Source organism: Pan paniscus, chromosome 6 (genome assembly GCF_029289425.2).
Source record: "Pan paniscus chromosome 6, NHGRI_mPanPan1-v2.0_pri, whole genome shotgun sequence".
Lineage (NCBI taxonomy): Eukaryota > Metazoa > Chordata > Mammalia > Primates > Hominidae > Pan > Pan paniscus.
Genome location: NC_073255.2, coordinates 119,280,664 through 119,350,749, shown reverse-complemented (window position 1 = coordinate 119,350,749; position 70,086 = coordinate 119,280,664). Strand labels below are relative to the sequence as shown.

Below are 70,086 nucleotides of genomic sequence, written 5' to 3'. Positions count from 1 at the left end.
GAGTGAGCCATCATGCTCGGCCTTCTGACCACTACTACTGAGAAAAAACTGTGAATATGTTTATTTTAAGGGCTGAATGACTAGCATCAATAGTTTGCCCCAGCAAGATTTGATTAGGAAAACTTAACCAGGCATCTGAAAATAAAAAGAAAGAAAGAAACTGTGTAATCCACAAACACTAATCCAAAGAGATAAAACTGGCTGGGCATGGTGGCTCACGACTGTAATCCCAACACTTTGGGAGGCCAAGATGGGTAGATGACTTGAGGTCAAGAGTTTAAGGCCACCCTGACCAACATGGTGAAAGCCTGTCTCTACTAAAAATACAAAAATTAGCCAGGCATGGTGGTGCACACCTGTAATCCCAGCTACTCGGGAGGCTGAGGCAGGAGAATCACTTGAACCTGGGAGGTGAGGTTGCAGTGAGCTGAGATTGCAGCACTATACTCCAGCACGGGCAACAGAGCAAGACTCTGTCAAAAAAAAAAAAAAAGGGCCAGGCACAGTGGCCCACACCTGTAATTCCAACACTTTGGGAGGCCGAGGTGGGTGGGTCACTTGAGGTCAGGAGTTTGAGACCAGCCTGGCCAACATGGTGAAACCCTATCTCCACTAAAAATAAAAAAAATTAGCCGGGTGTGGTGTCGCATGCCTATAGTCCCAGCTACTCGGGAGGCTGAGGGAGGCAGGAGAATTGCTTGAACCTGGGTGGTGGAGGTTGCAGTGAGCTGAGATCGCACCACTGCACTCCAGCCTGGACGACAGAGTGAGATCCTGTCTCAAAACAAATAAATAAGTAAATAAATAATTTAAAAAACAAAAAAACTGGAAGTGGTATCTCCAGACATTAGGAGCCTTTTAATGCAATCCAATAGGAAAAACAAAAGCACCATCCACAAAGAATTTTGTAAAAAAAAAAAAAAAAAAAAAAAAAAGGCCAGGCATGGTAGCTCACGCCCGTAATCCCAGCACTTTGGGAGGCCGAGGTGGGTGGATCACTTGAAGTCAGGAGTTGGAGACCAGCCTGGCCAATGTGGTAAAACCCCGTCTCCATCAAAAATACAAAAATTAGCCGGGCATGGTGGCATGTGCCTGTAATCCCAGCTACTCAGGAGGCTGAGGCAAGAGAATCACTTGAACCCGGGAGGTGGAGTTTGCAGTGAGCCAAGATCACGCCCCTGCACTCCAGCCTGGGCGACAGAGCGAGACTCCATCTCAAAAAATAATAAGAATAAGAATAAATTATATATAAAACCTCAATCTAATCAAGCCTCTACCTCTAATCATCAATTTGTAGGAAATATATGGGGCAGAAGAGCAAGTTAAAAAATGCCATAAGAAAGCAATTAGCCAAGTCTGGATATAGGACATTCTATGGGCCACATGTCCTGGTTTCTCCAAACACCAAGGTCATGAAGAAAAAAACAGAGGTAGACTGATAGATTAAAAGGGACTTACTAAATGCAGCGTGGATTGGATCGTGGAATGGAAAAAGGACATTGCTGGAAAAACTGATGAAATCGAATAAATTCTGAAGCTTAGTTAACGGTAATGTTCCAATGTTAATTTCTGAGTTCTGACAGATGTACCACGGTTGTGTAAGATTTTAACATTAGAGAAAACTGGATGAAAGGTATACAAGAACACTCTGTACCAGCTTGTCTGTAATCTAAAATCATTCCAAAATAAAACGTTTATTTAAAAGAGAAAGACGGACTTCAAAAGTGTAACAGGCAAATGCAGCGGGTGGTTCTTGGTTGGATCCTGGTTTGAACAAATCAATTGTGAAAATATATTTAAGACAATCAGGGAAGTTTGAACATGGACTGGATATTGGATGACAGTAAGGCATCATTGTTTATTTTATTAGGTGTGATAACAGCATGGTGGTTATGGGTTTTTAAAATGTCTATCTGGTAAACACATGTATTCACTGGTGAAATGATGTGATGTCTGGGATTTGTTTTAAAATACTCCAGAGGAGGCGGGGCGTTTGGCTCATGCTTATAATCCCAGCACTTTGGGAGGCCGAGGCGGGTGGATCACCTGAGGTCAGGAGTTCGAGACCAGCCTGGCCAACATGGTGAAACCTCGACTCTACTAAAAATACAAAATTTAGCCAGGTGTGGTGTCAGGCACCTGTAATCCCAGCTACTTGGGATGCTGAAGCAGGAGAATCACTTGAACCTGGGAGGCAGAGATTGCAGTGAGCTGAGATAGCACCCCTGCACTGCAGCCACTGCACCTGGCCCGTTTCTATCTTTAAAAAGAGAGAATTTGGCCAGGCGCGGTGGCTCACGCCTGTAATCCCAAGCATTTTGGGAGGCCGAGGTGGGCAGATCGCCTGAGTTCAGGAGTTCGAGACCAACCTGGCCAACATGGTGAAACCCTGTCCCTACCAAAAATACAAAAATTAGCCGGGCATGGTGGTGGGCGCCTGTAATCCCAGCTACTCGGGAAGCTGAGGCATGAGAATCACTCGAACCTGGGAGGCAGAGGTTGCAGTGAGCCGAGGTCATGCCACTGCACTCCAGACTGGGCAACAGAGGGAGACTCCATCTAAATAAATAAATAAATAGAATGTGAAATGAGATGTGCGAAGTACTTACAGTTGGGCATGGAACAGGGTAGGGACTTGAGTGTCAGTTGATATGATTACTGCTCATGCAGGTGGCTTTCTCTCACCTACCGCCTCCTCTTCCCACATCACAACAGCTTGATGACCCGAGTGTTACGTCTCTTTCCTCCCAGCCTGTCCTTGGATCCCTAACATGTCCCGTATGAATGGAAGAATCGCCTTGAGTCATTTGGCCACAGCAGTGCCTTTTAGCTTTCACATGCTTCTCAATTTCACATTAGATTCTCTTGTTTTCATGGTCTTTGTCAGAAACAATTTCATGAATCCCTTTCACAACATTTTGAAAGCCTTTGGTTGGGTCAAAGGGATCTCTTTTCAAATAAGAATTATTATTTTTTTTTTTTTTGAGATGGAGTTTCGCTCTTGTTGCCCAGGCTGGAGTGCAGTGGTGTGATCTCTGCCCACTGCAACCTCCACCTCCCGGGTTCAAGTGATTCTCCTGCCTCAGCCTCCCGAGTAGCTGGGATTACAGGCATGCACCACCACGCCTGGCAAATTTTTGTATTTTTAGTAGAGACAGGGTTTCACCATGTTGGCCAGGCTGGTCTCAAACTCCTAACCTCAGGTGACTCACCCACCTTGGCCTCCCAGAGTGCTGGGATTACCGGCATAAGCCACCATGCCTGGCCTCAAATAAGAATTTGCCAATCCTCTCTGTCTTTCCTTATAACTGGCTGGTGACAGACGTGAGGTGATGTTGAGCCTCAATTCCTCATTTCTCTGGGGACACAGGCCCGTCTGTTTGTCCTGTGGGGCTGGGTGCACTGTCCTGATGGCCATATAAGACAGTGCACACTGCTGATTTATGATCTGTTCCATGGATCTAATGCAGGGCAGGCGAGCCCTCAAGTGGAGCTTAGCCCACAAGTCTTCTTGGCTTTGCCCAGGAAAGACTTTTCAAGGACAAGCCAGAGGTAGAAGAAAACAGCTTTGTTTGAAGAGGCAGGGCTACCCTGTAGGCAGAGAGTAGCAGCTCAGAGAAATTCTGCAGTCATGTTTATACCCACTTTTTTTTTTTTTTGAGACCAAGTCTAGCTCTGTCGCCCAGGCTGGAGTGTAGTGGGAAACCCCGTCTCTACTAAAAATACAAAAATTCGCCGGGCGTGGTGGTGGGCGCCTGTAGTCCCAGCTACTCGGGAGGCTGAATCAGGAGAATCACTTGAACCGGGGAGGCGGAGGTTGCAGTGAGCCGAGATTGCACCACTGCACTCCAGCTTGGCCACAGAGTGACAGCCTGTCTCAAAAAAAAAAAAAAAATACAGTGAGTATTGCCAGGCACAGTGGCTCACACCTGTAATCCCAGCACTTTGGGAGGCCAAGGCGGGCAGATCACCTGAGGTTAGGAGTTCGAGACCAGCCTGACCAACATGGCGAAACCCTGTCTCTACTAAAAAAACACAAAATTACCTGGGTGTGGTGGCGCAGGCCTGTAATCCCAGCTACTGGGGAGGCTGAGGCAGGAGAATCGCTTGAACCCAGGAGATGGAGGTCGCAGTGAGCAGAGATTGCACCATTGCACTCCAGCCTGAGCAACAAGAGCAGAACTCCATCTCAAAAAAAAAAAAAAAGAAGGATTTAAAGGAATCCACCCCAAATAAATTAATCCTCATATGCACACACTAGCTATTTGCAGGGTAGGTATTTCGCTAGTTGGTTTACCTTTAATTGTACCACACAACACAATCAAGCCACTTCCTGGCTCTCCAGTGGTTCTAATTTGTAGTGCTCTTAAATGCCTTTCTTTGCAAGTTTGCATGCCTGCAGAGAAAGACTGGTTCATGAAACAGCATGCTATGCTGGAGCGCAGCCAGGTTTTCACAGTCATAAAAATCTAACATTGATGGGCCCCTTTCAACGTGCCAAAAGTTGAGCTGAGCACCTTGGATGAGTTAACGCATGTATCCTCCAAATAATTCCACATGCCAGGTGGGGTGGCTCACTCCTGTAATCCCAGCACTTTGGGAGGCCAGTGCGGGAGGACCACCTGAGGTCAGGGATTCGAGACCAGCCTGGCCAACATGGTGAAACCCCATCTCTACTAAAAATACAAAAATTAGCTGGGTGTGTTGGGGGTTGCCTGTAATCCCAGCTAGTCAGGAGGCTGCGACACAACAATCGCTTGAACCTGGGAGGCGGAGGTTGCCGTGAGCTGAGATTGCGCCACTGCATTCCAGCCTGGGAGACAGAGTGAAAGACCATCTCAAAAAAAAAAAAAAAAGGAATTCCACAAAGCGGGTGTTTTTTTGGTTTGTTTTTGGTTTTGGGGTTTTTTCGTTTGTTTTGTTTAGTTTTGTTTTGAGACAGAGTCTCCCTCTGTTGCCCAGGCTGGAGTGCAGTGGCGCGATCTCGACTCACTGCAACCTCCGCCTCCCAGGTTCAAGCGATTATTCTGCCTCAGCCTCCGGAGTAACTGGGATTACAGGCATGTGCCACCACGCCTAGCTAAGTTTTTTGTATTTTTAGTAGAGATGGGGCTTCGCCGTGTTGGCCAGGCTGGTCCTGAACACCTGGCCTCAAGCGATCCGCCTGCCTCGGCCTCTCAAAGTGCCGAGATTACAAGCGTGAGCCACTGTGCCTGGCAAGGGTGTTGTTATTATGGCCATTTTACAGGCAGAAAAACTGAGGTCAAAGCACTTAAGTAACCAGTCCGGCATCACCCATCAGGGAAGTGGTGGAGCCAAGCTTTGAACTCAGGCCTTCTGGCTGCACAGATCCAAAGCCCATGTACCTTCATCACTGCCTCTCACAGCAACCCACCCAATGACAGCTGAAACAGCCACGCTCCAGCCTGAACTGTGAAGCTTTTCTGATAGCACTGAACTGATTGAATCAAGCCATTTTGTTATTGTTGCTGCTGCTGCTGTTGGGTTTATTTGTTTTGGGTTTTTTGTTTTGTTTTGTTTGTTTTCGAGAGAGTCTCATTCTGTTGCCCAGGCTGGAGTGCAGCGGCATAATCTCAGCTCACTGCAACCTCTGCCTCCCAGGTTCAAGCAATTCTCGTGCCTCAGCCTCCCGAGTAACTGGGATTACAGGCATATGCCACCATGCCCGGCTAATTTTTGTATTTTTAGTACAGACGGGGCTTCACCATGTTGGTCAGGCTGGTCTCGAACTCCTGGCCTCAAACAATCCACCTGCCTCGGCCTCCCAAAGTGCTGGGGTAACAGGCATGAGCCACCGTGTTTGGTTTATTTGATTGGTGGTTGGTTGTTTTGCCTGAGTGAATTAATGTCTGGCTACCATGTGCCAAGTGTCTTCATATGATCTCACGTGATCTCATTTTATCTTCCCAATAATCCCATGACATATGGACGACTATTCCTGTTTTACAGAGGTTCAGACAAGACTTACATTCATAGGCTGGGCTCAGTGGCTCACACCTGTAATCATAGCACTTTGGGAGGCCAAGGCAGGAGGATCACTTGCACCCAGGGGTTCAAGACCAGGCTGGGCGACATAGCAAGATCCAGTCTCTATTTTTATTTTTATTTATTTATTCTGAGACAGAGTCTCACTCTGTCAACCAGGCTGGAGTGCATTGGCACAATCTCAGCTCACTGCAACCTCCACTTCCCAGGCTCAAGTGATTCTCCCACCTCCATCTTCCAAGTAGCTGGAACTACAGGGATTCATAACCATGCCTGGCTAATTTTTGCATTTTTCTGTAGAGACAGGGTTTTGCCACGTTGCCTAGGCTGGTCTCAAACTTGTGAGCTCAAGCAATCCTCCCACCTCCCAAAGTGCTACAATTACAGGCACCAGCCGCCTAGCCCAGGCCCATCTCTACTTTTTTTTTCTTTTTTGAGACAGAGTTTCTCTTTTGTTGCCCAGGCTGGAGTGCAATGGCACAATCTCGGCTCACCGCAACCTCCGCCTCCCAGGTTCAAGCGATTCTCCTGCCTCAGCCTCCCGAGTAACTGAGATTACAGGCACATGCCACCACGCCTGGCTAATTTTGTATTTTTAGTAGAGACAAGGTTTCTCTGCGTTGGTCAGGCTGATCTCAAACTCTCGACCTCAGGTGATCCGCCTACCTCAGCCTCCCAAAGTGTTGAGATTACAGGCATGAGCCACTGCCCCCTGCCAAATCCCAGCTACTCGGTAGGCTGAGGCAGGAGAATTGCTTGAACCCGGGAGGTGGAGGTTGCAGTGAGCCGAGATTTCACCATTGCACTCTAGCCTGGGCAACAAGAGTGAAAACTCCATCTCAAAAAATAAAAATAAAAATAAAATATCAAAAGACTTATAGTTACCCTAAGTCACATTGGTAGTGTTTACACTGAACGAAACCCCTTCATTGGCAATGGCTACAGATGACGGCTTTCAGCTCATAGACTAGGGAACGTGACTTCCAGCCCCCATTTCCACCAAGAGATTTGAAGGGAACAGGCAGAATCCGCGACAGAGCAGGGGACTCTCCTGGGACAGGAAACAGCCTCCTGCTCCTGGTCGCATTGTCTTGTGCAGTCCTGATTTGCAGGCACCATGACTTGAGGAAAACCATCTTCCCTTCCAAAAACTGCTCTGGAGATTGATTAGATAACCGTGGCAAAGTGCTTTGAAGACAAGGGATGTAGGAAATGTTCTGTGTGGGTGGATTCCCAGGGCGCTTCAGACGAGATTAAGGCTCACGAATGGGTCTGCTCGGTTGGCCGGGATGCTTTGTGTGGAAAAGGAGTCTTTCCCAAAACATTTCTCCTAGAGTGGCTGCCAAAATCCGCCCAGCTCTGCTCCACACCCAAGCGTGTCTTCCTTCAGCGTGGCTGTCACATGACGAAAAGGAAACTTCTACACTCAGTTCAATCGTGGACTGGTCCATGTGATGTTGACATGCACTTAGATATCAAAGTGTGTCTTTGATGAGAAACAACTACTGAATGTTTTATTTGTGCCTGTATTTTTAAAAGTATTTTATTTGTAGAAAAAAATAAATAGAGATTAGGAGTGGTGGCTCACGCCTGTAATCTCAGCACTTTGGGAGGCTGAGGCAGGCTGATCACGATATCAGGAGTTCGAGACCAGCCTGGCCAATATGGTGAAACCCCATCTCTACTAAAAATACAAAAATTAGTCAGCATAGTGGTGCACGCCTGTAGTCCCAGCTACTCAGGAGGCTAAGGCAGAAGAATCACTTGAACCTAGTGGGGAAGAGGTTGCAGTGAGTCGAGATCACACCACTGCACTCCAGCCTGGGAGACAGAGGGAGACTCTGTCTCAAAAAAAAAAAAAAAAAAATTAGCCAGGTGTGGTGGCATGTGCCTGTAATCCCAGCTACTTGGGAGGCTGAGGCAGGAGAATCACTTGTACCTGGGAGACGGAGGTTGCAGTGAGCCAAGATCATGCCACTGCACTCCAACCCGGGCAACAAAGTGAGACTTCATCTCAAAAAATAAAATAAAATAAAATAAAATAAAATAAAATAAAATAAAAACAGAGATCAGGTGCGGTGGCTCACGCCTGTAATCCCAGCACTTTGGGAGGCCGAGGCGGGCAGATCACCCAAGGTCAGGAGTTGAAGACCAGCCTGGCCAACATGGTGAAAACCCATCTCTACTAAAAATACAAAAATTAGCCAGCGTGAGGGTGCACATCTGTAGTCCCAGCTACTCGGGAGACTGAGGCAGGAGAATCGCTTGAACCTGAGAGGCAGAAATTGCAGTGAGCCGAGGTCACGCCATTGCACTCCAGCCTGGGCGATGGAGTGCAACTCCATCTCAAAAATAAAAAATAAAAATAAAATAAAACAGCTTTATATGAAGGCAGCAATTTTATTCAGGGGAGAAAAAGACTTTAGAATTATCCTGGTTAAATATCAGATTAAAGCCTGACTCAAGAAGGAGTAATGCGACCAATTTGAAATGGCATTAGGAAAGTAAGTGTTACTGGATATGGTGGCTCATGCCTATAACCCCAGCACTTTGGAAGACCGACAGGAGGATCATGTGAGGTCAGGAGTTCAAGAACAGCCTAACCAACATGGTGAAATCCCGTCTGTACTAAAAATACAAAAATCAGGCTGGATGCAGAGGCTGACGCCTGTAATCCCAGCACTTTGGGAGCCTGAGGCGGACAGATCACTAGAGGTCGGGAGTTCAAGACCAGCCTGACCAACATGGAGAAACCCCATCTCTACTAAAAATACAAAATTAGTCAGGCGTGGTGGCGCATGCCTGTAATTCCAGCTACTTGGGAGGCTGAGGCAGGAGAATTGCTTGAACCTGAGAGGTGGAGGTTGCAGTGAGCTGAGATCATGCCATTGCACTCCAGCCTGGGCAACAAGAGAGAAACTCTGTCTCAAAAAAATATATATATATATACAAAAATTAGTCGGGTGCAGTGGCAGGCACATGTAGTCCCAGCTACTCGGGAGGCTGAGGCAGAAGAAGCACCTGCACCTGGGAGGCGGAGTTTGCAGTAAGCTGAGATCTCATCACTGCACTCCAGCCTGGGCGACAGAGTGTCTGTCTCAAATAAATAAATAAGTAAATAAATAAATAAATAAGTAAATAAATAAATAAATAAATAAAAGCAAGTCTTTCTGTGAATGTATAAAGTTGCAAGCCCAGTAATGCAGGTGCTCTAAGCAGTCCACAGGTGTGTCAGTCATTCCTGGGCACTATCAGATATAATTTTGTGTGCCTATAGGATCTCATTTGCCCTTGACCGTAAACGCAGTGTGGAGGGTATGTATATCAAGACTTTTTAGGTCATGAGTGTAGTTGGACTTTGCAGCTGCCTGTTTCATGTACTGTAGCCTTCACTTTAAGCAGATAAAATATACAGAATTTTGAGCAAACTAAGTTGGAAAAGCAGGAAATCAGCTCACATTAGCAAGCACAAAATGGCTATATATAAATAAATTTTAGGCCAGGCATGGTGGCTCATGCTGGGAGGCCGAGATAAGAGAATCACTTGAGGCCAAGAGTTGGAGACCAGCCTGGACAACTTAGGGAGACCTCATCTCTACAAAAAAATGTTTTTTAAAAAAATGAGCCAGGCATAGTGGTGCACACCCTGTGGTTCTAGCCACTAGGGAAGTTGAAATGAGAAGATCATTTGCACCCAGGAGCTCGAGGATGCAGTAAGCTATGGTCTCGCCACTGCACTCCAGCCTGGGTGACACAGTGACATCCTGTCCCTAAAAGAAAAAAGAAATTTCAGCAGGCGTGCATCATATGTTAGAGACATTAATTTATCTGCAGTAAGTTAAACATGTAAGTGCTTTCTCCTGGGAGGGCAATGAAGGGAGGCAGAAAAAACCATAAAGTTTTAGTGCTCAAAAGATATAATCAATGTAACGGGACAGCCCGGCGCAATGGCTCACGCCTGTAATCCCAGCACTTTGGGAGGCCAAGGCAGGTGGATCCCTTAAGTTCAGGAGTTTGAGACCATCCTGGGCAACATGGCAAAACCCCATCTCTACAAAAAATTTAAAAATTAGAGGCTGAGGCGGGCGGATCACGAGGTCAGGAGATCGAGACCATCCTGGCTAACACGGTGAAACCCCGTCTCTACTAAAAATACAAAAAAATTAGCCAGGCGTGGTGGCAGGCGCCTGTAGTCCCAGCTACTCAGGAGGCTGAGGCAGGAGAATGGCGTGAACCCGGGAAGTGGAGCTTAGAGTGAGCCGAGATTGCACCACTGCACTGCACTCCAGCCTGGGGGACAGAGTGAGACTCCATCTCGAAAAAATAAATAAATAAATTAGCTGGGCATGGTGGCATGTACCTGTGGGAGGCTGAGGCACAAGGACTGCTTGAACCTGGGAGGTGGAGGTTGCAATGAACTGAGATCATGCCACTGCACTCCAGTCTGGGTGGCAGAGACAGATCCTGTCTCAAAAAAAAAAAAAAAATGCAATGGGAAAATTCTGTGGGTGTGGAGACATTAGTCAAAAGCATCATGAGGCCGGTCATGGTGGTTCACGCCTGTAATCCCAGCACTTTGGGAGGCCAAGGCGGGCAGATCACCTGGGGTCGGGAGTTTAAGACCGGCCTGACCAACATGGAGAAACCCTGTCTCTACTAAAAATACAAAATTAGCCAGGAGTGGTGGCACAGGCCTGTAATCCCAGCTACTCAGGAGGTTGAGGCAGGAGAATCCCTTGAACCCAGGAGGTAGCGGTTGCAGTGAGCAGAGATCGCGCCATTGTATTCCAGCCTGGGGAACAAGAGCGAAACTCCATCTCAAAAAAAAAAAAAAACGCATCACAAAAATATTCTAAAGGCCTATGAGTGCTATAAGTGATCACAGCTATCAGATATCAACCATCTGTCATGTGCCGGGAATTAGACTAAATAACTTGCATGCCTCATCACATTCAATCCTCATAACAACCCTATAGGATTAGTTTTAGGATCCTCAGTTTAGTTTATTTTGTTTTATTTTATTTTTGTGAGAGTCTCACTCTATTGCCCAGGCTGGAGTGCAGTGACACGATCTTGGCTCACTACAACCTCTGCCTCCTGGATTCAAGCAATTCTAGGATCCCCATTTTAGTGAGAGAAAAACTGAGGCTTGGCTAATTTTATAATTTTTTTTTTTTTTTGAGAGGAAGTTTTGCTCTTGTTGCCCAGGCTGGAGAGTGCAGTGGTGCAATCTTGGCTCACTGTAACAGTTGCCTCCTGGGTTCAAGAGATTCTCCTGCCTCAGCCTCCCGAGTAGCTGGGATTACAGATGTGCACCACCACGCCCGGCTAATTTTTGTATTTTTAGTAGAGACGGGGTTTCACCATGTTGGCGAGGCTGGTCTTGAACTCCTGACCTTGTGATCTGCCCGCCAGCCTCAGCCTCCCAAAGTGCTAGGATTATAGGCGTGAGCCACTGTGCCAGGTCTAAACCTCTTTTCTTTATAAATTACCCAGTCTCAGGTATGTGGTTGTTTTTTTTTGTTTGTTTGTTTGTTTGTTTTGTTTTGTTTTGTTTTGAGACAGGGTCTCGCTCTTGTTGCCCAGGCTGGAGTGCAATGGTACAATCTCGGCTCACTGCAACCTCCACCTCCTGGGTTCAAGCGATTGTCCTGCCTCAGCCTCCCAAGTAGCTGGGATTACAGGCATCTGCCACCACACCTGGCTAACTTTTGTATTTTTAGTAGAGACGGGGTTTCACCATGTTTGCCAGGCTGGTCTTGAACTGCTGGCCTCGAGCGATCTGCCCGCCTTGGCCTCCCAAAGTTCTAGAATTACAGGTGTGAGCCACCACACCCGGCCTCACTCACCTAATTTCAAATTGTCTTACTCCAAAATCGGTACTCTTTCCATGGCACAACACCACCTCCCAAAATCCCTTCTACAGGACACGGCCAAATGCAGGCTATAGGCTCCTGGTCCAGCCATATCCCTGTTTCACTGCTTTGCCAAAAGCTTTATCTTCAGTTGGCTGGGAAATATTTTTTATATTGAAAGTATAGCTCAGGCTTTCTAATGAGAATTGATGAACAGTTGATCATTTTTTGTCCTAAATTGATTTTGTCCATCATTGATTTTGTCCTAAACCAAACTTGCTGGACATCATCTCTGGCTACAGCTTTATTCCTTTTTTTAAATTAAAAAAAAAAAAGATGACAGCATTCATAGGGGACAAAATATTTCCAGGTTACAAACCATTTTGTGAAACTCCTGTCTTCAAGAGTTGAACGGAAAAGGTTCAAATCCTCCCGCTGCAGGAGAAGGTAATTGAAGGGCATTTGATTCCCTTGAGTCACGGGAAACCCACAATTTATTCTTTAGTAATAAAAACTGCATGTGTAATCATTGAGACCGTGGAGGGTCAACTCAAATTAAAGATTTTATGGCTGGGGGTTATATTAAATCTTTTCAACAATTTATAGAAGGGATTTGAAATATGTCAAACTTATTTCTTTAGGTTTTTTGCAAGAGAAAGATTTTATTGCATTGAATCACAGAAGGAGGAGAAAAATGACTGAGTTCACCCAGTTCTCACCCCCGCTAATGATCTATTGCTCACTTTACAATCAAAGCCTGGGTATTAAGCTGTCTGAAGTCAAACTCTTCTAATTAAAATGAAAGTCATAAAGCAAAAGTATTTCAATAATTTACAATAATCATCCCAAATGTATACAGCACATATATTGAAGAAATGTAACGCATTTCTTATTTTTTATTTCTCTCACCTGGGCCAAAAACTAAAGGTTCTTGGCAAGATTAAGGGAACATTCATTAACTTAAATATTTATAGAGTAAATGAATATGTATGTGTTTCTATGTGTGTGTTATGAAGGGGAAGATGAAACTGACACTTCTTTTATCTTTTTTTTTTTTCTTGAGATGGAGGCTTGCTCTGTTGCCCAGGCTGGAGTGCAGTGGCACGATCACAGCTCACTGCAACCTCTGCCTCCCAGGTTCAAGCGATTCTCCTGCCTCAGCCTCCTGAGTAGCTGGGACTACAGGTGTGCACCACCATACCCGGCTAATTTTTGTATTTTTAGTAGAGACGGGATTTCACCATATTGGCCAGGCTGGTCTTGAACGCCTGACCTCAGGTGATCCACCCACCTCAGCCTCCCAAAGTGCTGGGATTACAGGCATGAGCCACCGCACCTGGCTTTATCTTACTTTTTTTGAGTCAGGGTCTCGTTCTGTCGCTGAGGCTACAGTGCAATGGCACGATCATGGCTCACTGCAGCCTCAAGCTTCTGGGCTCAAGCGATCCTCTCACCTCAGCCTCCCCAGTAGCTGGGACTACAGGCATTCCACCATACCTGGCTGAGTGTGTGTGTGTGTCTGTGTGTGTGTGTGTGTAGAGACAGGGTCTTTCTTATTGCCCAGGCTGGTCTCAAATGCCTGGTGTCAAGTGATCCTCCCACCTCAGTCTCCCAAAGTGCTGAGATTACATGCATGAGCCACTGCACTGGCCCAGAACCAACACTATTCAGCATCTGTGGTGTATCAGGCTTAGAGTTGTGATCAGTGGACCCAAACACTGATGAGACCCTTCAGTGAGGGCGTGTGTTGTTAAGATTTGTAGCACACAAACTACCTCCCAGTGCAATGAAGTAAACGCTGAGGTGAGGAAGCCTGGACTCTGGACCTGGCAAGAGGCACAACCATTACTGTACATAGAGGGGAAATGGCATCTTTACACATAGAAAGGAGAACCGGCCTGGGTGCGGCGGCTCACACTGTGATCCCAGCACTTTAGGAGGCCAAGGTGGGCGGATACCATGAGGTCAGGAGTTTGACACCAGCCTGGCCAACATGGTGAAGCCCTGTTGCTACTAAAAATACAAAAATTAGCCAGGCATGGTGGTATGCGCCTGTAATCCCAGCTACTCGGGAGGCTGAGGCAGGATAATCACTTGAACTGAGGAGGCAGAGGTTGCAGTGAGCCGAGATCTCGCCACTGCACTCCAGCATGGGCGACAGAGCAAGTCTCCATCTCAAAAAAAAAAAAAAAACAGAAAAAAAGAAAAGAAAGGAGAACTGGAGCTGCTGAAAGCCCATGGTTCCCGCCTCCTCCCTGACATCAATTTAGGATACTCATCACTTCGCCTTACTGTAATAGCTCCATTTGCAAATGAAAATTAAACTGTACATGGGGGTGGGTTCAGTGGCTCAGGCCTGTAATTCCGGCACTTTCAGAGGCTGAGGCGGGCAGATCAGAAAGGACTTGAGGTCAGGGGTTCAAGACCAACCCGGCCAACATGACAAAACCCCGTCTCTACTAAAAACACAAAAATTAGCTGCACGTGATGGCACGTGCCTGTAATCCCAGCTACTCAGGAGGCTGAGGCAGGAGAATCACTTGAACCTGGGAGGTGGAGTTTGCAGTGAGCCGAGATCACACCACTGCACTCCAGCCTGGGCGACAGAGCTAGACTCCATCTCAAAAAATAAAATAAATAAAATAAAATAAAAATAAAAATAAAAATAAAAAAAAACCTGTGCATGGGATTGTGCATGGGAAAACACTTGACAAGCTGCACTCTGCAGGTTGGTCTCCCCATCTGGCCTAGAATCTACCAGGACGAAGGGACTGTGCAGAACCTCAAGTGATCCACCTGCCTCGACCTCCCAAAGTGCTGGGATTACAGGCCTGGGCCACCGCGGCCAGCCAAGCAGTTCTTTTCAATACAAAGACTATGTAACTATGTTACCGAAGGTTAAAGATTTGATACGGGGTTGACTAGAAATTTTTGTCATTTCAGCCCTTTTATGGGCTAGCATATTTTGTACCGGCACTCTCGGCACATAGACATTTAATATCATGGCTTATCCAAAATTCTGACTTGACTCTGTATTTTCAGACTGACCTAACTGATTGAATTTAGCAGCAATGTTTCTAGACACCTGCACTGACTAAACGATTCCAGTCATCATCTCTTTGGTTTCTCCTAGGTCAGACGAATGATAGTGAGTGGTGAATCCTTTTACAGAAACCAGACTTTCACCTGATTTTTTCTGAGCTGTGCCACGGCAGTGATAAATCGGCTCCCAGGTGGACGGCCACAGTGATATCATGCCACAGTGATAAAGGAGTCAAGGCCTGGTTCCAAGGCCAGCTTGGCACTTGTATGGCCTGTCTGAGCTCTCGGGATTATTGGGAGAAACAAAGGTTTGGAAACGGCCATTCCGCCCCCTCCTGGAGTCTTGCTTTCCGCGTCTCTACCGAGACTGGTGGAACGGGCCTGCAGTCCCAGAATTTTGGGAGGTGGAGATGGGAGGATCATTTCAGCCCTGGAGTTCGAAACCAGCCTGGGCAACATAGCAAAACCCAGTCTTACAAATAAAAAAATTTTAAAAATTAGTCGGACGTGATGGCACATGCCTGTAGTGCCAGCTACTCGGGAGGCTGAGGCAGAAGGATCATTTGAGCCCAAAAGTTGGAGGTTGCAGTGACCCGAGATCGCGCCACTGCGCTCCAGCCTGGGCGACAGAGTGAGACCCTGTCTCTAAAAGAAATACAGGCCAACCCTGCAGAACCGCGTCTGCAGCCCGGGTTTTGTGGCTTCTCTCCGACCCCCTCCCAGTCGCAGACGCGCCCGCTTTCCGTCCCGCGCGCCGGAAGTGGCCGAGTCCCGTCGGCCCCTGCGGGCCTCTCTCCGTCGCCATGGAAACGAAAGCGGCCAAGTAGAGCTCCGTCCTGACGCGCCGCCTCCCGTGGGCTCCGGCCGGCTAAGCCGCGGCGGATAACTATGCTGAAAGCCAAGATCCTCTTCGTGGGGCCTTGCGAGGTAAGTCCTGGCCCGGCGCGGCAGAGGGAGCGGGGAGCAGGCCTCGGGGCCTGGGCGAGCGCAGGTCCCCACCCGTCTGATCTGCGGCTTGCTCCCGGAGGCGGGAACCCGGGCCCACCGCGCCCATCCCGACTGGCGCCCCTGCCCTTTCCGTGAACTCGGTGCTTTCAGACCTTGATTCCAACCACTGCCCGGAGGAGGTAGTGGAGGCGAGCCCGGTGTTAATGAGCCCCGAAGGCCCAAGGTACTGAGTGGCATCATTGGAACCATAGCCTAGGTTTCGTGACTCTTTCTTTTGCCCCCGGGATCCCCCTAATGAATGCGTCTGTGGGTCTGGACTTTTGTTTGAGACAGGTTGTCGCTGTGTCGTCCAGGCTGGAGTGCAGTGGTGTGATCATAGCTCACTGCAGCCTCGACTTCCCTGGGCTCAAGCAGTCCTCCTGCCTCAGCCTCCTGAGTACCTGGGACTACAGGCGTGCACCACCACGCCCGACTAAATTTGTTGTTTTTGTTTTGTTTTGTTTTTTTGAGACAGTCTCGCCCTGTCACCCAGGCTGGAGTGCAGTGGCATGATCTTGGCTCAGTGCAAACTCCGCCTCCCGGGTTCAAGCGATTCTCCTGCCTCAGCCTCCTGAGTAGCTGAGATTACAGGCCCACGCCATTACCCCTGGCTAATTTTTGTATTTTTTGTAGAGGTGGGTTTTCACCTTGTTGGCCAGGCTGGTCTCTGCTGACCTCAAGTGATCCACCAGCCTCGGTCTCCCAAAGTGCTGGGATTATAGGGATGAGCCACCGCGCCTGGCCTTAATTTGTTAATTATTTGTAGAGACAGGATCTTGCTATGTTGCCTAGCACCTAGGCTGGTCTCCAACTCTTGGGCTCAAACAGTCCTCCCGCCTCAGTCTCTCAAAGTTCTGGGATTACAGGCATGAGCCTTTGCTCGAGTCCTGGGCGTTTTACTATATGGTCCTGGAACCATTGGCTATTAATGTGTGTGTTGGGGGCGTGGTAGTGGGGATCACATCTACATGTATACTTCACATCATCCACAGAAATAAAGCTCAGATGGACTAAAGCTAAATGCGTTTAAAAAAAAAAAAAAAAAAGCCGGGCGCGGTGGCTCACGCCTGTAATCCCAGCACTTTGGGAGGCCGAGGCAGGCATATCACAAGGTCAGGAGATCGAGACCATCCTGGCTAACACGGTGAAACCCCGTCTCTACTAAAAATACAAAAAATTAGCCGGGCGTGGTGGCGGGTGCCTGTAGTCCCAGCTACTCGGGAGGCTGAGGCGTGAACCCGGGAGGTGGAGCTTGCAGTGAGCCAAGACTGCGCCACTGCACTCCAGCCTGGGAGACAGAGCGAGACTCCGTCTCAAAAAATAATAATAATTTTTTAAAAAAACCCAGCCGGATGCGGAGGCTCACGCCTCTAATCCCAGCACTTTGGGAGGCCAATGCAGGTGGATCACCTGAGGTCAGGAGTTCGAGACCAGCCTGAGTAACATGGTGAAGCCCCATCTGTACTAAAAATACAAAAATTCGCTGGGCTTGGTGGTGCATGCCTGTAATCCCAGTGACTCGGGAGTCTGAGGCAGGAGAATCGCTTGAATCCGGGAGGCAGAGGTTGCAATGAGCCAAGATCGCGCCATTGCACTCCAGCCTGGGGAACAAGAGCAAAACTCCATCTAAAAAAATAAATAAATAAAACCTGTAGAAGTCTTAGGCCAGGCACAGTGGCTAACACCTGCCAGCACTTTGGGAGGCTGAGGTGGGGAGACCACTTGAGCTCAGGCATTCAAGACCAGCCTGGGCAACATAGGGAAACCCCATCTCTACAAGCAATACAAAAATTAGCCGGGCATGGTGATGCACACCTGTAGTCCCAGGTGGCTCAGGAGGCTGAGGCAGGAGGATCACTGGAGCCCTACAGATCAAGGCTGCAGTGAGCTATGATCACATTGCTGTACTCCAGCCTGGGCAACAGAGCAAGACCTTGTCTCAAAAAAAAAAAAAAAAGCAATGTGTATTACTCATATAATCGAGATGGACAAACAGCTGCATGTGAGATTATGAGACAGCTAGCCACGAGTCCCCAGGCTGACTTTGATCCTCTCTGTGACCTAAAAGAACTCCTTGGCTGGGCAGAGTGGCTCATCCCTATAAACCCAGCACTCTGGGAGGCCCAGGCGTGTGGATCACCTGAAGTCAGGAGTTCGAGACCAGCCCAAGTAACATGGTGAAACCCCGATTTCTACTACAGATACAAAAGTAAGCCGGGCGTGGTGGCAGGCGCCTGTAATCCCAACTACTCTGGAGGCTGAAGCAGGAGAATCGTTTGAACCCGGGGGTTGCAGTGAGCCTAGATCACAGCCTGGGCAACAAGAGTGAAACTCTGTCTCAAAAAATAAAAATAAAAACTCCTTAATCCCATGCTCCCTGGACCCCAGACCAGGCTGTGCCCACTGCACTAGAGCAAGACAGTGAGGTCGTAACCACCCCAGTGATCTCAGGGTGCCCATGACCTATACTGCACCACACCGGGTTCCAGGCCACCTCTTGGGGTCATTTTTTTGGTTTCCTTTTCTGCCTTTCAGCAAAGACCTTTATTTGCACTCATTTTCACAGAGTGGAAAAACTGTTTTGGCCAACTTTCTGACAGAATCTTCTGACATCACTGAATACAGCCCAACCCAAGGAGTGAGGTGAGCCCTGACAAATCTGTGTCCCAGAGTGTCCAACTGGCTGGGCAGGGAGGCTCATTCCTCTAATCCCAGTGCTCTGGGAGGTCAAAGCAGGAGGATCGCCTGAGGCCTGGGCAATATAGGGAGACCCCGTCTCAACTAAAAATAAAACATTAGCCAGGTGTGTTGGCATGTGTCTGTAGTCTCAGCTACATGTTAGGTTGAAGCAGAAGGATTGTTTGAGGCCAGGAGTTGGAGGCTGCAGTGAGCTATGATCGTGCCACTGCACTCCAGCCTGGGTGACAGAGTGAGACCCTGTCTCAAAACAAAATTAATAATAAAACAATTTTAAAAGACTGCCCAACCATCACCCACTTCCTACTTTTGTTGCTGTTGGCATTCCAAAAGTGTAATGCAGCCTCATTATTGGTGCTGCTACTGTTCGTCTTTTTTTTTTTGAGATGGAGTCTCGTCCTGTCGCTGAGGCTGGAGTGCGGTGGCACGATCTCGGCTCACTGCAATCTCCGCCTCCCAGGTTCAAGCGATTCTCCTGCCTTAGCCTCCCCAGTAGCTGAGATCACAGGTGCACACCATCATGCCCAGCTACTTCTTTTATTTTTAGTGTAGCAAGGGTTTCACCATGTTGGCCAGGCTGGTCTCGAACTCCTGACCTCAAGTGATCTGCCCGCCTTGGCCTCCCAGACTGCTGAGATTACAGGCGTGAGCCACTGCACCCAGCCTACTGCTCTTCTTTTTCCTTTTAGGATCCTAGAATTTGAGAACCCGCATGTTACCAGCAACAACAAAGGCACGGGCTGTGAATTCGAGCTATGGGACTGTGGTGGCGATGCTAAGTATGTTTCCTTTAAAGAAAGTCACTTCATCAAATGGTTTAAAAATCAGCTGCCCAAGCCAGGGGCGGTGGCTCACACCTGTAATTCCAGCACTTTGGGAGGCCAAGGTGGGTGGATCACCTGAGGAGAAGAGTTCAAGAGCAGCCTGGCCAACATGGCGAAACTCCGTCTCTACTAAAAATACAAAAAATTAGCCAGGCTTGGTGGCAGGCACATGTAATCCCAGTTGGGAGGCTGAGGCAGGAGAACTGCTTGAACCTGGAGGCGGAGGTTGCAGTGAACCCTGGAGGTTCAAGCGGAGGTTGCTTGAACCCAGGAGGCAGAAGTTGCAGTGAGCTGAGATCGCACCATTGTACTCCAGCCTGGGCGACAGAGCTGGACTTCTAGCTCAAAAAACAAAACAAAACAAAAAAATCAGCTGCCCACCAGGCACCATGAAGTTGGGCCTAGCATGTTTCCTGGCACGTATGAGGAGCTTAATAAATGATTTGCTGACATGCATTGCTTTATACACTTCAGTGATTAGGTTATGATGCAGTTAGAAGTCATCAACCTTGGCCAGGCGCAGTGGCTGACGCCTGTAATCCCAGTACTTTGGGAGGCTGAGGCAGGCAGATCACCTCAGGTCAGGAGTTCAAGACCAGCCGGCCCAACATGATGAAACCTCATCTTTAAAAAAAAAAAAAATAGGGGCCAGGCACCATGGCTCACACCTGTAATCCATTGCTTTGGGAGATCACCAGAGCTCAGGAGTTTGAGACCAGCCTGGCCAACAGAGCGAAACCCTGTCTCTACTAAAAATACAAAACTTAGCCCAGTACGGTGGTGTGTACCAGTAATCAGGAGACTGAGGCACGAGAATCGCTTGAACCTGGGAGGTGGACATTGCGGTGAGCCAAGATCGTGCTACCGCACTCAAGCCTGGGCGACAGAGCCAGACTCTTGTCTCCAAAAATAATAATAATAATAATAATTTTTTTTTGATGAAGAAATCATCCACCTTTACAAAAAATAAAATTGACCTGATGTGGTCCTAGCTACTCAGGAAGCTGAGGCAGAAGGATCACTTGGGCCCACATTGGAGGCTGCAGTGAGCTATGATCCCACAACTGCACTTCAGCCTGGGAGACAGAGCAAGACCCTGTCTCTTAAAAAAAAAAAAGTCATCCCCCAACTTTTTTTTAAATTTTTTTTATTTTTTTGAGACGGAGTCTCGCTCTGTCACCCAGGCTGGAGTGCAGTGGCACGATCTCAGCTCACTGCAAGCTCTGCCTCCCGGGTTCACGCCATTCTCCTGCCTCAGCCTCCCGAGTAGCTGGGACTATAGGTGCCCACAACCACACTCGGCTAACTTTTTTGTATTTTTAGTAGAGACGGGGTTTCACCGTGTTAGCCAGGATGGTCTCGATCTCCTGACCTCGTGATCGCCCGCCTCGGCCTCCCAAAGTGCTGGGATTACAGGTGTGAGCCACCACGCCCAGCCGTCATAGACCAACTTTTAATACTAAGATATTCTTTTTAAAGTCCACAGTTAGAAACCAGAATGACCTAACTTTCCCTCTTGTTCCTTTTCTTCCTCGCAGGTTCGAGTCCTGCTGGCCGGCCCTGATGAAGGATGCTCATGGAGTGGTGATCGTCTTCAATGCTGACATCCCAAGCCACCGGAAGGAAATGGAGATGTGGTATTCCTGCTTTGTCCAACAGCCGTCCTTACAGGACACACAGTGTATGCTAATTGCACACCACAAACCAGGCTCTGGAGATGATAAAGGAAGCCTGTCTTTGTGTAAGGAAACTGGAATTTCTCTTCCTCTTTTGTCTTGAATGTTTTGGACACCTACATATTGTCCCATGTCCTAGAAACCAGCAGCTCTGTCCAGTTACTGAGCACCTACTGTACCCTAGGCAATTGTTACCCTCTCCATGTGAGTCCACTACGTCTCTACTAAAAATACAAAAATTAGCCAGGCATGATGGCAGGTGCCTGTACTCCCAGCTACTCAGGGGGCTAAGGCAGGAGAATTGCTTGAGCCCAGGAGGCGGAGATTGCAGTGAGTTGAGATCTCACCACTACACTCCAGTTTGTGTGACAGGGCAAGACACCATCTCAAAAAAAAAAAAAAAAGAAAAAAGACCGGGTGCGGTGGCTCAGACCCGTAATCCCAACACTTTGGGAGGCCAAGGTGTGCGGATCACTTGAGGTCGGGAGTTCTAGACTAACCTGGCCAACACGGTGAAACCCCATCTCTACTAAAAATACAAAAATTAGCCAGGGGTGGTGGTGCATACCTGTAATCCCAGCTACTCAGGAGGCTGAGGCAAGAGAATCACTTGTACCTGGGAGGTAGAGGTTGCAGTGAGCTGAGATTGTGCCATTGCACTCCAGCCTGGACAACAAGAGTGAAACTCTGTTTCAAAAAAAAAAAGAGCAGAATACAGAGTGGGAAAATCCTTGTAGCTATTCTTGGGTACAACTAGGGGGGCACTCTTTCTGAAAGAACTTTTCTGGAGAAAAACCTCCAATTCACATAACACACATCCCAGAGGTGACACAGTCATCCTGAAAAAGAACTCACAAAATATTCAGAAACAAAATGAGAATAATAGAGAATCTATTCCTTTCTGGTTTAAGAACAGAAGACCTGGAAAGTGGTTTGTAAGGTTTTCATCCTGTCGCCAGGGGGCAGTATAGCAAACTCATTCTCTGTTCTCTGGTGTCAAGAAGACAACTTGATCTGTGAACTTCAGAAAGTTAAATTTCTTCTAGAAGTTTCATTGCGAGCTATAAATGGCCCTTCATGGAAACTCTTTGCCTAATTAACCTTATCTTCATTTTCAAGCGCCACCCTTGAACAAGCTGAAGCTGGTGCACTCAAACCTGGAAGATGACCCTGAGGAGATCCGGATGGAATTCATAAAGTATTTAAAAAGCATAATCAACTCCATGTCTGAGAGCAGAGACAGGGAGGAGATGTCAATTATGACCTAGCCAGCCTTCACCTGGGACTGCCACATCCCCAGTGAAATCAGCATGTTTCTCGGTGCAGATCTGAAATCACATCCAGCTCCTGATGTTTTCTTCTCCCTCTGACTGCAGAGGAAGTGTTCCTACCTGCAGGAAGGCACCTGTCATGCAGGGCATTCACTCAGACCATCTGTGCTCTGCCCTGAGTTCAGTTGAGAAAATCCTATTATCGAATTTGGATTTCCTGGCCCCAGAACTTCCCAAAGACCTGTAAAATGGAGGGATTTACCACCTCACATATGTCCAGTTATACAGTTTGTGGAATTGTAACCGTCGCAGCCCAATGATACAACAGTAGTTTAATCACGTGTATTGGCTTGAATGTGATTTTCATTCCTTGATTCACCCAACAAATACCGACTGGCTGAGCACCTGCTGTGTGTGCACTGCTGTTCTAGCTGCTGACCATAGACAGCATAAATGAAAAAGACAGAAATTCCCACCATCGTGGAGCTCTCCATTTTCCTAAATGTTAGGTTGGTGCAAAACTAATCGTGGTTTTTGCCATTTTTAATTTTTAATGGCAAAAGCCACTATTACTTTTGCACCAACCTAATAGGCCGATTCAGAAACTTGAGTGCAATGTCTTGGATATGCAAAAAAGAAAATCAAAACGCATTCTTCATTCTCTATAAGAGTTCTAGGCGGGGCGTGGTGGCTCACACTTGTAATCCCAGCACTTTGGGAGGCCGAGGTGGGCGGATCATGAGGTCAGGAGATCGAGACCATCCTGACCAACATGGTGAAACCCCATCTCTACTAAAAATAGAAAAATTAGCTGGGTGTGGTGCCGCGTGCCTGTAATCCCAGCTACTTGGGAGGCTGAGGCATAAGAATTGTTTGAGCCCGGGAGGCAGAGGTTGCAGTGAGCCAAGATCGCGCCACTGTACTCCAGCCTGGGCAACAGAGCAAGACTCCATCTCAAAACAAAAAAAAGAGTTCTAGCCCAGGAGCGGTGGCTCACACTTGTAATCCCAGCACTTTGGGATGCCAAGGCAGGCGGATCACTTGAGGCCAGGAGTTCAAGACCAGCCTGGCCAACATGGCAAAACCCCATCTCTACTAAAAATACAAAAATTCACAGGGTATGTTGGCACACGCCTGTAATACCAGCTACTCAGGTGGCTGAGGCATAAGAATTGCTTGAGCCTGGGAGGCAGAGATTGCACTGAGCCGAGATCGCGCCACTATACTCCAGCCTGGGCAACAGACACCCTGTCTCAAATAAATTAAATTACATTAAATGTTTAAAAAGAGGTCTAAATAAGTTTCATATGCTGCCCTCCCTCAGATAATGAGGGAACCTGGGGTACTTAAAATGCCAAATGAACGTATACTTGATCCTTATTCATAGATTTTGTATTTGAGAATTAGCCTACTCACTAAAATATGTTTGTAACCCCCAAATCAATACTGTGGCACTTTCTCAGTTATTCACAGACACACAGAGTGACAAAAAATTTGAAGTGCCTGGCTGGGCGTGGTGGCTCACGCCTGTAATCCCAGCACTTTGGGAGGCCGAGGCAGGCGGATCACAAGGTCAAGAGATCGAGACCATCCTGGCCAAAATGGTGAAACCCCATCTCTACTAAAAATACAAAAATTAGCTGGGCATGGTGGGGCATGCCTGTAGTCCCAGCTACTCAGAAGGCTGAGGCAGGAGAATTGCCTGAACCTGCGAGGCAGAGACTGCAGTGAGCCGAGATCGCACCACTGCACTCCAGCCTGGTGACAGAGAAAAAAAAAAAAACTGAAGTGCCTGGCCAGTTGCAGTGGGTCACGCCTGTAATCCCAACACTTTGGGAGGCTAAGATGGGAGAACTGATTGAAGCCAGGAGTTCAAGAACAGCCTGGCCAACATGGCGAAACCCCATCTCTACTAAAAATACAAAAATTCGCCAGGCATGTTGGCACACACCTGTAATACCAGCTACTCATGTGGCTGAGGCATAAGAATTGCTTGAGCCTGGAGGCCGGGTGCAGTGGCTCACGCCTGTAATCCCAACACTTTGGGAGTCTGAGACGGGTGGAAATCCTGAGGTCAGGAGTTCAAGACCAGCCTGTCCAACATGGTGAAACCCCGTCTCTACTAAAAATACAAAAATTAGCTGGGCGTGGTAGCACGTGCCTGTAATCCCAGCTACCTGGGAAGCTGAGGCAGGAGAATCGCTTGAACCTGGGAGGCGGAGGTTGCAGTAAGCCGAGATTGTGCCATTGCACTCCAGCCTGGGCAACAAGAGCAAAACTCCATCTCAAAAAAAAGAAAAAAGTGCCGAGTGGAGTGGCTCACACCTGTAATCCCAGCACTTTGGGAGGCCAAGGCAGGTAAATCACAAGGTCAGAGTTCGAGACCAGCCTGTCCAACATGGTGAAACCCCGACTCTACTAAAAACACAAAAAATTAGCTGGGCCTGGTGGCGGGTACCTGTAATCCCAGCTACTCAGGAAGCTGAGGCAGGAGAATCGCTTGAACCCAGGAGGCAGAGGTTGCAGTGAGCCAAGATCGCGCCACTGCTCTCCAGCCCCGGCAACATAGCGAGACTCCGTCACACACACACACACACACAAAAACTCTCTCCAAAACATTATATTTATTTAGATGACCTTGATATGGACACTATATCCAGTTGGAAAGTGGAGTACAGACACAATTTTTGTTTTTTGTTTTTTTGAGACACGGTGTCACTCTGTCATCCCGGCTGGAGTGCAGTGGCATGACCACAGCTCACAGCAGCCTCAATCTCCTGGGCTCCACTGATCTTGCCAGCTCAGCCTCTGAGTAGTTGAGACTAGAGATACACACACCAGTAATGGTCCAGCCCACTAATTAGTGCACGCCTGGCTAATTTTTGTACTTTTTGTAGAGATGGGGTTTTGCCATGTTGCCCCAGCTGATCTCGAACTCCTGTCCTTGAGTGATCCGCCCGTCTCAGCCTCCCAAAGTGGTGGGATTACAGGCATGAGTCATTGTGCCCAGCCCATACACAACCTCTGAAAAATTTTTCATAACACCAAATTGGTAAACATGTTCAAAAGATTTAATGTACAGAATCACTAGATATGGTGAGTTTATGGTTTATTGTAGAAGCAAGTTTGTTTTAATCATCTTAGGAGATTTTTTTGTGTTGTTTTGTTTTTTTGAGAGTCTCACTGCAATCTCCACCCTCCGGGTTCAACTGATTCTCCTCCCTCAGCCTCCCAAGCAGCTGGGATTACAGGTGCCTGCCACTGCACCCGGCTAATTTTTGTATTTTTAGTAGAGACGGTTTCACCATCTTGGCCAGGCTGGTCTTGAACTCCTGACCTTGTGGTCCACCCGCCTCAGCCTCCCAAAGTGCTGGGATTACAGGTGTGAGCCACTGCACCCAGCCATGGAGTTATTTTTCATTCATAATTGTTATGTTTGTAATTTTTTAACATAGCCAATAAGAAAATACACTAAGTAGATGAAATGGTAGATGTAGCTCTTTTCAGCTGAGAGTGGGAGAAAAAGTTGAGGCACCTAAGGGAGATGAATAAAAATGCTAGGGTGTCTGTCACTTTCACAGTGAGGAGGGCTGACATGTAGCTGTGTGAGCAGTCTACTGGAGAGAGTGGCTTTTCTAGACCATGACAATTCCCTGGCAATTTAGTTTGAACCACATTCACCTGTTAGGATTACCATGCGTACTATTAATGTCAACTGAACTAAATCATCTTTCCATGACAGCTGCCTAACAAGAATCCATCTCACAAAATTGACCACCTCAAAAGGAAATTATTTTCATTTCACCTTTAATGATTATTCAAGACCCCAGTATAACAACCCAAGGCCAGGCGCAGTGGCTCACGCCTGTAATCCCAGCACTTTGGGAGGCCGAGGCGGGTGGATTACGAGGTCAAGAGATCGAGACCATCCTGGCTAACAGTGAAACCCCACCTGTACTAAAAATACAAAAAATAAGCCGGGTGTGGTGGCGGGCACCTGTAGTCCCAGCTACTCAGGAGGCTGAGGCAGGAGAATGGCGTGAACCTGGGAGGCGGAGCTTGCAGTGAGCCGAGGTCCCGCCACTGCACTCCAGCCTGGGCGACAGAGCGAGACTCCATCTCAAAAAAAAAAAAAAAAAATTAACCCAGCAGATTTTGTTCACCTGAATGGCCAGAGTACAACCCATTAAATATTTGAATTGAGTAAAAGGCTTCAGATTTTAAGTTTTGAGAGTTTTTTTTCTGCTTGATCTAGTCTATCATTGAAGCTTTCGAGTATACTTTGTATTTCATCCAGTGATTTCTTCAGTTCCACATTTGCCATGTGCTCTGGAAAACTCTGTATCTGGTTGGTAAATACCTCAACCATATCCAGAATTGCTGTTGACATTTCCTTACTTTCTTTTTCAGAAGTCTCTTGAATCCCTCTAATCTTGGTTAAAATCAGTTTCCACAATTCTCTATATGACATTTCTTGAATTTCTTTTGGATGGGGATCTGTTGCTGGAGAATTACTGGGTTCCTTTGGAGGCGTCCCACTTCCTTGCTTTTTCACGTTTCCCGTGTCCTTCCGTTGAGATCTGCGCATCCTGTGTAAATTGCTTCTTCCAAGTTTGTGAATTTGCTTTGTAGGGGAGGACTTCTTCCTAAAAATGTAGATAGGGTGTTGGTTAGCTGGGGCACTTTGGCTTTGATTGGGGTAGTACTATAGGCTCTGTGTGATTTCTTGGGTGGCTTAGGGTGTGGTTATTAGTGGAGGGTGTGGTTGCTGGGGACTAAGAGGCTAAGGTGGGCCAGTCTTTGAGCCCAGGAGTGGTGTAGGCTGGCTCTGGCATTAATGGGTTCAGGGGAGCAATTTGGAGTCCTCTAGGTGCTCTGCTCGAATCCTGGTAGTGGCAGCCCCTGTGGGCGGCAAGCTACCCAGGCGCCGAGGCAAGAGACCGAGGACACGAGCTGTTCCAGTATAATAAAATATAAAACAAGAATAGTTATACCAGATATAGATCTTAGAGATGATTATGAGTATCATTAATCATTAGTTGGTAGTAATTAATTTATCCCAATATTATAATAATCCTTGCTCTAAAATCATAACCTAGGAAAAACCAGGCCATACAGAGATAGGAGCTGAGGGGACATAGTGAGGTGTGACCAGAAGACAAGAGTGCGAGCCTTCTGTTATGCCCAGACAGGGCCACCAGAAGGGCTCCTTGGTCTAGCGGCAACGCCAGCTTCTGGCAAGACGCCCCTTGCCAAGCGGACGGTGGTCTAGTGGTAGCCTCAGTGTCAAGGAAAAACACAGGCTACTTAGCAGACCGGGAAAGGGAGTCTCCCTTTCCCGGGGGGAGTTTAGAGAAGACTCTGCTCCTCCACCTCTTGTTGGAGGGCCTGACATTAGTCAGGCTTGCCCGCAGTTATCTGGAGGCCTCACCATCTCCCTGTGATGCTGTGCTTCAGTGGTCACGCTCCTAGTCCGCCTTCATGTTCCATCCTGTACACCTGGCTCTGCCTTCTAGATAGCAGTAGTAAATTAGTGAAAATACTAAAAGTCTCTGATATGCAAAAATAATGGCGTAAGTTGTCTTTCTCTTTGTCTCTCTCTCGCTGCCTTGGCTGCCAGGCAGGGAAGGGCCCCCTGTCCAGTGGACACGTGACCCACGTGACCTTACCTATCATTGGAGATGACTCACACTCTTTACCCTGCCCCTTTTGCTTTGTATCCAAAAAATAACAGCGCAGCCAGACATTCGGGGCCACTGCCGGTCTCCGCGCATTGGTGGTAGTGGTGCCCCGGGCCCAGCTGTCTTTTCTTTTATCCCTTTGTCTTGTGTCTTTATTTCTACACTCTCTAGTCGCCGCACACAGGGAGAAGCCCCCCGACCCTGTGGGGCTGGTCCCTGCAAGCCCCAGCTAAGCTCGTGGTTGATCCCAGGCCCTGGAGCAGTGGGTGTGATGTGGATGAGGACAGTTGCAGTTGGGTGGTATCCCACAGGCTGGGTCCCTGACCCCAGACCCCGGGGAGGAGTGTTCAGCCGCCAACGGTGGCGGAAAGGGCAGAACAGCCACCAATCCCCAGGCCCCTGGCCCTCCTGCTCAAGGTCCTCAGGGGACGGAGCCGCCAGTGGACTGTCCTCAGGCCCCCGGGGTTTGGGCTCTGGCTGTGACAGACAGGGAAGGGCTGGGCCCCAGGCTGCAGACGGAAAGCTCAGGCGGGGCAGGGCGGGCACGCAGTTGGCTCGTGTCTGGGTCCCGCGGCAGCGGCGGGGTTATTTGTCCTTTGGGACTCCTGAGAGCGCCTGGCCTCCCCTCTCCCTCCCTGGCCCTCAGCTGGCGGCGGCGGTAACCGCAGGCAAGGCAGGAGCTGCCCTCGGGGCTGGACTCTCGGGGTGGCGGAGGCTGCAGCTGCAGCTGCAGCTGCTCAGGGCAGGGAAGCCCGTGGGCTCCACGTGGGCTCCTGCCACGCCGCTGGGGAATCTCTCGGCCGCTGCCCCCTATTCTGGAGGTCCGCGAGGGTCGGGGGAATGTGGAAGTCCGTGGGGGGACTGCATAGCCCCGGGGTCTCTCACCTACCCTTTCCCCGCGCGCGGGAGCTGCAGGCCGTCCCCGCCTATCCGATTTCTCCGCGCAGGCTGCCTGGGTGCCTCTGCTCCGCTCCTCGGGCTCCCAGTGGCTTCTCGGCTGAATCCCGCGTTCTCTTAGCTGATCTGCTGCAAGTGTGAAAACCTACCGGCTCCTTCGGTTCCCGTCAGAGGAGAGGTGCGTGCCGGCTGCATCTACCAGGCCATCTTGAGCCTGTGGTCCTAGGTGGAAACGGGCCCCAAGTGCGCGAGTTACTCAAGGGCGTTCCCTGGAGGGTCTGGGTCGGCCCCGCCCCCTTCACTCCCGGGAAGGCCCCGCCCTCCCCTTCCAGACTGGACGGAAAGCTCCATGTGCACACAGGTGTGTTAGCTAATAGAAATGGAAGCAGACTATTTACACTTTTCCACAAAAGTGTTCATTTTTCACTTTTTTTTTTTTTTGAGACGGAGTGCAGCGGCGCGATCTCGGCTCTCTGCAACCCGGGTCCAGGGTCAAGCAATTATCCTGCCTCAGCCTCCCGAGTAGCTGGGTTTATAGGCAAGCGCCACCACGCCCAGCTAATTTTTGTATTTTTAGTAGAGACGGGGTTTCACCATGTTGGCCAGGCTGGTCCTGAACTCCTGACCTCGTGATCTGCCCGCCTCGGCCTCCCAAAGTGCTGGGATTACAGGCGTGAGCCACGGCGCCCAGCCATTTTTCACTTTCTATACTGGGGATTTGTGTTAGTACTCACAGAGGCACCTTATTTTTTTTTTTTTTTAATGAGACGGAGTCTGGCTCTTGTTGGCCAGGCTGGAGTGCAACGACGCGATCTCGGCTCACCGCAGCCTCCACCTCCTGGGTTCCAGCGATTCTCCTGCCTCAGCCTCCTAAGTAGCTGGGATTACAGGCATGCACCACCACGCCCGGCTAATTTTGCGTTTTTAGTAGAGATGGGGTTTCACCATATTGGTCAAGCTGGTCTCGAACTCCCAACCTCAGGTGATCTGCCCGCCTTGGCATCCCAAAATGCTGGGATTACAGGCGTGAGCCACTGTGCTCAGCCCCATCTTTACCTTTGAAAGGAATGATTACTGAAATCATCTCTCTGAAATTTCACATTTAAACATATTTATACCCCCAAATCATGTTTTTCAATACTGTTCAAAGGCCATCTATAAAAATGCATATTTCAACATAAAAGATTTTTCAAACATCTAACAATATGTGACATTCCAATATAGATGATTATATTGATATTATTTAGCTGTAAAAAAGAATAAGGCAGGCCGGGCACGGTGGCTGACGTCTGTAATCCCAGCACTTTGGGAGGCCAAGGTGAGCAGATCACCTGAGGTCAAGAGTTTGAGACCAGCCTGGCCTCAATGTGCAAGATGGCACATTGCACTCCAGCCCCGGCAACAAGAGTGAGACTCCATCTCAAAAAAGAAATGTTTTGTTTTTATATTATAAACCTAAAAATTTAGTCACTCAGTATTTTTTCAAATTTAACAATACTGCTATCTTGTGACAAACTATCCATAACATAAAATTTGCCAATCTAACCTTTTTTTTTTTTTGAGATGGAGTCTCACTCTGTTGCCAGTCTGGAGTGCAGTGGTGTGATCTTGGCTCACTGCAACCTCCACCTCCTGGGTTCAAGCCATCCTCCTGCCTCAGCCTCCCGAGTAGCTGAGACTATAGGCATATGCCACCACGCCCAGCTAATTTTTGTATTTTCAGTAGATACAGGGTTTCACCATGTTGGCCAGGATGATCTCAAAGTCTTGACCTTGTGATCTGCCTGCCTCAACCTCCCAAAGTACTGGGATTACAGGCATGAGCCACCGTGCCCAGCCTGCCTCTTTAGCCTAGGCTGGAGTGGAGTGGTGCCATCTGGGCTCACTTCAACCTCCATCTCCTTGGCTCAAGCCATCCTCCCACCTTAGCCTCCCAAGTAGCTGAGACTACAGGATCGCACCACCACGACCACCCAAATTTTTATTGTAGAGACGGGGTTTCACCATGCTCCCCAGACTGGTCTCAAACTTGCGAGCTGAATCCATCCACCCACCTTACCAGGACCAGCGCATTCTAACCATTTGGAAGTATACAGTTCAGTAGCTTTAAATACACTCACGTTGTTATGCAACCATCACCACCATCCATCTCCAGAACTTTCTATGATCCCTAACTGAAACTCTATAACCATTGAACAACTCCCCTTTCCTCCTTCCCCCAGGCCCTGGCAACCACCATTCTATTTTATTTTTTGTCTCTGATGTTGCCTCCTCTAAGTCCTTTATACAAGGGGAATCATATAGTACTTGTTTTTTTGTTACTGGTTTATTCCAGGTAACCTAATGATCTCAAGGTTCACCTGATTGCAGCATGTGTCAGAATTTCCTTCCTTTTTAAGGTGAGCACGGTGGCTCACGCCCGTAATCCCAGCACTTTGGGAGGCCAAGGCGAGTGGATCACCGGAGGTCAGGAGTTCAAAACCAGCCTGGCCAACATGGCAAAACTGTCTCTACTAAAAATACAAAATTAGCCAGGCGTGGTGGTGCATGCCTGTAATCCCAGCTACTCGGGAGGCTGAGGCAGGAGAATTGCTTGAACCCAGGAGGCTTGAGGTTGTGGTGAGCCGAGATCACACCATTGCACTCCAGCCTGGGCAACAAGAATGAAACTCCATCTCTAAATAAATAAATAAATAAATAAGCCAGACATGGTGGGGCACACCTGTAATCCCAGCTACTCAGGAGGTTGAGGCACAAGAATCACGTGAACCTGGGAGGTGGAGGTTGCAGTGAGCCGACATCTCGCCACTGCACTCCAGCCTGGGTGACAAAGAGAGACTCTGTCTGGAAAACAAAACAAAAAACTTTCTTTCCTTAAGAAGGTAGAATAATATTCCATCATATGGCCAGACCACATTTTGTTTATCCATTCATCTGTTGGCAATTTGGGTGTTTCCAACTTTTGACTTTAGTGAGTACACTGTAGCAGCGTGGGTGTACAGCTCACCCAGGATATTTTGGAAGATTGTTGGCATTTATCTCCAAAAGTTTTATTTATTTATTTATTTATTTATTTTTTGAGACGGGGGTCTCACTCTGTCATCCAGGCTTGAGTGCAGTGGTGCGATCTCAGCTCACTGCAAGCTCCGCCTCCTGGGTTCATGCCATTCTCCTGCCTCAGCCTCCCGGTAGCTGGGACTACAGGCGCCCGCCACCACGCACGGCTAATTTTTTTTGTATTTTATTTTTAATAGAGACGGGGTTTCAGCATGTTGGCCAGGCTGGTCTTGAACTCCTGACCCTAGGTGATCCACCCTCCTCGGCCTCCCAAAGTGCTGGGATTACAGGCCTGAGCCATCTCACCTGGCAGAGTGTGTTTTCCAGACTATGACAATTGCCTGGTAATTTAGCTTAAATTACATTCACCTGTTAGGATTACCGTGTGTACTGTTAATGTCAACTGAATCAAATCATCTTTCCATGACTGCTGCCTAACAAGAATCCATCTCAGCCAGCCTGGTGGCTCATGCCTGTAATCCCAGCCCTTTGGTAAGCCGAGGTGGGCGGATCACCTGAGGTCAGGAGTTTGAGACCACCTTGGCTAACATGGTGAAACCCCATCTCTACTAAAAATACAAAAATAAGCTGGGTGTGGTGGTACACGCCTGTAGTCCCAGCTACTCTGGAGGCTGAGGCAGGAAAATCTCTTGAACCTGGGAGACGGAGGTTGCTGTGAACCGAAATCATGCCACTGCACTCCAGCCTGGGCGACAGAGCAAGACTCAGTCTCATTAAAAAAAAAAAAAAAAAAAAAAATCGATCTCACAAAATTGATCATCTCAAAAAGAAATTATTCTCATTTCATTTTAATGATTATCCAAGACCCCAGTTAAGAATTAACCCAGCAGATTTCGTTGACATTAATGGCCAGAGTATAATAACCCTTTAAATCTTTAAGAAACATGCTTCAGATTTCAAGTTTTGAGAGTCTTTCTTCTACTTGTTCTAGTCTATCACTGAAGCTTTTGAGTTTACTTTGTATTTCATCCAGTGATTTCTTCAGCTTCAGAAGTGTCATTAGGTTGTATTTAATAATATCACTGGAGTTGATAATTTTTTCCTGCAGAACGGTAACTCCTTCCATCTTTTTTCTCTGTTCTTTTCCAAATGATGCTTGTATTATGCCCATCAACTGTATAATATGTATGTTCAATTCTCTCTCCAAAATATCTTCTGTTTCTTTTGGATGGGGATCTGCTGCTGGAGAATTACTGGGTTCCTTTGGAGGCGCCCCATTTCCTTGCTTTTTCATGTTTTCTGTGTCCTTCCGTTGAGATCTGTGCATCCTGTGAAAGTGGCTTCTTCCAAGTTTGTGAACTCGCTTTGTAGGGGAGGACTTCTTCCTGAAAATGTAGATAGGGTGTTGGTTAGCTGGGGCACTTTGGCTTTGATTGGGGTAGTACTGTAGGCTCTGTATGATTTCTTGGGTGGCTTAGGGTGTGGTTATCAGTGGAGGCTGTGGTTGCTGGGGACTAGGCGGCCAGGTGGGCCAGTATTTGGGCCCCAGTGGTGGCCTGATCTTACCTATTCTTTAGCCCCAGAGCAGTGCATGCTGGCTCTGTTATTAGCGGGTTGTGGGGAGTGATTCGTGTGTCTCTAGGTGCCCTGCTCTAATGCTGGTAGTGGCAGCCACTGGTTGGGGGTGTGGCTGATCTCAGGCGTTGGGGCAGTGGGTGTGATGTGGGCAGGGTAGTTGCAGTTGTGGGGGCAACCCTCCGGAATCCAGGCGGTCCCTGCTGGTGTTGGAGGTGGCTGACCAGGTTGGGCGGGCACGCGAGTCCCCGGGCCTGTAGGTAGCCTGAGGTGTTATCCGCAGGCTGGGCCCCTAAACTCAGACACCGGGGAGGAGTGTTCAGCCGCCAACGGTGCCGGAAGAGGCAGAATAGTCACCAATCCCCAGGCCCCTGGCCCGCGTGCGCAAGTCCTCAGGAGGCAGAACCACCAGCGGACTGGCCTGAGGGCCCCGGGGTTCGGTCGCTGGCTAGGACGGACAGGGAAGGGCTGGTCCCCAGGAAAGCTCAGGCGGGGTAGAGCAGGCAAGCGGTTGGTTCGCGTCTGAGTCCCGCGGCGGCGGTGGGGTTATTAGTCTTTTCGGACGTATGAAAGCCTCTGGCCTCCCCGCTCCCTCCCTGGCCCTCAGCTGGGCGGCGGCGGCTGCAGCTGTAGCTGCTCAGGGCAGGGAAGCCCGTGGGCTCCACGTGGGCTCCTGCAACGCCGCTGGGGAATCTCTCGCCCGCTGCCCCCTACTCTGGAGGTCCACGAGGGTCAGGGGGCTGTGGAAGTCCGTGGGGGGACTGCGGAGCCCCCGGGGTCTCTCACTCACCCTTTCCCCGCGCGCAGGGGCTGCAGGCCGTCCCAGCCGATTCGATTTCTCCGCGCAGGCTGCCTGGGTGCCTCTGCTCCGCTCCTCGGGCTCCCAGTGGCTTCTCGGCTGAATCCCGCGTTCTCTTAGCCGATCGGCTGCAAGTGTGAAAACCTACCGGCGCCTTCGGTTCCCGCCAGAGGAGAGGCGCGTGCCGGCTGCATCTACCAGGCCATCTTGAGCCTATGGTCCTAGGTGGGAATGGGTCCCAAGTGCGCGAGTTACTCAAGGGCGTTCCCTGGAGGGTCCGGGTCGGCCCCGCCCTCCCCTTCCAGACTGGTCCGCAAGCTCCGTGTGCACACAGGTGTGTTTGCTAATATAAATAGACTATTTGGCCGGGCACGGTGGCTCACGCCTGTAATTCCAGCACTCTGGGAGGCCGAGGCGGGTGGATCACCTGAGGTAGGGGGTTCGAGACCAGCCTGGCCAACATGGGGAAACCCCGTCTCTACTAAAAATAAAAATATCAGCCGGGCGTGGTCGCGGGCGCCTGTAATCCCAGCTACTTGGGAGGCTGAGTAACGAGAATCGCTTGAACCCGGGAGGCGGATGTAGTGAGCCAAGATCGCGCCACTGCACTCCTGCCTGGGCGACAAGAGCGAGACTCCATATCACCAAAAAAAAAAAATCCTTTACGTTGATGTATGCATTTTTTGGATGCTTTTTTCTTTTAATTTTAATTTTTTTTTTTTTTTTTTGAGATGGATTCTAACTCTGTCGCCCAGCCTGGAGTGCAGTGGCGAGATCTCGGCTCCTGCAAAGCAAAAACTCCGTCTCCAAAAAAAAAGAATGATGAATTAACATGCTAGGGTGTGCTTGGCAAAGTGTGGTTCACTCCTGCAGTCACAGCACTTTGGGAGGCTGAGGCAGGCAGATCACTTTGAGTTCAGGAGTTCAAGACCAGACTAGGCAACATGGTGAAACCCTGTTTCTACAAAAAGGTTCAAAAATTAGCCAGGAGGCTGGGCATGGTGGCTCAGCCCCTGTAATCCCAGCACTCTGGGAGGCCCAGGCGGGAGGATCACCTGAGGTCAGGAGTTCAAGACCAGCCTGACCAACATTGGGAAACCCCATGTCTACTAGAAATACAAAAATTAGCTGGATGTGGTGGTGGGTGCCTGTAATCCCAGCTAATCTGGAGGCTGAGGCACGAACCTGGGAGGTGGAGGTTGCAGTGAGCCATGATCGCGCCATTGCACTCCAACCTGGGCAACAAGAGCAAAACTCCGACCAAAAAAAAAAAAAAAAAATTAGGCCTCATGGCTCATGCCTGTAGTCCCAGCTACTTGGGATACTGAGACTGGATAATTGCATGAGCTCGGAAAATGGAGGCTGCAGTGAAATTGCACTACTGCATTCCAGCCTGGGTACAGAAAGACCACATCTCTAAATAATAAATAAATAAATAATAAAATGCTACAGTGTTTGTCAGGTTTGCAGCGAGGAGGGCTGACATGTAGCTGTGTGGGCAATCTGTTAGAGAGAGTGGCTTTTTTTGACCATGACAATGTACTTCAGCTACATTCACCTGTTAGGATTCCTGTGCGTACTGAATTCAGTACTGATCAGATTCAGTAACTGAATCAGATCATCTTTACCTAACTGCTGGATGATAACTAATCTTGCAAAATCGACCATCTCTAAGGGAAATTATTTTTATTTCGCTCTAACGATTACCCAAGACCCCAGAATAAGAACTAACCCAGCAGGTTTTGTTCACATTAATGGCCAGAGTACAACCCATGAATCTTTAAAGTGAGAAAAATGCTTCAGATTTTATGCCCTGAGAGTTTTTCTTCTATTTGTTCCAGTCTATCATTGAAGCTTTTGACTGTACTTTGTATTTCATCCAATGATTTCTTCAGTTCCAGAAATACTCTTCTGTTGAATTTTAAAACCTCTTTCTGGCAGGTAATCATCTCATATATCTCCCCACCTCTTTTCCTCATTTCTTTATGTTGTTGTTCAAAAGACTCTTCCATATTGATGACCTTCTTTACAATCAGTCCGGTCAATTCTCTGCTCAATTCTCTGTTTGAGCTTTCCTGAATTTCTTTTGGATGGGGATCTGTTGCTGGAGAATTACTGGTTTCTTCTGAAGGCGTCACATTTCCTTGCTTTTTCATGCCTCCTGGGTCCTTCCGTTGAGATCTGCGCATCCTGTGGAATAGTCACTTCTTCCGTTTGTGAATTCGCTTTGTAGGGGAGGACTTCTTCCTGAAGATGTAGATATGATGTGGTTAAGTAGGGGATCTTGGCTTTGGTTTGAGGTAGAAGTGTAGGCTCTGTACATTACTTGGGTGACTTAGGGTGTGGTTATTAGTGGAGACTGTGCTTGCCTGTTCTTGAGCCCCAGAGCAGTGTACACTGGCCCTGGCGTTAGTGGGTTCAGGGGAGCGATTTGTGGGTCTCTTCGTGGGCGTCTAGGTGCCCTGCTCGAATGCTGGTAGTGACAGTCCCTGGCTGGGCATGCGGCTAATCTCAGGCCCGGGGGCAGCAGGTGTTGATGGGTGGGAGGGGCAAGCGAGTCCCCTGGCCTGTCCGTGGTGGTATCGGCAGGCTGTGCCCCAGACCTCAGACCCCGGGGAGGAGTGTTCAGCCGCCAACGTTGACGGACAAAACCCGCAGCCACCAATCCCCAGGCCCCTGTGCTCCAGTCCTCGCGGGACGGAACCGCCAGCGGACTGTCCTCAGGCCCCCGGGGTTTGGGCTCTGGCTGTGACAGACAGGGAAGGGCTGGGCCCCAGGCTGCCGGCGGAAAGCTCAGGCGGGGCAGGGCGGGCGAGCAGTTGGCTCGCGTCTGGGTCCCGCGGCAGCGGCGAGGTTATTTGTCCTTTGGGACTCCTGAGAGCGCCTGGCCTCCCCTCTCCCTCCTTGGCCCTCAGCTGGCGGCGGCGGTAACCGCAGGCAAGGCAGGAGCTGCCCTCGGGGCTGGACTCTCGGGGTGGCGGGGGCTGCAGCTCCAGCTGCTCAGGGCAGGGAAGCCCGTGGGCTCCACGTGGGCTCCTGCAACGCCGCTGGGGAATCTCTCGGCCGCTGCCCATTCTGGAGGCCCGCGAGGGTCGGGGGGCTGTGGAAGTCAGTAGGGGGACTGCGGAGCCCCGGGGTCTCTCACTCACCCTTTCCCCGCGAGCGGGGGCTGCAGGCCGTCCCCGCCGATCCGATTTCTGCGCGCAGGCTGCCTGGGTACCTCTGCTCCACTCCTCGGGCTCCCAGTGGCTTCTCAGCTAAATCCCTCGTTCTCTTAGCGGATCTGCTGCAAGTGTGAAAACCTACCGGCTCCTTCTGTTCCCGTCGGAGGAGAGGCGCGTGCCGGCTGCATCTACCAGGCCATCTTGAGCCTGTGGTCCTGGGTGGAAACGGGGTCCCAAGTGCGCGAGTTACTCAAGGGCGTTCCCTGGAGGGTCCGGGTCGGCCCCATCCCCTTCACTCCCGGGAAGGCCCCGCCCTCCCCTTCCAGACTGGACAGAAAGCTCAGTGTGCACACAGGTGTGTTTGCTAATAGAAATGGGAGCAGACTATTCACACTTTTCCACAAAGGTGTGCATTTTTCACTTTTTATGCTGGGGATTTGTGTCAGTACTCGCAGAGCCGCGTTGTTCTTTTCTTTTTCTTTCTTTCTTTTTTTTTTTTTGAGAAGGAGTCTAGCCCTGTCGTCCCAGGCTGGACTGCAGTCCTGTGATCTCGGCTCACTGCAACCTCCGCCTCCTGGGTTCAAGCGATTCTCCTGCCTCAGCCTCCCGAGTTGCTGGGAATACAGGCGCATGCCACCACGCCTAATTTTTTTGTATAATATTTTTAGTAGAGACGGGGTTTCGCCATGTTGGCCAGGCTGGTCTTGAACTCCTGATCTCAAGTGAACTGCCCGCCTTGGCCTCCCAAAGTGCTGGGATTACAGGCATAAGCCACCAGGCCTGGGCTGCCTTGTTCTCTTTTACAGCTGCGTAATGTCAACATAATCATGTATATTGAAATGTCACATATTGTTAGAAATTTGTAATAATCATTTATGTAAAAATATGCATTTTTTGTGGATGGACTTTTTTGAGACGGAGTCTCACCCTGTTGCCCAGGCTGAAGTGCAGTGGCGCCATCTCGGCTCACTGCAACCTCTGCCTCTCAGGTTCAAATGATTCTCCTGCCTCAGCCTACGGAGTAGCTGGAATTAGAGGTATCTGACACCATGCCCAGCTAATTTTTGTATTTTTAGTAGAGACGAGGTTTCACCATGTTGGCCAGGCTGGTCTCAAACTCCTGACCTTGTGATCTGCCCGCCTCAGCCTCCCAAAGTGCTGGGATTACAGGTGTGAGCCACTGTGCCTGGCCTGGATGGACTTTTCATGATATTGAAAAACATGAGTTGAGGTACAAATATGTTTAAATGTGGAATTTCACCGTCATGGTTTCAACGATCAGTTCTTTTAAAGGAAAGATCCTGACCTCAGGTGATCCTCCTGCCTTGGCCTCCCAAAGTGCTGGGATTACAGGCATGAGCCACTGTGCGCAGCAGCAGAACCATTTTCTATTCCATGCTGAACAAACCAGTTTTTGCCACACATGTGTTGAGATGAAACAACTTTCTTTCTATGAGAGACGTTGCAGGAGCTCATGAAACTCACAGAAGCTAAAACAGCCCAATCATAGGAATTCTGTAGTGCAGCATGGCTCAAGTGAGTGTGAGTGTGTGTGAGAGAGCGATTGTGAACATAGGAGTGTCAATGTGTGCATGTATGTTTGTGTATTTGAGCATGAGGGAGAAGATGAGGGACCAGACGGTGAAGAGCACCTTAGGCCAGGCAAGGAGTTTGGCATCATCTTACAGGCATTAATGTGCCACTGACAGATTTTTTCACGGAAAATTAATGTGGCCAGATCTGTGTTTTTTTATTTTATTTTATTTTATTTTTGAGACAGAGTTTCACTCTTGTTGGCCAGCCTGGAGTGCCATGGAGCGATCTTGGCTCACTGCAACCTCTGCCTCCTGGGTTCAAGCGATTCTCCTGCCTCCGCCTCCCAAGTAGCTGGGATTACAGGCATGTGCCACCACACCGAGCTAATTTTGTATTTTTAGTAGAGACGGGTTTTCTCCATGTTGATCAGGCTGGCCTCAAACTCCCAACCTCAGGTGATCCGCCTGCCTCGGCCTCCCAAAGTACTGGAATTACAGACATGAGCCACCGCCCGCTGACTTATATTATTTTATTTTATTTTATTAATTTATTTTTTTTTTTTTGAGACAGAGTTTCACTCTTTTTGCCCAGGCTGGCGTGCAATGGTGCAATCTTGGCTCACTGCAACCTCTGCCTCCCGGGATCAAGCGATTCTCCTGCCTCAGCCTCCCAAGTAGCTGGGATTACAGGCGCCTGCCACCATGCCCGGCTTTTTTCGTATTTTTAGTAGAGACGGGGTTTCACCATGTTGGCCAGGGTGGTCTCGATCTCTCGACCTCGTGATCCGCCCACCTCGGCCTCCCGAAGTGCTGGGATTACAGGCGTGAGCCACCTCGCCCGGCCTTATTATTTTATTTTTGAGACAGAGTCTTGCTCTTTTGCCCAGGCTACCATGCAATGGCGTGATCCCAGCTCACAGCAACCTCCGCCCCATGGGCTGTCAAGCAGTTCTCATCCCTCAGCCTCTCGAGTACCTGGGATTACATGTGCCTGCCACCACACCTGGCTAATTTTTGTATTTTTGGGGGTTTCGCCATGTTGGTCAGGCTGGTCTCGAACTCCTGACTTCAGGTGATCCATGTGCCTCAGCCTCCCAAAGTGCTGGGATTACAGCGTGAGCCACCATGCCCAGCTCCCACATTGCTTTCTCTAGGTATCCGTCTCAGATCTTCTTCTCTCTCTCTTATACTGACACTTCTAATTGCATCTTCTAGAGCCCACTTGGATACTCCAGGATCATCTTCCCATCTAAAGATACTTAATCGGGCCCAGCGCAGTGGCTCACGCCTGTAATCCCAACACTTTGGGGGTCAGAGGTGGGCGGATCACCTGAGGTCAGGAGTTTGAGACCAGCCTGGCCAACATGGCAAAACCCTATCTCCACTAAAAATACAAAAATTAACCAGGCATGGTGGCACGTACCTGTAATTCCAGCTACTCGGGAGGCTGAGGCAAGAGAATTGCTTGAACCCAGGAGGCGGAGGTTGCAGTGAGCTGAGATGGTGCCACTGCATTCCAGCCCGGGTGACAGAGTGAGACTCCATCTCAAAAAAAAAAAAAAAGATCCTTGGCCGGGCGTGGTGGCTCACGCCTGTAATCCCAGCACTTTGGGAGGCCAAGGCGGGCAGATCATGAGGTCACGAGATCGAGACCATCCTGGCTAACACGGTGAAACCCCATCTCTAATAAAAATACAAAAAAATTAGCTGGGCGTGGTGGCAGGCGCCTGTAATCCCACCTACTCAGGAGGCTGAGGCAAGAGAATCACTTGAACCCAGGAAGAGGAGGTTGCAATGAGCCGAGATCATGCCACTGCGCTCCAGCCTGGCAACAGAGCGAGATTCCACCTCAAAAAAAAAAGAAAAAAAGGAAACTACTCAAGTAGGCTGGGTGCGGCGGCTCACGCCTGTAATCCCAGCACTTTGGGAGGCTGAGGCGGTAGATTGACTGAGGTCAGGAGTTCAAGACCAGCCTGACCAACATGGTGAAACCCCATCTCTACTAAAATTACAAAAATTAGTCAGATGTGATGGCAGCCGCCTGTAATCTCAGCTACTCAGGAGGCTGAGGCAGGAGAATCACTTAAACCCAGGAGGTGGAGGTTGCACTGAACCGAGATTGCACCACTGTACTCCAGCCTGGGTGACAGAGTGAGACTCTTGTCTCAAAAAAAACAAAACAAAAAAAGATAAAATGAAATAACAAATATGGAATTATTTTATAAACTCTAAACTGTCACATATATTAGAGATTGTTTCAACTACCTTCATCAATTTATTGAGTACTGCATTTTAAATCAGAGCTTCTTGGGCTGGGCACAATGGCTCATGCCTATAATCCCAGCACTTTGGGAGGCCAAGATGGGCGGATCATTTGAGGTCGGGTGGATCATCTGAGGTCAGGAGTTCAAGACCAGCCTGGCCAACATGGTGAAACCTGGTCTCTACTAAAAATACAAAAATCAGCCAGGCGTAGTGGTGGGCACCTGTAATCTTGGAGCTACTTGGAGGCTGAGGCAGGAGAGGCACTTGAACCTGGGAGGCAGAGGTTGCAGTGAGCTGAGATCTCGCCACTGCACTCCAGCCTGGGTGACAGAGTGTGACTTTGTCTAAATAAATAAATAAATCAGAGCTTCTCAAAGTTCAGTGTGCACACAAATGACCTGAGATCTAGTTAAAAATGCGGACTCCAGACCGGGCACAGTGGCTCAGGCCTATAGTCCCAGCACTTTGAGAGGCCGAGGTGGGCGGATTCTTGAGCTCAGGAGTTCTAGACCAGCCTGGGCAACATAGCAAGACTCTCCGTACTAAAAATACAAAAAATAAAAAAATAGTCAGATGTAGTGGCATGCGCCTGTGGTCCCAGCTATTTGGGACTCTGGAGGCTGAGGTGGGAGGATCCCTTGAGTTTGGGGTGTGGAGGTTACAGAGTGAGCCAAGATTGGGACGGGCCACTGCACTCCAGCCTAGGTGACATGGTAAGACCCTGTCTCAAAAATCAAAGAAAAAAAATCAATGTTTTAAAGAAAAGGAGTTATGGCAGAGTTAAAGGCCTAAAGTGGCCGGGTGCAGTGGCTCATGCCTGTAATCCCAGCACTTTGGGAGGCCGAGGCAGGTGGATGATGAGGTCAGGAGTTCAAGACCAGTCTGGCCAAGATGGTGAAACCCCATCTCTACTAAAAATACAAAAATTAGCTGGGCGTGGTGGCGGGCAACTGTAATCCAGCTATTCAGGAGGCTGAGGCAGGAGAATCGCTTGAACCCAGGAGGTGGAGGTTGCAGTGAGCCAAGAATGCACCACTGCCCTCCAGCCTGGGGGACAGAGTGAGACTCTGACTCAAAAAACAGAAAAGAAAGGCCTAAGTCATGTGACTGCACCTGTGTCCCTGTATTCAGGGGTCTTCGGAGAAGCAGTACCCATGCCTGAAACTCAAGGACATGTAGGAAATGAGAGTTGCTTTTGTGTCATCATCCATGTCCTTCCTCGGGTGCCCCAGGCTTGAAGGAAGAGGAGCCCCAGGTGAGGATAAGTGGGGGCGAGGCTTGTTGTGCTTAGGATAGCCAGAGGCCAGCCCTCACAAGGCAATGTCTAAACGGGGGCACTCCTCTGTCCTGGTCTCCAACCACCCACCCCAAGAATAGAGGCCTCACTCTAGCCTGAAAGACCCTTTTCTGACACCCGACCTTCCCTTTCCACAACCCCTGGTGGGAACACAGTGAAACCGCCTTTGCAAATTATAACTAAGGAAATCGTAACAGCGAAACACATCAGACCTAACCAACCCCATCTTGCTTCTAACATCTAAACTGTCATCCATTCCTGGGTGTAGGCGGAACTAGCCTTGGGAAAGAATTTAGTTTGTAGTTTAAACTAAACATAATAGCCCTTCCCCAAAGCTAAATTGTTCTTGTAAAATGAAAGAAAGGCCACCAGCCATGAAGTTAGAATAAGAAGGGCTGGAATTCTAAGTATTACCAGCCATTATTCTGGAGGTAGTAAGATTTGCAACTTCCCCAATCACTCTTGAAGGTGACATCACTATTGTGAACCTAAGATCGGCCTTTTGAGATGGCTATTCAGGTTTTTGCATTTCTGTCAACCGGATGGCCCCACCTGGACTTGTCAACCAGATCTGTGGCCCCCACCCAGGGACTGACTCAGCAGAAGAGAACAGCTTCTGACTCCCTGTGATTTCAAACCCCAGCCAACCAGCCAGCACTCCCCATTCACTGGTCCCCTACCCATCAAATTATCCTTAAAAACTCTGTAAAAGCTCACGCCTGTAATCCCGGCACTTTGGGAAGCTGAGGTGGGTGGATCATTTGAGGTCAGGAGTTCAAGACCAGCCTGGCCAATGTGGTGAAACTCTTTCTCTACTAAAAATACAAAAATTAGCTGGGCGTGGTGGTGGGTATCTGTAGTCCCAGCTACTAGGGAGGCTGAGATAGGAGAATTGCTTCAACCTGGGAGGTGGAGGTTGCAGTGAGCAGAGATTGCGCCACCGCACTCCAGCCTGGCCAACAGAGAGAGACTCTGTCTCGAAAGAAGAAAAAAAAAACACAGTCTGATCCCCGACTCAGGGAGACTGATTTGAGTAATAATAAAACTCCAGTCTCTGGCACAGCTGGCCCTGGGTGAATTATCTTTCTCTATTGCACTTCCCCTGTCTTGATCTCTGTCTAGGCTGCGGGCAAGGTGAACCCCTTGGGCAGTTACAATAGGAGGAAGGATGTTCCGAGGTGGCAGGTCTATGCAAACCTATCCCCAAAGTCCAAGGAAGCTGAGGGGCCCAAGGAAGAGTAGAACTGCCCAACGGGTTCACCTTGTCCGCTGCCTAGACAGAGCCGATTTATCAAGACAGGAGAATTGCCTTGGAAAATAATTCACACGGAGGCAGCTGTGCTGGAGACCTGAGTTTTATTATTACTCAAATCAGTCTCCCTGAGCATTCGGGGATCAGGGTTTTTAAGTATAATTTGGTGTATGGGGGAAGGCCAGTGAGTCGAGTTTTGATTGTTTGAGTTGAAGATGAATTCCCAGCGAGTTGAAGCTGTCCTCTTGCGCTGAGTCAGTTCCTGGGTGGTGGGGCCACAAGATGGTTGAGCCAGTTTATCCATCTGGGTGGTGCCAGCTGATCCATCAAGTGCAGGGTCTGCAAAATATCTCAAGCACCAGGCTGGGCACGGTGGCTCACACCTGTAATCCCAGCACTTTGGCCAAGGTGGGCAGAGCACCTGAGGCAAAACCCTCTCTCTACTAAAAATACAAAAAATTAGCCAGGCATGGTGGTGGGCGCCTATAAACCCAGCTACTCGGGAGGCTGAGGCAGGAGAATTGCTTGAACCCGGGAGGCAGAGGTTGCAGTAAGCTGAGATCACACCATTGCACTCCAGCCTGGGTGACAAGAGCGAAACTCTATCTCAAAAAAAAAAAAAAAAAATTTCAAGCACTGATTTTAGGAGTGGGTTAGGAAGGGTCAGAATTTTGTAGCCTCCAGCTGCATGACTCCTAAACCATAATTTCTAATCTTGTGGCTAATCTGTTAGTCATACAAAGGCAGTCTAGGGCAGGCACAGTGGCTAATGCCTGTATTCCCAGCACTTTGGCAGGCCGAGGCAGGCAGATCACCTGACGTCCAGGAGTTCAAGACCAGCCTGGCCAACATGGTGAAACCCCTTCTCTACTAAAAATACAAAGTTAGCCGAGTGTAGTGATGGGCGCCTGTAATCCCAGCTACTCAGGAGGCTGAGGCAGGAGAATTGCTTGAACCCAGGAGGCAGAGGTTGCAGTGAGCTGCTATCGGGCCACTGTACTCCAGCTGGGATGACAGAGTGAGACTCTATCTCAAAAAAATAAAATCTCAGAGGCCTTCCCGGAACTAGGGTTAATGATAAGTCAACGTGGCGATCAGCATCCAAGATGGAGTTGCCTTCACCTCCACAAAAGGATTGAGGAATCTGCCCGGCCTGCCCCAGTCCCAGGAACTGCCACTTTGCCGCTGCTCCCACCACAGTCCTGGGGGCAGCACAGGACTGCTTCTTAACCCAATCCCTGGAGCCTTTGGCCTCAGAGGCTGCAACGCTGTGATTCCAGTCACTTTATTTTTCTACTAGTCTGTGCACCAGCTGTTTCCTCACTGGGTCTCGCTGTAGAAGAATCTACTTTTTACTGCATTTGGGGTCTTGCCTGAGGGGATCTGTACTGTGAGAGCCAGTGAAGCCAATCGGAGTGAGGCCACTGTGGCTGTGCTGTGCCCTGTCCTGCAGCAGCCACCTCCAACCCCACACAAAGCCCCTCCCTTACCTGCTTCCTCTGTGTTGGCTCTGCCTGGAAAGCATAGGCTCTAGGACTCAGCCCAAATACAGACCTCCCAGCCGGGTGCGGTGGCTCACGCCTGTAATCCCAGCACTTTGGGAGGCCAAGTCGGGCAGATCCTTGAGGTCAGAAGTTGGAGACCAGCCTGGCCAACATGGCGAAACCCCATCCCTACTAAAAATACAAAAATTAGCCAGGCATGGTGGCAGGCACCTGTAATCCCAGCTACTCAGGAGGCTGAAGCAGGAGAATCGCTTGAACCCGAGAGGCAGAGGTTGCAGTGAGCTGAGATTGTGCCATTGCATTCCAGCCTGGGCAACAGAGCAAGACTCCCTCTAAAAAAAAAAAAGACTGAGCCTCACTCTGTCACCCATGCTGCAATGCAGTGGCACCATCATAGCTGGGTTCCAGTGATCCTCCTGCCTCAGCCTTCTGTGTAACTGCAACTACAGGCACATGTCACCATGCCTGGCTAATTTTTTTTTTTTCTTTTGGGTAGGGGTGAGGTCTTGCTGCCATGCCCAGGCTGGTCTAGAATCCCTGGCCCCAAAAGATCCTCCCACGTCAGCTTCCCAAAGCGCTAGGATTACAGGTGTGAGCCACTGAGCCTGACCCAAGCTCTCCTTTTAAATTAAATAACCCAATAACCCATTTTGTGACTTTTTTTTTTTTTTTGAGACGGAGTCTCGCTCTGTCACCAGGCTGGAGGGCAGTGGCGCAATCTCGGCTCACTGCCACCTCCGCTTCCCGGGTTCAAGCGATTCTCCTGCCTCAGCTTCCGGAGTAGCTCAGATTACAAGCACATGCCACGAAACCCAGCTAATTTTTGTATTTTTAGTAGAGACGGGGTTTCACCATATTGGCCAGGCTAGTCTCGAACTCCTGACCTTGTGATCCTCCCACCTCAGCCTCCCAAAGTGCTGGGATTAGAGGCTTAAGCCACCGCGCCTGGCTTTGTGACTTTTTTTTAAGTCAGCACCTTCAATGGGCACTTCATTCCAATCTACCACAACAGATACCTCAGCCAACTGTTGAAGTTATCACTGCACACCAGGCCTGCCAGGATCCCCCAAGACCCCTGTGTTTTCACTGCGTTCAGCCCCAATCTGGCCCCGTAACCAATCTCAGCTTCCCAGCCCTCCATTTCCCTGAGTAACTACTGCCTGGAAACAATCCTTGTACCAATCTCCGCATCCGCCAGGAGCATTTGTTACTAGAAACGTCATGCAGTTCTGACGCAGTTCTGACCTTAAGCAGAAAATAAACGTATTTATTGGTTAGCTCTCAGAATCCACAGAAAGGATGGAGAACCCAGGCTCAGAATTCCAGAGGAGCACAACAGTCAAAATCACACCAGCAACCGGCCTGGTAAACACACAGAAGCTGCCAGCAGGGGGCAGCAGAGGCCACAGCACGGGAACTACAACATCCCCAGGGACTGGAACTCAGAAGCCCCCGCAGCTACTGCAGCCCCAGTGCCCCCGGGAGCTGGCAGTTGCAGCCCCTGCCAAGACCACCAGAAAACATTGTCCACTGTGCCCCCCTCTTTGTTTCCCTAACACTTGACCCGATATCCAAGGCAGTAGCTTCGGCTTGCTGAGCATAAACCTTGTGCACACCTGCTCCTTCTATTGCCAGGGAGGCTGCAAAAGGAGGATGCGGCTCTTTCTGCTTCCATCATGGAAGGCTGGGATTCCACAGGCACAGAAAGGAAGGAGGGAGAGATGGGAATGTGAATGTCCTCCAGACAGCTCTGGCAGGATCGGGTGTGGGAGGAGAGTGAGGGTCTCACCCCAGCTGGGGTCTACCCAGGTCCACGTCCTGGACATGTTGAGGCTTTTTCCAGAAGGCAGAGATGAAGTGTGGTCTGACAACACCCAAGTGACCCCAGAGGGTGTCATAATAGACTGGAAGGGCGACACATCCCAGGCACCTGCCACCCATCACACACACCTCCCACACACTGGCATCCTTCCGCCCCAGGCACACACAAAGCCTCAGTCCAGAGATCAACTGTCTCAGCTCTGAATTTGCATATCCTGTGTATAGACTCACTGGTCACAATCTCTGCCCAGCCTGGCTTGTGCATACTTCTTTCTTACTGTCAGGGGAGGAGCCCGGCCTGGCACTCCCATTGGCCTGTAGATTCACCTCCCCTGGGCATGGCCCCAGGACCCAGGATAATACCTGTGCCTCCGGCCCAGAACCCTCCAAGCAGACACAATGGTAAGAATGGTGCCTGTCCTGCTGTCTCTGCTGCACCTTCTGGGTCCTGCTATCCCCCAGGAGACCCAAGATGGTGAGTAGGGAAAGCAAAGGATGGATGCTGGAGAGGACTGGAAGGAGGTGAGGAACAGGACATGTGGCTGGGAGAAGGGCTGGATGCAGCTGGGATTCCCTGGTATAGGGCAGGAACGGGTGCCCAAGGCTGTCAACTCCCTCAGCTCACACACTTCCAGGAGCATTCAGGGAGCCTCTGCCCTCACCCAAAATAAGACCTTCAGGAATCTGAATCTAAAACCCCTTAGTTTACATGAAAACAAAGACTCCAAAGACCAAGCGACCTGCTTGGGGTAGAGAGCCAGGACGGAGCAGGAACCACATGCCTGGAGCTGCTTCTGCTCCTGTTCCTTCCCTCCTTCCGATGGCTGGGTACACCTGCCTGACGCTGAGGGAAAGAGAGAGCAGCCCCAAGGGGAAAGTGGGAAGGGAGGTCGGCTGGAGGGATGGTGCTAGAAGGAAACCCATGCCCTCACCCCACACTCAGACACAGCTGCAGTGGGTCTGGAAGGCTAGTGGCCCGAAAAGAAGACAGTGGGAGCTTGGGGAGATCAAGAGTCACTTCTAGGATAGGGGAAGGAGGCTGTGGCATGAGAATGTGCAGGATAAAGACATGGAAGCGAATGGCTTCTCAGTTGTGTGAGTTAAAAATTTATGACATTTACAAGTTGTCAGAATAGGTGTTTCATGTTAGTTTTATAATAATCACATTTATAATATTAATCCCATTCTGCACCAAAATCTTAATTATTCGGGGTTCTCCAGAGAAACAAAACTAATATACATTGTATACACATGCATATATGTATATATGAATATACACTGTGTATATACACTAATTATATACGTGTGTGTGTATACAAAAGACAGAAAGGGAGGAGTTTTATTTAATATTTCTTGTGGCTCATACAATTCTGAGGGCTAAAAGTCCTAAATCAGCAAAGCAAGCCAGCAGGCTGGAGACCCAGGAAAGAGTTGGTGTTGCGGTCCTGAGTCCAAGGGTAGTCTGGAAGCAAAATTCTTTCTTCTCTGGGGGACCTCAGCCTTTTCTCTTGATGCCTTCCACTGATTAGATGAGGCCCATCCACACTGTAGAGGGTAATCTGTTTTACTCAAGGTCTACTGATTTAAAAGCTAATCACATTCAGAAATTCATGAGCAAGAATGACTTCAGTACTTAAATTAGAAATCTGCCATATGACCTCCAACGTTACTAACACTCGTGTAAATTATATTCTAAATTAACTATGGAACTAATTGTGGAAATGTCCCACTCTCTCAACTTCCATCTTGTACCAAACTGCAAGGTACAATGCCAGGAATTCTGAGAGGTCTCCTAGCCTTACCCTATGCTGATCCATTCTAGGTCACTTCTTGAGTTTTCTAGTAAATCCACCTCCCTACACTTTCTAACTATATGTATTTGTCCGGTTAGACTAGAAATGTTTATTTCTCATGTTAAGTTCAATGCAGATTGGGCAAGTTTCCTCTCCTCCACAGGGTGACTCAGGGATCCAGGCTGTTTGCATCTTGGGACTCTTCTGTTTCATCCTGTGGTCTCCATAGTCATCAACAAAAGGGATAAGAGACAGTAGGGGAAAGCCAGGTGGTAGGGTCTTGGACCAGAAGAAAGACATCAGTCACTTCCAGTCACATTCTTGTTTGACAAAGCTCAGTCGTATGGTTCCAATCTATCTATAAGGAGGCTGAGAAATGTTATCTTCTTCTGTGCCAAGCAGATTAAATTCTGTAGTGAAGACACAGAATGGTCTCTGAAATATCATCCCCAGCGTGAATGTAGAGCCTGTTTCCTTGAGTGAGGCTCCGATGGTGTGAAGCTGATGGCAGAGGAGAGAGCTGGGGATGAAGAGGCCAGTGGCCAGGCCTCCCCTCCTGGCCCTCCGCAGCCCCACAGTGGGACACACTTGCATGGACCCCAGCCCTCAGAGTCTTTTCTTTTGCAGGTCATTACTCTCTGACCTATCTCTACACTGGGCTGTCCAGGCCTGGCAAAGGCACCCACAGGCTGCAGGGCACTGTCTTCCTCAATGACCGTGCCTTCTTCCACTACAACAGTGAAGACAGGAAGGCTGAGCCCCTGGGACCATGGAGACACGTGGAAGGAGTAGAGGACTGGGAGAAGCAGAGCCAACTTCAGAAGGCCAGGGAGGACATCTTTATGGAGACCCTGAACAACATCATGGAGTATTACAATGACGGTAATGGTCAGTGAACAACAGACCGCGGGGGTGGAAGTTCTAACCCAAGAGGCAGCCCCCCAAGTGTGAGTGGCAAGGGGTCAGCAGGATGGAAATAGTCCCAATCCCAGAGGAGGAACAGGAGACACAGCAGAAACACAGATATGTCCGCATCCCGCCCACCCCACAGCACAGTGCTCCCCACTTCCCCATCGATTGCCCCATCCTCATCCCAGGCCTCAGCTCACACAGGAAGTGATGGCAGAGTCACTTCCTATCCAGGCACCTCTGACCTATCACCTCCACACCCCACCCATCGGAGGCTGATCTCCCCACGAGAAGGCATCAGACTCACCCCTGTCCAGGGAGGGTGCCTGGAGAGTGAGCCACTCTCAAAGTCACTCAGACCTGGGCTCACCTGGTGGCTCTGCCAGTCCTACCTGTTGACAGTGAAACGTTCCCAAAATATCTGGTCAAAATCTGCAAACATTGGAGCACTGAGACCTACCTCCAAACAAGTCTGTAATATTTAACTATGTCTGTTCTATGAAGGATGTCACAGTCTGTCCTGATCTCCCTTGCAGCCCCATCACCTAGGACAGGGTACAGCCAATATTGGCTCAATTGAAATTTGTGGAATGAACAGAGAAAAGCACGCAGCACACACCGTAGCCCATGCTGGGGGCTCAGGAAGTGCTGGATTCAAAACTACGGGCTGTTAGAGTTCCCTGCAGCCCTAAAGTTCCTCCTTACCATAAGATGCAGACCCAGGAAGGGCCACCTGCACTGTGGTCGGAGGAGCTGGTGGCAGAGCCCATGCAGGGATGGTCCCTGTGCCCCCGGCTCAGCGCTCTTTCTCCTAAACCACACTGCCGGCCCCAAGGCAGCGAACCCCAGGTCTGGTGAACTGCTGGTGTTAAATTATCATGGAGTGGGTGTCAAAAGATGGGCTTCTAAATACAAAAATGCCCAAGGTTCTACATGGGATCTGAAGGTTTCCAAGAGGAGGCAAGAGATAAGCAGACATTTGAAGGATGAGGGATGGGAGGTCTTGGTAAGGAAAATGGCCCGGGGTGCGTGTCAGCAGTAGGAGAGGAGGGGACACAGGTGATCAGGAAAGACACTGGGAGAAGCTTTGATGGACAGGAATAGAAATGGCAAAGTGGATAATTACGAGGAAGGAGGATGAAGAGATGAATACAGGGTATTAGGAAATAAGAGTAGCTGACATTTACTGAGGACTTACTTTGTGCCAGGCCCATCTATGAGCATATATAATGCTCCAGAATAGCCCCCTGAAACTGTGCTGTTCGCATTGCTGTTTCAGAGCTGAGGAAATAGAGGCCCAGGGAGGTGACTGGCTCCAGTTCATGCAACACACCAGGTGGGGGTGGGGAGAAACCTGGGACGTGAGCCCAGACAGCTTGAGAGCTTTCAGAGTCTATGCCAACAGCACCAACCAGTGCTGGGTAAACACCTGCTTTTATCATCAGAACAAAGAGGCTGTGTCCCCTGCCCTATGAGGTCCATTTCTGAGAGTTGTGGCTAATGGGCAAGAAGTTTGGGAATTTAGAGATTTGGGATAAAGAGATCAAACACCAGAAAGGAAGAAAGAAGTGATCAGGTCGGGCACAGTGGCTGATGCTTGTAATCCCAGCACTTTGGAAGGCCAAGTGACCTCGGATCACCTGAGGTCAGGAGTTCGAGACCAGCCTGGCCAACATGGTAAAACCCTGTCTTTACTAAAAATACAAAAATGAGCCGGGCATGGTGGCACGTGCCTGTAATCCCAGCTACTCGGGAGGCTGAGGCAGGAGAATCACTTGAACCCAGGAGGCGGAGGTTGCTCCAGCCTGGGCAACAGAGCAAGACTGTCTCACAAAAAAAAAAAAAAAAAAAAAAATAGACCTCTAGATCGCCCAGAACTGGAGGTCAGGCCCACCAGTGTGACCAGGTCAGTGTGACTTTGAGGGGAAGGGGAGCACGTGAGAAAAAGGCCTAGGGGCAGGGACTGCCAAGGTCATGGCCGAGAGAGGCCACATATGTGTGAGCTGAAGGGACACGAAGGATGTGTCTGGAGAGGCACACGGGGAGGGTGTCCTTCGGGAAGCCTGGCGTGGTGTTGTCACCACCAGGTTTGGAAGAGTGCGGGAGATGGCCAGGCAGCGGCTCCTCACCGGGACCTGCCTCCACCTTAGTCCCCTCTCGGGCCACTTGTCTGTCACTTCTGCTCTTTTTTCATTTTCTTTTCTTTTTCTTTCTTTCTTTTTTTCTTTTTCTTTTTTTTTTTTCTTTTTTTTTTTTTTTTTTGAGACACGGATCTGGCTATGTCATCCATGCTGGTCTCAAACTCCTGGCCTCACAACATCTTCCCCACTCAGCCTCCCAAAGTGCTGAGACTACAAGCATGAGCCACCATGCCTGGTCTCTTTTCTTTCTTTCTTTCTTTTTTTTGGGGGGCGGGGGTTGGGGGGGGGAGTTTCGCTCTTGTTGCCCAAGCTGAAGTGCAATGGGGCAATCGGCTCACCACAACCTCTGCCTCCTGGGTTCAAGTGGTTCTCCTGCCTCAGCCTCCGGAATAGCTGGGATTACAGGCATGTGCCACCATGCCCAGCTAATTTTGTACTTTTAGTAGAGACTGGGTTTCTCCATGTTGGTCAGGCTGGTCTCGAACTCCTGACCTCAGGTGATCTGCCCGCCTCGACCTCCCAAAGTGCTGGGATTACAGGCCTGAGCCACTGCGCCCAGCCAAATTTTTTTTTTTTTTTTGAGCAGAGTCTTGCTCTGTTGCCCAGGCTGGAGTGCAATGGCGCGATCTCGGCTCACTGCAACCTCTGCCTCCTGGGTTCAAGCAATTCTTCTGCCTTAGCCTCTAAATAGCTGGGATTATAGGCGCGCGCCACCAAGCCTGACTCATTTTTGTATTTTTAGTAGAGAGATGGGATTTCATCATGTTGTTCAGGCTGGTCTCAAACTCCTGACCTCGTGATGCACCCGCCTCGGCCTCCCAAGGTGCTGAGATTACAGGCGTGAGCCACCGCACCTGGCCTCTTTTCTTTTCTTTTTTTTCTTTATTTTATTTATTTATTTTGAGACGAAGTCTCGCTCTGTCGCGCAGGCTGGAGTGCAGTGGCGCCATCTCGGCTCATTGCAAGCTCTGCCTCCCGGGTTCACGCCATTCTCCTGCCTCAGCCTCCCAAGTAGCTGGGACTACAGGCGCCCGCCCCCACGCCCAGCTAAATTTTTTTCTATTTTTATTAGAGACAGGGTTTCACTGTGTTAGCCAGGATGGTCTCGATTTGCTGCCCTCGTGATCCATCCGCCTCATCCTCCCAAAGTGCTGGGATTACAGGCGTGAGCCACCGCACCCGGCCTTTCTTTTTTTTTAAATCATAATACATTTTTTGTCTTATCAACAAAAGTCAGGCATGAAATAGAACATTTTGAAATACATATAAAGAAAGTGAAAAAAATTAGTCACATATTCTTGAAAGAATTTCTGGTAACATTTCAGTGTCTTTCTAGCATTTTTTTAAGTATACATACATGGAGATTTTCCCCATTAATCAGAATTTTTTTTTTTTTTTTTTTTTTTTTTTTGAGATGGAGTCTATGGAGAGGCTGGAGTGCAATGGTGCGATCTCAGGTCACTGCAACCTCTGCCTCCCGGGTTCGAGCAATTCTCCTGCCTCAGCCTCCAGAGTAGCTGGGATTACAGGCGCCCGCCACCACACCCGGCTAATTTTTGTATTTTTAGTAGAGACGGGGTTTCACCATATTGGCCAGGCTGGTCTCGAACTCTTGACATCAAATGATCCGCCCGCTTCGGACTCCCAAAGTGTTGGGATTACAGGCGTGAGCCACCGCACCCGGCCTAAAACAGGTTTTTCTTTTTCTTTTTCTTTTTTTTGAGACGGAGTCTCGCTCTGTCGCCCAGGCTGCAGTGCAGTGGCGCAGTCTCGGCTCGCTGCAAACTCTGCCTCCCGGGTACACGCCATTCTCCTGCCTCAGCCTCCCGAGTAGCTGGGACTACAGGCGCCCGCCACCACGCCCGGCTAATTTTTTGCATTTTTAGTAAAAACGGGGTTTCACCGTGTTAGCCAGGATGGTCTCGATCTCCTGACCTTGTGATCCGCCCGCCTCGGCCTCCCAAAGTGCTGGGATTTCAGGCATGAGCCACCGCGCCCGGCAATCAGATCTTTCTTAAAAAGAAGTGGGAAATCTCGTGGGGTTCACAAAGTAGATGCAGCCCCTGGCCTATACCTTGGGGTTTTCAGGATGAGAGCCTGGAGGAGGTCTCTAGCCTTTCTCTTCAGCGGCAATACCGCTCTCGACCACAAGAGGGGGATGTGTGCTCAAGAACGTTGGCCCCAAAGCTGGAAACCGCAGCTCTGGCACCTGGTGCTGGCAGCTCCCACTCGGATCACCCTTAGTCGCTCCTAGCTTTCCTGCTCACTGCTCAGTGCGCCTCTTGGAAACCTTGGTTCATGAGGGAAAAAAGACAGAACTCACATGCTCACTCTTGCATCGTTCTGCCCGAATTTGGCAAATCTCTGGACAGCTCTGCCCTTGTGTTGCAGCCTCTGGCTTCGCAGGCCATCGCCCCCAGCCTCACACTCTTCACCAATATCCCATCATTGCCCAGGACCCATAAGGCCTGTCGGGCCCAGGATGCCCTGGTCCAGCTTCCAGCCTCCTTCCCTGCCGCCTGCCACCCCACAGCCTCTGTTTTTGGACAGCAGTGGGCTTATGTCAGCTGCGATTGCGATCACTCACCTCTGCCACCCACAGACCTTCCTGCATACTGCTTTTTCTTTTGTTTTTTTGTTTTGTTTTTGTTTTTGTTTTTGTTTTGAGATGGAGTCTTGCTCTGTTGCCCAGGCTGGAGTGCAATGGTGTAATCTCGCCTCACTGCAACCTCTGCCTCCTGGGTTCAAGCGATTCTCGTGCCTCAGCCAAGTAGCTGGGATTACAGGCACCCACCACCATGCCTGGCTAATTGTTTTTTTGTTTGTTTGTTTGTTTGTTTTGGAGACAGATTCTCGCCCTGTCGCCAGGCTGGAGTGCAGTGCAGTGGTGCGATCTCAGCTCACTGCAACCTCCGCCTCCCAGGTTCAAGCGATTCTCCTGCCTCAGCTTCCCGAGTAGCTGGGACTACAGGCATGCGCCACCATGCCCAACTAATTTTTGTATTTTTAGTAGAGATGGGGTTTCACCACCTTGGCCAGGCTGGTCGCGAACTCCTGACCTCAGGTGATACACCAGCCTCCACCTCCCAAAGTGCTGGGATTACAGGCGTGAGCCGTCGCGCCCGGCCAGAATTTGGCGAACCTTTGGACAGCTCTCCCCTTGTGTTGCAGCCTCGGGCTTCACGGGTCATCACCCCCAGCTTCACACCTTTCACCGGTTTCCCATCATTGCCTAGGACCCAGTCTGAACTCCTTATAAGGCCTGTTGGGCCCCGGATGCCCTGGTCTCGCTTCCGGCCTTTTTCCTTGCCACCCGCCACCCCACATACTGTTACCAGACAGCACTGGGCTCATGTCAGCTGCGTTTGCGATCACTCAGCTCTGCCACCAGCAGACCCTCCTGCATGCACCTTTCCAGAAGGCTCTTCCCAGCATTTTCTTTCTTTCTTTCTTTCTTTCTTTCTTTCTTTCTTTCTTTCTTTCTTTCTTTTCTTTCTTTCTTTCTTTCCTTCTTTCTTTCTTTCTTTCTTCCTTCCTTCCTTCCTTCTTTCCTTTTTTCTTTTCTTTTCTTTTCTTTTAAAAAAATGGAGTCTCACTCTGTGGCCCAGGCTGAAGGGCAGAGTGGCATGATCTCTGCTCACTGCAACCTCTGCCTCCCAGGTTCAAGCGATTCTCCTGCCTCAGCCTCCCGAGTAGCTGGTACTACAGGTGTGCGCCACCACACCCAGCTAATTTTTGTATTTTTAGTGAAGACGGGGTTTCACCATGTTGGCCAGGATGGTCTCGATCTCGACCTCATGATCTGCCCGCCTCGGTCTTCCAAAGTGCTGGGATTACAGGCATGACCCCATCCCACCTGGCCTTCCCAGCCTTTCATAAGCAGTTATCTCTTCCCAGAAGTCTCCCTCCACCCTGCGAGTCTGTGTTATGTCATTCTCTGAGCTTCCATGGGGCCCAATGAGCCCCTGTCACACCACTTAGCGTGCTGGAGTGCCTGCCTGCCTTCTCAGATGGAAGCCCCATGAGGGTAAGCACGTGTCAGCCTCACGCACGCATATCCCCAGCACCTCGACGCTGTGCTTGGCACCCCATAGGGCTCAGTAAGGATTTTACTAAATATGGCCAGGTACAGTGGCTCACACCTGTAATCTCAGCACTTTGGGAGGCCATGGTGGGAGGATCGCTTGAGGCCAGAAGTTTGAGACCAGCCTGGGCAACATAGTGAGACCCCATCTCTTCAAAATATTAAAAACTTAGCTAAGTGTGGTGGCGTGGCCTGTAGTCCTAGCTACTCAGGAGGCCGAGGTGGGACAGTCGCTCAAACCCAGGAGCTCAAGGGTGCAGTGAGCTATGATTGTGCCACTGTACTCCAGCCAGGCTGACAGAACGAGATCCTGTTGCTGCAAAAAACTGACTAAATGTGTGAATGAAGGAATGAATGTGTTCACTGTTCCCTGAGGAGGGTCTGCAAAAGCCAGTACATGTCCTTCCACCCCCTTTCCTCCCTGTTTACTGGGTGCCTCTCATTGTCTCCCAAGCCTCTGCAGACACATCCCAAGGAACAGTGCTGCTGAAGGACCAGTTCTGTTCCTTGTGATGGTGGAAAGAAATGGGATTTGGGCCAGGCACGGTGGCACACACCTGTAATCCCAACACTTTAGGAGGCTGAGGCAGGAGGATTGCTTGAGGCCAGGAGTTTGAGGCCAGCCTGGGAAACATAGTAAGACCCCCATCTCTACAAAAAACAAAGATTAGCCAGGTGTGGTGGTGCATGCCTGTAATCCCAGCTGCTCGGGAAGCTGAGGCAGGAGGATAGCTTGAACCCAGAAGGTTGAGGCTGCAGTGAGCCATGATCACGCCAGTGCACTCCAGCCTGGGTGACAGAGTGAGACCCTGTCTCTAAAAAATTAAAAAAAAAAAGAGGCCGGGCACAGTGGCTCATGCCTGTAATCCCAGCACTTTGGGAGGCCGAGGCGGGTGGATCATGAGGGTCAGGAGTTTGAGACCAGCCTGGACAATATGGTGAAACCCGTCTCTACTAAAAATACAAAAATTAGCCAGGCTTGGTGGCACACACCTGTAAGCCAAGCTACTTGGGAGGCTGAGGCAGGAGAATCCTTCAACCCAGGAGGCGGAGGTTGCAGTGAGCCAAGATCACGCCACTGCACTCCAGCCTGGGTGACAGAGCAAGACTCCATCTCAGAAAAAAATAAAAATTAAAAATAAATAAATAAATAAGAGAAATGGGATTTGGAGTGAGGCCAACCCAGTCTCAGTACCGACTCTACCACTTACCAGCTGTACATGTGCCTTATTTTCTCCATTTGCAAAGTGCAGAAAACAGGACCAAGCTTGCAGGGTTGCTGTGAGACATCACCTGCCAGCCTGACACGTGGTAGGCAGTCATTAGATCAGGGTCTTCCTCCCTCTTTCCCAGAGCCCCCACCTAAGCTCCCTCCCCTCTGGAACCTTGGGACACACACACCCCTGTAATCTGAAATAGCAGCTGCTACTTCCCTGACCCACCTCTGACCCCCAAGGTTGCCCTGTCCTCTATCCCCCCACAGAGTAGTGCCAGGCACAGAACAGATGCTCCAAAGATATGAAAAGAATGAAGGAATGAACGAAGCAGCCGCCACCGCAGTTTCTCGTGGGGCGTGTTCCCCCAGAGGCCACGAGCCTCTTTTTTTTTTTTTTTTTGAGACAGATTCTCACTCTGTCACCCAGGCTGGAGTGCAGTGGTGTGATCTCGGCTCACTGCAACCTCCGCCTCTGCCTCCTGGGTTCAAGTGATTCTCCTGCTTCAGCCTCCCAAGTATCTGGGACTACAGGCACACACCACCATGCATGGCTAATTTTTGTATTTTTAGTAGAGACGGGGTTTCAACATGTTGGCCAGGCTGGTCTGGAACACCTGGCCTCAGGTGATCTGCCCGCCTCAGCCTCCCAAAATGCTGGATTACAGGCGTGAGCCACGGCGCCTGGCCTGGGCCTGGATTCTTGTACATGGCATTAGGGCACCCCTGTGAGTTGCCCCAAGGATCACATGTGCACGACTGTGTCATCTGAGCAAACTCCCCCAAAGGGTGTCTGCATTCCCCACAGCCATTGCTGGTGCTAACAGGACAAGTTCCAAAAAAGAAAAGCTTTTAAAAATGTTTTATTGATTTATGTTTGATTTTTGGTAGAGATGGGGTCTTGCTATGTTGCCCAGGCTTGAACTCCTGGCCTCAAGTGATTCCCCTCCCCCGCCGCACCTCAGCCTCCCAAAGTTCTGGGATTACAGGTGCGAGCCACAGTGCCCAGCCCGAAATCACTTTCTAAATTTGCCCTTTTCATCATGTTTTCCTCTTGTAAACGTTTTATGTCACGTGTACCCTGAGGCCCCCCTGACAGCCCTCCTTGGGCCCCCTCTGCAGCCTCTTGTGTTATATGTGATCGGAGCACCCCCAGAGCTTCGTCATCCGTGACGAACACCCGCCCTCTCTCCAGTGGGAATCATCAGCTGATGAATAAGGGCTGATTTCTTCTCAAATGATCACCACCCCCAATTCATTACATTCCAAAGACTGAGCTCAGAATGGCTTATCTGATGCTTCGTGCGGTTGTGCTTTTTTGGAACGCCGTTCATTGAGGACGCAGGTTCTCTCCCGTGTGATGCTCTTGGGCGCAAGCTGTGACGTGGGTTCCACGCTATTCTGTGCCACGTCCTCCCCTGTGATTTTCGCATCTCCGATAACTGCTCGCCTCCGTCTGAGGATTTTCCTCCGCTGGTGCCATTCATTGGGAGTCTCTCTAGTATGAATTATGAGATGAATGGAAATTTTCCCTCATTCATAATATTCAAAGCTTTCCTCTGCCCTATGAATTCTTTGATATTCTTCCAGAATCCTGACCAAATGTTTTCCCATGTGTATCGGGCCAGTAGAGTTTAGGCTTAGAGTCTGCAATTTCCCCAAAGTGGTAACTTTTTTTTTTTTTTAAGAGATGGGGTCTTGCTCTGTTGCCCAGGCTGGAATGCAGTGGCATGATTATAATTCACTGCAGCCTTGACCTCCTGGGCTCAAGTGATCCTCCCATCTCAGCTTTCTGAGTAGCTGGGACTACAGGCACACATCACCATACATGGCTAATTTTTTTTTTTTTTTTGAGACGGAGTCTTGCTCTGTCTCCCGGGCTGGAGTGCAGTGGCGTGAACTCGGCTCACTACAACCTCCACCTCCCGGGTTCAAGCGATTCTCCTCCTGCTTCAGCCTCCCAAGTAGCTGGGACTACAGGTGCGTACCACTATGCCCAGGTAATTTTTTGTATGTTTAGTAGAGATGGGGTTTCACCATGTTAGCCAGGATGGTCTCAATCTCCTGACCTCAAGATCCACCCGCCTTGGCCTCCCAAAATGCTGGGATTACAGGTGTCAGCCACCGCGCCCGGCCCCACTGAGGAATTTTAAAATTCCATTTGCTGGAAGAACCAGCCCGTTTTCTGTCTGTTACGTGGCTATCTTGAAATAGTCCTGCCTGGAATTGCTTGAACCTGGGAGATGGAGGTTGCAGTGAGCTGAGATCGTGCCACTGCACTCCAGCCTGGGTGATAGAGCGAGACTCCGTCTCAAAAAAAAAAAAAAAGAAAGAAAGAAAGGAAAAAGAATAAGAAAGAAATAGTCCTACCTCCACAGTCCCTTCTTCAGCCTGTCAAAGCCAAAAAGTTTCCCAAGATCCTAAGTCTAGTAGGCAAGAAACACTTCCAATCCCTATTAAAGCCATGTTCATGAGGGAACTCAAGCTTTCTACCCACAGGCACTGGAATTTCTGCTGTGGGAACTGGGGGACATTCTCGAGCCATGGAAGCCTTGAGGCTGTTCGGACTCAAGAATGTGATGATGCCCTCAGTTTCGTGAGTCTTGTATTCTGGTTTATTTCTGCTCCACTATGTCTGAGGCCTCCTGTTCTCGGAGCAGCTATTGGGGCTGAAATGTCCAAAGTGGCTTTTGCAGTCACGTGACTGGTGCCTCATGTTCTTCCACTTGGTCTCTCTTCCCAACAGAGCAGCCTTGTTGTCTAGTACAGTTATTGGGCTCTGAGAACCCTCTATGGATGCCCTAGGCCATTGCGCCATCATCTCTATGGCAACCCTCTATGGATGCCCTAGGCCATTGCACCATCACCTGTGCTACCCCTGGCCCCTCCATGGAAACCGCTGCCCAGGCAGCTGTGTGACACCATGTGACCCTGCCTCTCTTCCACCCCCCAAGCCCCCAAATATACAGTTCACTGGACCAGGATCCCATATAGGCTGGCCAACGATTTTTGAAGTCATCTGGCTCAAAAATGTAGGGAAGTCACCCAGGCCAGCCAATTCCCTTTTGGAAACTGGGGCGGAAAAAGCAGACAGTAGAATTAGTAAGCCACAAGATGTCCTGAGGACAAGTAGGGCCTGGTCGGACCAGTGTGCTGGCCGAAATTACACTGGAGAAGAAACTTGGCCGTCGAAGCAAAACCAAAATCAGCTATACTATGGAGAAAATCCCCTCATTGTGGAGGGAAAATGAGCTTGGCTTTGGCAAGAGGATAAAGGAGGAGAGGGTGACAACAGAGTTGGGACTCCACAAAAGGCCGAGACAAGCCAACCCGGGCTGCCTCCTGCCTGTGGGTGTCACTGTTGCCAGTTTGCCACTCGTTCCCTTGGCTGTCAGTTGGCTTAAAAGTGGGCAGATGACTTAGCTGTGCTGGTGAAACATATGGGGATTCCCGGCCCATGCAGCATGCCGTCCCACTTGCCAGGAGAGGTGGCTCACGCTTGTAATCCCAGCACTTTGGGAGGCCGAGGTGGGCGGATCACCTGAGGCCGGGAGTTCGAGATCAGCCTGGCTGACATGGTGAAACCCCGTCTCTACTAAATATACAAAATTAGCTGGGCATGGTGGCACATGACTGTAATCCCAGCTACTCAGGAGGATGAGGCTGGAGAATCACTTGAACCTCGGAGGCGGAGGTGCAGTGAGCCGGGATGGCGCCACTGCACTCTAGCCTGAGTGACAGAGTAACACTCCGTCTCCAAAAAACAAAAACAAACAAAAAAACAACAAAAATTAGCTGGGCGCAGTGGCAGGTGCCTGTAATCCCAGCTACTTGGGTGGCTGAGGCAGGAGAATCACTTGAACCTGGGCAGCAGAGGTTGCAGTGAGCTGAGATCACGCCACTACATTCCAGCCTGGGCAATAGAGTGAGACGTTGTCTCAACAACAACAACAACAACAACAAAAGTATGGGGAGATGGCTGGGATCTGGACCATCTTGAGACCATGAGGCAACAAGACCAAGGGGAAAAGCACACACACTAAGGATGGCAGAGCCTACGTCCTCTATGAGAGCGTTGAGCCACCATACCTATCCTGGAACCCCCACTTCCAGTCTCTGATCTGTAAGTCACGTGTCTTTATTTTCTAGGCAGATTTCTGCTACTTGCAGCCTAAAGCATCCCTCACCCCTTCTCAGAAACCCGTGGCTCTTGCTATAACTCCCAGTGGAAAATCAACCTAAGTTTAGACATTAGAAATTGAATTATTGCTTATATGGAAGGAATAAGAATCAGGATTGGTCCTTGCCTACAGAGGAATCCCAGCTCTGAGTCCTAACCCCAAGGCCTAGGGGACACAGACAAGGAAAGAAAGAGATATCTGGGAAAGTTCCAGACATCTTCTTTTTTTTTTTTTTTTTTTGTCTCACTGTCGCCTAGGCTGGAGTGCAATGGCACAATCTTGGCTTACTGCAACCTCCGCCTCCCGGGTTCAAGTGATTCTCCTGCCTCGGTCTCCTGAGCAGCTGGGATTACAGGCAGGCATGCACCATCACACCCAGCTAATTTTTGTATTTTTAGTAGAGACGGAGTTTCACCATGTTGGTCAGGCTGGTCTTGAACTCCTCGTGATCCACCTGCCTCAGCCTCCCAAAATGCTGGGATTTCAGGCATCAGCCACCGTGCCTGGCCTCTTTCTGGCTTCTCTAAGCAGAGCGAGGAGCCAGAAATCTGCAAAACCTAACTCACCTCTATTAAGAACTCAATGAGAGAGTTACTGTAGGGAGAGGCAAGGATGTATTTTGGAAGACTTAGAATGCTGGTCCAAGGACAAGGAACGAGGCTGGTAGGAGAGAAGCAATCAGTTGATGAGGACTAGAGAAAGCTTTCTTCTGGTCCGACTTTCGCCAAACAACGTGTTTTGTGTGTGTGTGTGTGTGTGTGTGTGTGTGTGTGTGTGTGTGTTGCTTCAACACAAGACATATGCCTGATTCTTCCCTTATGAAATGAGAAGCTGAATGCAAGAGCTCTAGCCCGTCCTCTTTAAATCTCTGTTTTTGAAAATATAAAACAAAGATAAACTGGCATCCTCCTAATGTATCTTTGAAATACACATTACTGGCCGGGCGCGGTGGCTCACGCCTGTAATCCCAGCACTTTGGGAGGCCTACGTGGGCGGATCACGAGGTCAGGAGATCAAGACCATCCTGGCTAACACGGTGAAACGCTGTCTCTACTAAAAATACAAAAAATTAGCCGAGCGTGGTGGCGGGCGCCTGTAGTCCCAGCTACTGGGGAGGCTGAGGCAGGAGAATGGCGTGAACCCAGGAGGTGGAGCTTGCGGGGAGCCAAGATCGTGCCACTGCACTCCAGCCTGGGTGACAGAGCGAGACTCTGTCTCAAAAAAAAAAAAAGAAATAAATACACATTACTTCATTTTACTCAGACCTGGAGAAAAAGCACCCCCAGCCCCATTTTCCCATCTCCAAATAATCTTCAGCATTTGTAGAGATGTGGCCCCTGGAAGTTCATCAGATATATGGGGCCCACACACGCGTGTGTTGCGATGATATTAGAATTTGCAACTGCCAGATTCTGGCACCAAACCCAGCACCTCTCAATACTGTCCTTCTGCACCCCACATATTGTATGATTTTTTGTTTTTTTGTTTTTTTTTTTGAGATGGAGTCTCGCTCTGTTGCCCAGGCTGGAGTGCAGAGGCATGATCTCGGCTCACCACAACCTCCGCCTCCTGGGTTCAAGAGATTCTCCTGCCTCAGCCTCCTGAGTAGCTGGGACTACGGGCATGTGCCACCATGCCCGGCTAATTTTTGTATTTTTAGTAGAGACAGGGTTTCACTATGTTGGCCAGGCTGGTCTCGAGCTCCTGACCCCGTGATCCACCCGCTTCAGCCTCCCAAAGTGCTGGGATTACAGGCATGAGCCACCACACCCGGCTTGTATGACGTTTTGAAGGGCAAAGCCAATGCACCATTGATGTTTGCCTGTTGCTTCATTCACTCAATAGAGACATAAGGAATGAAAGCTTTGATTGCGGTGAAAGAAGTAAAAAAGTTTAAACCCCTACTTTAATGGGATTAATGCTTTAACGTGAATATTAATAAACCCTGAACTCCTCCAGCACGTTTCTCTATATATCACTGAGGATTCTGTGAAATCCAATAAGGAAAAAAACTGGAAGACTTTTTCCCCTTCTTCGTCATCAAGGTTTTTCTCGGGGATGAATTGGCCTGATTAGTGCCTGAAAGTTCTCCCACGATCTGTCCAAGCTCATTCCTTTTTTTGTGTGAATTCTCCAATGATGAAAAAGCTAAGCTTGTCCCCAAGTGATTTTCCACACTAATTATACTCCCGAGGCTTCTCTCCAGTGTGGATGATCTCACATTCCGTATTCTCCACGCTTCCCCGAGTTTTCCGTCTTCATTACGTATGACCATTTTAAGTCCCAACCGAATTAGCTGATATTGTCTAAGTATGGAACTCTGATTGAAGGTTCTTCCTCATCCATTATACTCACAAGGCCTCTCTCTGCTACAAAATCCCAGATGTCTGATTAGCTCTGGGCACCATCTCAAAGCATTTTTACATCCATTACGCACATATGATTTTCCTCCATTGTGAATTCTCCGATGTTGAATGAGCTGTACTTTCCCGAAAGCTCTTTGCACGTTTCTGCATTGATAGAGTCTTTGTTGCATCTGAATTAGCTGATGCTGCATTGGAATGTTGACAATGCCTCCCCCATCCCCAGGGATTCTCTCCAAAATAAACGTTACAGTGTTCAATAGCATGGAAGCCCCAGGGAAAATTGCCTATATAAATGACAAAGATGTTCTCTGTGATACAAACACTGTAATATTGAATAAATTCTAAATTCTGTTGCACAACTTGGCCATATCTTATTTGGAGTTTCTCTCACTTCTAAAACATGTAAATGGGATCATGGATTTTTTCTGTATTTGTGGCACTCAATGGGATGGGGTCCCTAAAATGGTTCTCCACAATGTCCCCATATTTGTAATGGCCCAAGGGATTCTTCCTGACCGCCACACAAACAAAGTCCACTCAAGACCATGGCATTAAAGAGTTTCATTGATGCGAAGCCAGCTATGCCATGCGGGAGGTGGAGATGTTATTCAAATCAATCTTGCCAATGGCTTGGAGATTAGGGATTTTTCCAAGATAGTTTGGTGGGCAGGGGCTAGGGTAGGGGGCCTGTTGATTGGTTGGATGGAGGAGATGAAATCACAGGGAATTAAAGCTGTCCTCTTGGGCTGAGTCAGATCCTGGGTGGGGGCCACAAGACTGGTTGGCAGGTGGGGACGTCTAGTTGTCAGAAATGCAAAAATTTGAAAAGCATTTTTTCTTTTTCTTTGAGATGCAGTTTCGCTCTTGTTGCCCAGGCTGGAGTGCAATGGCGCGATCTCGGCTCACCACAATGTCCGCCTCCTGGGTTCAAGCAATTCTCCTGCCTCAGCCTTCCCAAGTAGTTGGGATTACAGGCATGCACCACCGTGCCCGGTTAATTTTGTATTTTTAGTAGAGACAGGGTTTCTCCGTGTTGGTCAGGTTGGTCTCAAACTCCCGGCCTCAGGTGATCCACCTGCCTCAGCCTCCCAAAGTGCGGGGATTGCAGGCGTGAGCCACTGCGCCCAGTCCTGAAAAGCATTTTTTTTCTAAATATACATACAGATTTTCCCTATTAATCAGATTTTTATTTTCTATATTTATTTATTTATTTATTATTATTTTGAGACAGTCTTGCTCTGTCACCCAGGCTGGAGTGCAATGGTGTGATGTCAGCTCACTGCAAACCCCACCTCCCGGGTTGTTCAAGCGATTCTCCTGCCTCAGCCTCCTGAGTAGCTCGGATTATAGGCACCCGCCACCATGCCCGGCTAATTTTTGTATTTTTAGTAAAGATGGGGTTTCACCATGTTCGTCAGGCTGGTCTCGAACTCTTGACCTCAGGAGATCCGCCCGCCTCAGCCCCCTAAAGTGCTGGGATTACAGGCGTGAGCCACTGTTCCCAGCCTACTCTGATTTTTCAAAATGCTGTGGTAAAAACAAGATAGATATGTTAGAGTTAATAGTCACTTAGAGATTGAAAAATGTCTTCAAGAGGGGTTAAGTGTTGTCAGTTGTGTCTGCATGGCCAAGAACTTAGATAAAATGAAAAAGGATGAAGGAAAAATCATGTAACATAATCACAAAAGGTTGTGTTCACAATGATGTCGGGGATCTCACGAAGGTTCCTTAATATAGATAACATTTTAACAATAGCCCTATTTTAAGTAGTCATCTTTTTTCTCTACAATGTATTCCTGGAACTGCTTTGTTAAAAAGTCATATTTTCTCTTAATAATTACTCATATCCTGCAGCAGCATCGAATTCTAATTATAATAAACACATCATAAAAGCAAAAACATGGCCAGGCGTGGTGGTTCACGCCTATAATCCCAGCACTTTGGGAGGCCGAGGCGGGAGGATCATCTGAGGTCAGGAGTTGAAGACCAGCCTGACCAATATGGCGAAACCCTGTCTCTACTAAAAATCCAAAAATTAGCCAGGCATAGTGGCACTCTCCTGTAGTCCCAGTTACTTGGGAGGCTGAAGCAGGAGAATCGCTTGAACCGGGAGGCGGAGGTTGCAGTGAGCCGAGATCATGCCACTGCACTCCAGCCTGGGCAACAAGAGCGAAGCTCCGTCTCAAAAAAAAAAAAAAAAAAAGGCAAAAACATAACAATAGGGTAGTCTTTAGTAATATACAAGGGTCATACTATGCTTGGAGTCATATGACTTTGGATATAGATGTGTAACAAGAGTGGTTATTTTACGGGCTTCAATGTACTCTGAAGTCCACACAAAACACAAACTATTCTGCTATTCTGTCCGGTCTAAAAATAGCCCTATGAAAAAAATATATAACATTAACAATGTGCTTCCCTTTTTAGAATTCTGGAGAATCATGAGGAAATTATGTATAAGATCTAGGGCTCTTTTCAAAATAAGCTTTTCAGAGAATACTGAAATAATCCTTTCTCTTTCTTCAGATAAATCTCCCTGAAAGAAACAGAAATACGCCAAGTAATCCCATTGATCTTTTTCTTTTCTTTCTTTCTTTCTGGTTTTTTTTTTTTTTTTTTTTTTTGAGATGCTAGTCTTGCTCTGTCGCCTAGGCTGGAGTGCAGTGGTACGATCTCGGCTCACTGCAACCTCTGCCTCCCAGGTTCAAGCAATTCTCCTGCCTCAGCTTCCCGAGTAGCTGGAATTACAGGCATTCACCACCAAACCTGGCTAATTTTTGTATTTTTAGTGGAGACGGGGTTTCACCATGTTGGCCAGGCTGGTCTCAACCTCCTGACCTCAGGTGATCCACCCACCTCTGCCTTCTAAAGTCCTGGGATTACAGACGTGAGCCACCGTGCCCAGTCCCAGTTTCGGTTCTTTTTGTTGTTGTTGTTCTTTTTTTTTGCTCTCGTTGCCCAGGCTGGAGTGCAATGGTACGACCTTGGCTTACCACAACCTCCACCTCCCAGGTTGAAGCAATTCTCCTGCCTCAGCCTCCCGAGTAGCTGGGATTACAGGTGCGCACCACCACGCCCAGCTAATTTTGCATTTTTACTAGAGACGGGGTTTCGCCATGTTGGCCAGGCTGGTCTCGAACTCTTGACCTCAAATGATCCATCCACCTCAGCCTCCCAAAGTGCAGGGATTGCAGGCATGAGCCACCGTGACCGGCTAGTTTGAGTGCTTTCTATCAATCCACCTTTGTCTACTGACTCTTCCTCACCTTCATATTGTTACTGAGTCCATCCAGTGAGTTTTAAATTTTTGTTGTTGTATTTTTGTTTTAAAATATCCATTTGAGGGTAGGTGCTGTGAATCACGCCTGTAATCCCAGCACTCTGGGAGGCCGAGGCGGTCGAATCACTTCAATTCAGGAGTTTGCCACCAGCGTCGGTGACATGGCAAGACCCTGTCTCTACAAAAAATACAAAAATTGTGCTTGCTTTGGCAGCACATATACTAAAATTGGAACGATACAGAGATTAGCATGGCCCCAGCGCAAGGATGACACACAGATTCGTGATGCATTCCATATTCTTGCTATAGTCCGCTGCCCGTTACCTCGCTTTGCTTCCCTTCCCCGTATCCTGCCATAACGTCACAGGGCCCGTGACGTCATAGCCTTCCCATGTCCGTCTCCCGTTGCACCATTGAGGTTGGCGATTGGAGAACAATCTCGCCATCCCCACTCAGGCGTGGCGCCTTGCCACCTGCCGCTGTAGCCCTCATAAAACAATAAATAAAAATAAAAATACAAAACTTAGCCAGGCATGGCGGTACACGCCTTTAGTCCCAGCTACTCGGGAGGCTGGAGGTGGGAGGATCACTTGAGTCCGGGAGGCAGACGCTGCAATGAGCTGAGATCATGTCACTCCACACCAGCCTGGGCAACAGAGTGAGACTCTGTCTTTAAAAAAGAGGGCCAGGCGAGGTGGTGCATGCCTGTACTCCCAGCTACTTGGGAGGCTGAGGTAGGAGAATCGCTTGAACCTGGGAGGCGGAGATTGCAGTAAGCCGAGATCCGTGCCATGGCACTCTAGCCTGGGCAACAAGAGTGAAACTACATCTCAAAACCTCAAAACAAAACAAAACAAAACAAAAAAACAAGGCCAGGTGCGATGGCTCATGCCTGTAATCGCAGCACTTTGGGAGGCCGAGGTGGGTGGATCATCTGAGGTCAGGAGTTCAAGACCAGCCTGGGCAATATGGTGAAACGCTGTCTCTACTAAAAATACTAAAATTAGCCGGGTGTGGTGGCGGGCGCCTGTAAACCCAGGTACTCGGGAGGCCAAGGCACTAGAATCGCTTCAGGAAGGTGGAGGTTGCAGTGAGCTAAAATTGCACCATTGTATTCCAGCCTGGGTGACAGAGCGAGACTCCATCTCAAAAAAAAAAAAAAAACCCAAAAAACTGATAAAAGGATAGTAAGGATACCAAGCAACTCTACCCATATAAATCCAACAAGCTGGAAGAAATGGACCAATTCCTTGAAAACTACAAAGTACCAAAAAACACTCAATATGAAACATAATTTTTAAAGTCTTGTAACAATTTTAAAAATGGAATTCATGGTTTTTTATTTTATTTTATTTTATTTCATTTCGAGACTGCGTCTCACTTTGTCACCAACACTGGAGTGCAGTGGCATAATCACGGCTCTCTGCAGCCTTGAATTCCTGGGCTCAGGTGATCCTCCCACCTCAGCCTCCTGAGTAGCTGGGACTACAGCCGCCCACCACCACACTCAGCTAATTTTTTTATTTTTTGTGGACATGGGGTTTTGCCAAGTTGCCCAGGCTGGCCTCCAACTCCTGGGGTCAAGCAATCCACTTGCCTTGCCTCCCAAAGTGTTAAGATTACAGGTGTGAGCCACCATGCCCAGCTGAATTCCCCTTTTTTTTTTGAGATGGTGACTCACTCCATCACCCAGGCTGGAGTGCAGTGGCACGATCTCAGCTCACTGCAACCTCTGCCATCCAGGTTCAAGCGATTCTCCCACCTCACCCTCCTGAGTAGCTGGGATTACAGGAGCCCACCACCTGTAATCCTAATTTTTTGTATTTTTAGTAGAGACAGGGTTTCACCATGTTGACCAGGCTGGTCTCAAACTCCTGACCTCAGGTGACCCACCCACCTCAGCCTCCCAAAGTGTTAGGATTATAGGCATGAGCCACCGCACCTGGCCTTGAATTCATAGTTTTAATAAAACAATTTCTTGTCTTCGTGGTCACATACAGCTAGTTTGGTGATTCCCTGGAAGGACCCACGTGACTGCAGATAAAGTTATGCTCTAGGTGAAGATATATTACAGCGGAGGATACAATACAAGAACAGCAGGAAACAGGGTATTAATAGATGAAGGCTGGAGAGGTCAAATGCACACTTTTTTATCCTCTCTCTGCAGGAATGCACAGACATATCTTTTCCAGGAGCAAACTGCAAGGACTTGTGTGAGATGTCCTTGCCCAGGAAATTCCACTTGAGTTCTGGTGTCAAAATTTGTGTGGTTAGGCCAGTCGCAGTGGCTCACCCCTGTAATCCCAGCAATTTGGGAGGCCGAGGTGGGAGGATTGCTTGAGTCCGGGAGTTTGAGACCAGCCTGGGCAACATGGTGAGACCTCGTCTTTATTAAAAAGAAAAAAAAAATTAGGCTGGGCGTGGTAGCTCACGCCTGTAATCCCAGCACTTTGGGAGGCCAAGGCAGGCGGATCACCTGAGGTCAGGAGTTCCAGACCAGCCTGGCCAATATGGTGAAAACCTGTCTCTACTAAAAATACAAAAATATTAGCCGGGGCTGGGCGCAGTGGCTCACGCCTGTAATCCCAGCACTTTGGGAGGCCGAGGCAGGCGGATCACGAGGTCAGGAGATCGAGACCATCCTGGCTAACACGGTGAAACCCCGTCTCTACTAAAAATACAAAAAAAATTAGCCGGGCATGGTGGCAGGCGCCTATAGTCCCAGCTACTCGGGAGGCTGAGGCAGGAGAATGGTGTGAACCCGGGAGGCAGAACTTGCAGTGAGCTGTGATCGCGCCACTGCACTCCAGCCTGGGCGACAGAGCGAGACTCCGTCTCAAAAAAAAAAAAAAATTAGCCAGGCATAGTGGTGGGCTCCTGTAATCCCAGCTACTCGCGAGGCTGAGACAGAAGAATCGCATGAACCCGGGAGGCAGAGGTTGCAGTGAGCCA

General features: G+C 49.2%; 1 protein-coding gene, 2 long non-coding RNA genes and 1 other non-coding gene across 6 annotated transcripts; 2 read left to right on the top strand and 2 right to left on the bottom strand.

Moving 5' to 3' along the window:
- Nucleotides 1–15,250: 15,250 nt before the first annotated feature.
- Nucleotides 15,251–22,703, top strand: IFT22 (intraflagellar transport 22). 3 transcript variants are annotated; one of them, XM_003807191.6, is made up of 5 exons: nucleotides 15,251–15,830; nucleotides 18,457–18,533; nucleotides 19,277–19,366; nucleotides 20,950–21,152; nucleotides 22,207–22,703. In XM_003807191.6, the coding sequence occupies exons 1-5, from the start codon at nucleotides 15,792–15,794 to the stop codon at nucleotides 22,353–22,355; spliced, it is 558 nt and encodes a 185-aa protein (XP_003807239.1). In that variant the 5' UTR covers nucleotides 15,251–15,791; the 3' UTR covers nucleotides 22,356–22,703. The 3 variants fall into 3 exon arrangements, with proteins under 3 accessions (XP_003807239.1, XP_003807240.1, XP_008957492.1); XM_003807192.6 differs by lacking the exon at nucleotides 19,277–19,366 and having other exon boundaries at nucleotides 15,445–15,830; XM_008959244.5 differs by lacking the exon at nucleotides 18,457–18,533 and having other exon boundaries at nucleotides 15,590–15,830.
- Nucleotides 22,704–26,148: 3,445 nt separating this feature from the next.
- LOC103784192 (uncharacterized) lies at nucleotides 26,149–30,440 on the bottom strand. The gene is made up of 2 exons (XR_001338342.5): nucleotides 28,929–30,440; nucleotides 26,149–27,004 (listed from the first exon to the last, which is right to left on the bottom strand). It is a non-coding gene; the product is annotated as an uncharacterized LOC103784192 (long non-coding RNA).
- A 2,330-nt stretch (nucleotides 30,441–32,770) lies between these two features.
- On the bottom strand, nucleotides 32,771–38,681 carry LOC106634988 (uncharacterized). Its single transcript, XR_001338340.5, has 3 exons — nucleotides 37,478–38,681; nucleotides 34,320–36,575; nucleotides 32,771–33,339 (listed from the first exon to the last, which is right to left on the bottom strand). It is a non-coding gene; the product is annotated as an uncharacterized LOC106634988 (long non-coding RNA).
- A 28,651-nt stretch (nucleotides 38,682–67,332) lies between these two features.
- On the top strand, nucleotides 67,333–67,436 carry LOC129398430 (U6 spliceosomal RNA). The gene has a single exon (XR_008626253.1). It is a non-coding gene; the product is annotated as a U6 spliceosomal RNA (small nuclear RNA).
- The last annotated feature ends 2,650 nt before the right edge of the window (nucleotides 67,437–70,086 follow it).

Excerpts from the sequence above, each read along its gene's own strand:
- IFT22 (XM_003807191.6), top strand. The coding sequence starts at position 15,792 with ATGCTGAAAGCCAAGATCCTCTTCGTGGGGCCTTGCGAG. Across the intron at positions 18,534-19,276 it reads AGCCCAACCCAAGGAGTGAG|GATCCTAGAATTTGAGAACC; the intron begins GTGAGCCCTGAC and ends TTTTCCTTTTAG. Across the intron at positions 19,367-20,949 it reads GACTGTGGTGGCGATGCTAA|GTTCGAGTCCTGCTGGCCGG; the intron begins GTATGTTTCCTT and ends TCTTCCTCGCAG.